This window comes from Chenopodium album, chromosome 9, assembly GCF_948465745.1.
Source record: "Chenopodium album chromosome 9, dcCheAlbu1.1, whole genome shotgun sequence".
Taxonomy (NCBI): Eukaryota; Viridiplantae; Streptophyta; class Magnoliopsida; order Caryophyllales; family Amaranthaceae; genus Chenopodium; species Chenopodium album.
Window position 1 is genome coordinate 60,559,752 of NC_137842.1, and position 63,933 is coordinate 60,623,684.

Consider the following 63,933-nt stretch of genomic DNA (forward strand, 5'->3'; position numbering starts at 1 on the left):
AATATGTATAATTACATTAGTAACAATGCGTATTGAATATTCATTATCCATAAAAATGTTATGAATATGCAAATAAGATTGTAAATGATGTCCAAAGGTCCTTATCACTCCAACCTAACCCATACTTGGACATTTAATCTCACTAGCGAATGTATGCCAGGTTTTCAATTCTATGGAAAATCTGGCAGCATTTCCCTTAAGTTCTCCAAGTACACGATCAAGGCTATTAGATAACCCGTCATATGTACCCAGAGAACATTGTAGAGAAATGACAAAGCAGGATAATCCCTAGAATCAATAACAAGGCATACATTCACCACCTAAGTGAGAATAAACGACTAAGGACAGTCCCAACCGGGGACTATTCAAGACATACTCCTAATGAGTATGACTTGAACGGGTATCTAGGCAAATGATTATGCAAATGATTCATTCAAAAGTATATAAAGCCAAAAACACATCCATTGTTATAACACATTCATTATAACACATCCATCATTATAACACGCTCATTTTAAAATATGTCAAGCAAATAACACAACCATTATAAAGTAAAGAACACAATTAATTAAATTAAATTAATAATTATAAGTAAACCAAATATATCATAATCATCATTTAATTAATATAAATAATCATATGTAAACTAAGCTAACATACATTATAAAATTATCACAAATTAAACTAAGCTAACATACATCATTATACTAAACAAAACCAATATAAACTAACATATAATCCCGTACATTATTATAATAAAATATCAACCTAAACTAACATATCGTGTCATACATTATTATACTAAATCAAAGCAATTTCACATGTCATGTCTTACATTATTATGATAAGCCAAATTAAACTAACATATCAACCATTATTATAATAAAATAAACCAAACTAAAGTAACTTAAAATTATCACAAAATAAACTAAACTAAGAATTTTTAAATTTATAATGTCACTAACCTCAAGATATGCACTATTTATTGAGATTCAAATCAAGTAAATGTTTAAATCCTACAAATAGTAAAAATTAATATGTCAATTTTTATAATAAAGGTACAATTATTTTTTAAAAAATAAAATATATATATATAATAAATGTACAATTACCGGCTGTAGAACGGCGGGTGGTGAAGATGGTGGTGGTTCTGGTCGGAGCGAAGACAATATTGGAGGAGGAACCTGTCCAAAATGGGTGGTGGTGGTTAGGGTTTCATAAAAAAAAAACAGAAATTTTTAAAATAATAAATAAATAACTAGAAATTTTAAAAAAAAAAATAATAAAAAGCAAAAGATACCGACGGTGGTGGCTGATTGTAAAGGCGCCGACTTGATACCGCCGGCGGTGGTGGCTGTACAAAGCAAAGGTTGCATTTTCAGACTAAAATTTTTTTTAAAAAAAAAGTAAAAAAAAACACAAAACAACTTACCGGCGGCGGAGAACTGCGTGGTTGGGCGACGCGGGACCTCTGACCGGCGCAGTGGTGGCTGTTGACAGCAAACGGTGGTGAGTGGAGGCGTGTTTATAATTTTTTTTTTTAAACAAAACAAAACAAAACCTACACTTACCGGCGGCCGACCAACGGAAGGGCGTTTCGACCAACGCGGCGGCGGATCTCCGGCTGCTGCGAACGGCTGGCGACGTTTCCTCTTCGACGGCGGCGGATCTCCTTTTCTTTCTTTCTTCCTCTCTCTTCCCCTTTTTTTCCTTTCGTAGCAAATGAATTCAAAAATCAAAAACCTTGACTTTGTCTAATTAATTTTCCGACGGAATTAATTTCGTCGGAAAATATAGTTTCCGACGGAATATTCCGTCGTAAATAAATTTACGACGGAATATTCCGTCGGAAACTATATTTTCCGACCGAAATTAATTCGGTCGGAAAATTTGCAAGGAATTTTCCGTCGGAAACTTTATTTTCCGATCGAAATTAACGACAAACTTAAATCCGTCGTTGATGATAGGATTTGCGACGGAAAATCATGTCCGTCGGCATAATTCGGTCGGAAATTGGCCCTTTTCTAGTAGTGAACCCGAACCAATTATAAATTGAACCGAAAAAGAACCGAACTAGTTATAAATTGAATCGAAAAAGAACTGAACTGTTTCTAACCCGAAACCGTTTCCAACCCGAAAATGTTTGAAACGGAATAAAAACCGTTTACACCCAAACGTTAACAAACTGACACCCGTCTGCACCGAACGTTTACTACCCGAAATGTTTACAACCTCAACCAAATTAAAACCGCTCAAGAATAAACCGAAACCGAATCGAACCGATAACTATTTAAACCGAACTGGAACCGATTTGCGAGACACTTAAACCGATTTCAAACCGACCTGATTTAATATCGAACCTATTTTAAACCAAACCGAACCGAACACGAACTGTTTAACCGTTTTGACAGTGCTACTAACATGTTATCGTCCCATAAAATCCAATCTTACAAATCAGTCTTACTGGGAGTTGAGGGAGGGTAACAGAATTATCACCCCATAAAATCCCTAGGATAATTTAATTTCATGTCTTTTAAGTTATGAGGTCAACTTTTATCATTACACCTAGCCTTGCTAGATAAAAAAAAAAATAAATAAATAAATAAATTTGGTGGCTCAAACCATTATTTGTCCGAGTGAAATTATTGAAATACTGTACCAATGTTTTGAACCATAAACTCTAAAAAAGTAACAATGTTCTACAATTTGTTGAGTGTATATAGGCGCATAACACCTATTTATTTAGCATGTATATAGGAGGACGTTTTGGGGTTTTCAATTTTTTTTTTTTTGTTTGATTTTTTTCTACAGTGATACATTCATGTGTATTATTATGCTACATTGGTTCATTCATATGTATTATTATGTATGTATAATGTACAATTAAATATAAGTTGTCTTAATAGTATTTTTTATGAACTAATATGCACGTAGTGATACTTTTTACCGTCATATTTTCCACCAAAATTCCTTCCACCTTGGTTCACTTGAAATTTACTTTCATTTGACAAATTTGAAGTTAATTTCAAGAATGTCATCCTATATGTTAGCAAACATATAGGTGCTATGTGCCTATGGTTATTCCTATTTGGTGACATGATGAACAAGAGCGGAACAAAGGGGACATGCAGGAGGCTCATCACCCACTAATTTTTGAAACTTTTTCTTTAGAAAAAAAGATACAAATATTCTGTTCCTTTTTATATACAGTAAATTATACTATTATTATTTTTTTTTTAAGAAAAGTTCATAATCATTTCACACGTAAAATAATTTAAAAGCTTAGGATGATAATTCCTTTTATACTATGTAACTTGTTCAATTAAACTAGGTGACATCGATAATGTGTATTATATCAACCGAAGTTCTTAGAAACGTGTAACAACAATGCATCGGTTATTATAAAACATATTCTTACTAAACTACCAGGAAACATGGTGCGGACACACAGTATGCAAGTAGGATGACTTACCTTTTTTATTTTTATTTTTTTGGGAAAATGGATTCCAATTCATCCCAACTTTTCATAACAAAATTTATCTATTAATATGCCCCTCCGTTGACATGAACATTATCCACAACAAAAAGCCAATTTTAAGGCAACTTTGATTGTGGTCCAAAAGATTAAAAAAATAATAATTAAAAAAAAAAAAAAAAAAAAAAAAGTCACAAGGATAAGATTATTAGGCCAATGCACAAATTTAAAGGAAAAGGAAAACATAGGTTAGTCACCATCATAAGAAGAATAATGAAAAATAGCCCTAAAAATCTAAAATTATTCCCCTTTTACTACATAAAAGTATGTCAAATATGGTCATAATCAAGTACAGATTAATACCAACTTTCTACCCAAAAAAAAAAAAAAAAAAAAAAAAAAAAAAAAAAAAAAAAAAAAAAAAAAAAAAAAGGCCTAACTTTGCAAATGTTGTGTAGTTAGACTATCTAATCTAAAGTTAATTTAAGCAGGAAAGCACTGAAATATGCTGCTTCTAGTAATGCTTAAGGTTGGACATAGCCACCGAAATGCTGTTTTCAGCTTCTGGGAGATACAATTCATTTAGCCGCCCGGAGTCGTTGCGATCGCCTTAATGTTGTCCTTGTCCCTTCCTCTTTGACATCCTGTTTAAGTTTTTGTAAACAAGTTCAGAAGGCAATTGATCATCCTTTATACAAGTGCATAAGCAATAATATGTCGATGAAATTAGTACTATAAGATTTGTTATACTAGTATTGATTTTGTATGAATTACATCCTCAATCACATTAAACAATGTACTATTTAATTTATGTTTTCAAAAAAATAAATGTACTATTTAATTTATCAACTAAACTAGTGTAATTCTGTACAAACTACATATCATTGTTTCCAACATTAAAGTAAGGTGCATTCCTAAACAGTTGGTAATTGTTTGTATATTAAAGTAAGGTTCATCTTGTAGTTAGCATTGGAAGTTTAGGAGTATGCTACTCGGACTCGTGTAAATCAAACTTATGGATCGAGGTGCCTCTCGTACAAGGCTTTCATGATCTATGAACTTAGGCATGGGATAATAACCAATTTAAGGCAAGGGAATTGAGAACAGTCACAGACTAATCAATTTATGATCTACAGAAGAGTGTGATGATCAGAACTACAGAAGTGCATATCAATAGATTATGTAGTTTTTAACAAACAAACGCATTATTTCCCACATTTGTTCAATCAGAGTATAATTACGGCTGCAGATTTTCTTATAATCATTAATCTGAGATGGTCTAAAGAAGCTCTCTCCTTTCATTACGGCTGCAGATTTTCTTATCCTATATGTAGCAATAGCCTTTGTAAAAGCCTTCTTACTCTTGCGAAAACACATCAACACCATCAAACCCACCACAACCAACCAAGCTAATCCAAATATCCAAATAAATTTCATTTGGGTTATTTTCACTTCTTTTAACCATCAATTTCAACAGAGTTAATTTCATATCATCAACAATTCCTACCTTTTTTCTGCGAAACTAATAATTTTCTCTTCCAAATCACCCAATTTGGGTTCAGAAACAGCAACAACATTAGAAACCAGATTTTTCACTTCATTTTTAGATTCAGCAACATTGTGGTCTTCTAAACATCCATCAAACCATCATGTTCTTCTAAAGTAGTTACTGAGTTGCCTCCAATTTCCTCATCTCCTTCAACTGCAGGAATATAATAAGGACCTACATCACATTTATCAAATTCTAAATCTTTAAGTGTGTGTCTTCTTATATAGTTATGCATCGCATAGCCATAGTAGCTGCAACAAGTTTCTTTTGTGTTTCCAACGGAAAGCTGGGAATGATTGATAATATCCTCCATCTTTTTTTCCGTACACCAAATCTTCAACCTGGGATTTAGCAGAATGTTTCTCGGAGAGCAGCAGTTTGGTTAAGATTGACAGTCCCTACACATAGGCTCGTGCTTCGGATTGCTATGAAGGGTAGACTGATGATTAAGGACAAGATGCGTAAGTTGGTGTACGCTCATCAGCATAAGTGTTGCTGTTCATTACTCAGTCAGAAAACTAATAATTTGGTTGATGTTTAGATAATGGAGATCTTGTGCCATATCAAATTGATGTAAAAATTAAGGTTATATTTCTAAAGACATACACATTGTATTGATGATAAACTGATAATTAGCAGATTAAACCAAATTTTCTATTCTCAAATAGCACTCTTCATCAAAGCTAATGGCACCAAGACAAGCAACACTCTAGAAACATCCAGCTTCATATAATACACCATTCTCATACCATAAAACAAATCATAATCTTATTAATCAATTCATGCCTAACAAAATCATTCTCATTTTTTCTAGTAAACTATTAATCGAGATTAATATTGAATATAAACGATTCAAACAATCCAAAATTAACTGTTATACATATATAAAAACAACCATAAAACTTGAATTGACACTATCATATCTAATTGACAACGAAAGACCCAATTAAGTTACATAGAATCAAAATTGTAAATTTCAAGATCAATTTTTGGACCAAATTACTAACCTCATTAGCAGAACTTCTTATGAGTGAAGTATTGGGATGATTTGGATGAGGAGAACCACTAAGATTTTAAAATCTACAGTACATAAAATCAATGCAAAGAATTAGGGTTCTACCCACAAAAAGAGAAGTAATTTCCATAAATTTTAAAAATTACCTTATAATTGCTTAATTGTGTCCTCTTGGGTGGAGGGTGAGAGGTGGCCATGGAGAAAGTAGGAATAGGAGGGGTTGGATTTCTTGAGAGAAAGAGTTAAACGTTTGATAGATGAGACGTAGAATTTCTTATATACAATCGAGTATACACAAAGCTCTACAAAGGGTTGAGGGTAGGGGTACTGATTGACTTGAGCAGCTCGCGAGCAACTCGTATTAGTTGCTCATGAACTTATCGACTCGAGTTAGCTCGACTCGAGTTTTAGCTCGACTCGAATTTAGTTCGACTCGAGATATTAACGAGCACGAGTTGAGCAAGCTCTAACTCGACCCGATAAGTTCGTGAGCAACTCAATAATATTTTATCTATATAGAATTTGCAAACAAAGTTACTATCTTTAAACAAATTTGACACTTATTAAGTCTTAATTTATAAGAAAGAGTTAATTTTTAATAATATCTATATATAATAAGGAAAACAATATAAATTAAACAAAAAATAAATAAGGGCATATATTAATAGAAGGACCAAAATTTTAATAGCAGATCGTGTGCTACTCGACTCGACTCGAAACTTTAACGAGCACGAGTTGAGCAGGTTTTATTTGCTCGAAACTTTAGCAAGCACGAGTTGCGCACATGTAAAAAGTTTTTGAGTTGAGTCGAGCACTCCTCAACTCGTGATCGACTCGCTCGATAAGCACCTTTAGTTGAGGGGTTATTTTTTTTTTCTTTTTAGATGTAATGTGAGAGGTCTTTTTGTAATATGTTAGGGGTGTTTTTTCTAAATACTTTCTATTTTTATTTATCTCACAAATAATTGACACATTACTAGATATAGAATGGGATCATTAAAAAAAAATTTCACAAATTTTCTCTCTCCTCACCTATCCCACTTTCACCTCACTTATTATTTTTTATGTAACTAGGGTATCCTACGCGCGCGATGCGCGCGAAAAAGTTAGCTCTTGCATAGAAGTTGTATTAGCAAGTAGTTACACCTTTGGTTTGGGTGGTAGATCTGGTAGTTTCAATACGTACTATTTGGTTATGTGCCTATATAGTGGTTTTGTAGAAATATAAAAAAGCCACCAAAATCTTAAATGATAATTATTTTTAAAACCCTCAAAAGTTTGACAGTGTTATTTCAAAATTATTATTAAATAATATTTAATTGATTTGCATCCCTTCATATCTTAATCTAGTTTAGAACTCTTAATTGATTTGCATGATTCAATAATACTTAACGTATTTTTCTTCAAACGAATTTTTTGTGAGCTTGGTCATACGGAGTAATAATATGTGAAATGTTCGTTGTAGCTAAAAACTTAATAATGTAAGTTCAATGTTCTACGACCATCTAATATCTATATCTAATAATAAAGCAATAACCACTTAGTTATATTTTTCCTCTTAAATTCTCTCCATATTTAATACATTTTTTTTCTATCATCGATTTCCTTCGATTTTAGGAATTTAAAGTTATTTATACCTCTTGATAACATCTGCTCAAATATCATTATTTAATATGAATGTCATTTAAATTCCACGTTGTTTACGTGCGTACCATCAAATAATGTACAATTAAAAAGCTAATAAACAATAACAATATTTGTAATAATTAAAGGACAACAAAATTGTAAATAAGAAGAGCAACCACAAAGGTGTAAAAATAAATCATCTCTTGGTAATAAACAAAGTCTTCGTACATACAATTTTTTTTTTCCTTTTTAAATAACAATAATAACATATGAAGTACAAAACATTATAATTTTTTTATTTAAAAAAAGGCATTACAAGTTTTTGTTAAAAAAACTTTGTATTAATTGATGGTATGTTTAATGAAAAAAAAACCTAATTAAATATATTAATGAGAGTAAACATATTAATGAGGGTAAAAAAGTAAATATACATTTTTGTACACAATTTTATACATATTTTTAAGGGTATATTTGGTAGCACACTATTCCTAAGAGTTATTTTCTACTTTTTATAAAGTAGGGATATAAAAATAGAAAAGAGAATCTTTTATACAATAAACAAATGTTTTACATAGACTTGTACTTTTCTTAAATTATGCGTTCACTCCAACATATCGAGTATTATGAGACCGAGGGAGTAAAAAAATTTCAATAAATGGGAATACAACTTTTCGAAAACCAACCCTTAAAAAGCTACAAATTGGTGTTTCTCGTCTTTTCCTCCCTTGTTTGACCCTATTAACCAATTTTTATTTCTTTGATTGAGAAATTGCTTTAGAAATTAGGCTAAATAGCTCTTGAATAATTAAACCAAAAATCACAAAAACCCAATTGAAAAACACCCATTCCACCCCCATTTTTTTTTTTTTTTCACTTCAACTTCCTCCTCCATTTCTTGATCAAGATTTTCCTGACTTTCAACCACATTACAAGAACTCTCAAAATCAAGAGAATTTCTTTTGGGGCTATCAATAACAGTACTACTGTTGCATTGTAAAATAAGGGGTTCAAATAATGGCTGCAAATAAAGAATGAATAATGTATTTGATCAAAGGAAGATGGTGTGGTGAAATTTCGTCACTGCCTTAGAAAATTAATTCCGTCACAGTCAAGGTGCATAACTGTATTGTCGTATGTTCTCTAAGATTACACACAACTCCCACACATAACGCTTTTGGGTGAGAGGTGGATTTAAAGTAAACTTATGCCCAGTATGAGTAGGGTAGTACAAAGTATGGTTTAGACCGCACCAAACCGCAAACCAAACTGCATTTTTGCGATTTGGTACAATTTGCAGTTTGAAAATTAAAGTCAAACTTTTAAATAAATCGGATGTAAAATAAAATATTGTACATCGGTTAAAAAGTTACCCTAAACTGAGAAAAAGTTACCCTAATATGAATAAAAGTTACCCTAACATATATAAAAGTTACGAAGTATTTATTCTTTATTGATAAAAAGTAGCCAAAAATTGTAAAAGTGCACATAAATTTGATTAAAGTGACCCCCGATGCACAGTAAAATATTGTACATCGAATTTGTACAAAAGTTACTCATTTAAAAATTGCGGTGCGGTTTTTGAAAATGACCAAATCACAGCTTGCGGTTTGGTGCGGTTTCCAAAAAAATAAACCAAACCGCACTCAAAGTGCGGTTTTTATACTTTATTTTTTTAAATAAAAATAAAAGAACAAAAATATATGAGCTAATCTTTGACTATTAGCTAAATAAAGGTTAAAAAAAAATTAATATTTGAATTATAAAGTAATAATTATAAAATAAAATAAAGGTTTAGTTTTAAAAACAATGATTATAATCTTTTTAAAATATGGTTAAACTGCAAAGCACACTAAACTGCACCGCGAACACCCCTAAGTATAAGTATTTTTTTTTAAACCCTAATTGTAAGTATTTAACTTTTACTGAATGTATTTAATTTGACTTTCAATCGAAGTATATATAAGAAAGACATGGAAATGTAATTCTCATCTTAGGTGAGATCTGACATGGTATCACAACTTAGGTGAGATATTAGGGTCATATACACAAATTCTCACCCTGCCGGTGGGTAAGAAAATTAAACCCACCGGCGGGATATACACAAAATTTTCATGCTTCCGCAAACACACAAATATAGATTTTTTTTTCCTTTTCTTAAAGTTTGTTTTAAGAATCTTAATGTAACCTTGCACCTCCCACCAATAGTAGCAACCGCAAAAGCTGCCTCCATCATTGGTGGCAATTAAATACACTACCGCCTCCCACTACCGGCAGTAATCACATCTGCCAACCTACTCCATGTGCCGCACTCTATTTCCACCTTCCCATTACCAACAATGATTCTTACATTGCCCCATTGCTTTTTCTACACATATCACATATATTTTGTTTGCTGGTGGTACGGTGTATCAAAATAAGGTCAAATTTTGCACATCTCTTTTGCTATCAAGTTGGCTCCTCTTATTGTTGCAGCTAGGGGTGTACAAAAACTGGCCCGGACCTGAAAACCGACCTGAACCGGACCTGTTAGGACCAGAATTGATCCGGACCTGTAGATTCAGGTCCGGTCCCGGTCCTTGAAATTCAAGGATTCCGGGTTTCAGGTCCAGTCTGGGTAAAACCCGGAAATTTCAGGTCCGGGCCTAAAATCGGTAAAACTACTTTTTTTATTTAATAAGTCTAAATAGGTCCATAAAAAGGTCCAAACAGGTCTAAACAGGTCCAGTAAGGTCTAAATAGGTCCAAACAGGTCCATAACAGGTCCAAACAGGTCTAAACAGATCAACACTTTCATATTATTTAAAAAATAATAATAATCAGGTCTATTCAAGTCCAAACCCGGACCGGACCTGATTTTTCAGGTCTGGACTAGAACCGGACCTGTTGATTCAGGTCCGGTCTCCGGTCCTTAAAAATCAAGGATTCAGGTCCGAGTCAGGTCCGGTCCGGTTTTGGACTGGTGTACAGCCCTAGTTGCGGCATTTGAAAACTTTGTGGAGTATTAATCCTTGCTACCAGGTTTCTCTTTTGAGAATTGATTAATTTTAAGCGGTGGAATTTGATCTTTTATTTCTTGCGCAAAGTTATTTGTTTTTTCTTGAACCGTGATTTCCAGTAGTAGTGTAGTGTCTTCTTCCCGATGATGGTTTGATCCCTTAGCTTCTTCTTTTCATGATCTGCAACTTAGCCCAAGTCTGTGTACGACTCTTCTCCTTCTCCACCGGCCTAGCAGTGCTTATTTCTACTCTTCGTAGGTCGTGGTTGTTGCTTCTCATCGTCATCACCGACACATGTATACTACTTCTCTTTTGATCATGCATGGGTTACCATACTATCCTTACCGTTCGATGCGTACGTGATTCAAATCCAGTCTGAGCATCATTTCTCCCGTTCCGACTGCGGGGTGTAATAGAGAATATCCCATCCTAGGTTTATGATATATTTTGTATAAGATTATATTATTATCTTTGATATATGTAGATATCTTATATTTAAATATTAATAAATGGAAATCACTCTAATCAAGGAGTCTATATTATCTGACAGTAATGATTGGAAGACAAATCATCACCCGAACTCCAACCACCTTACAGGGCGGGTAAGAGCAATAACAAATTGGGTGCTCTGTGCCTAACAGGCCATGCCCCGCCCGACCGAGTTAGCAAAGCCTTTATGCAAGCAGTCTTGTGCGCCCAATATAATAGGACAAGACCGCCCCGGTCTTCCAAGGCATGAGGGAAAGCCACGATTTTGCCTTCCCCTTGCAGTTTACAATAATTTCTAGATTTCCTTCCTTTAATTAATTACCTATAAAATGCCCATTATCTCATTATGATATTCCTAAGTAAGATAAAATAGTAGGCACAAGTTTCATCGGATTATCACATATAAGGTTATTATTTGTTCTCAAAAAAAAAAAAAAAAAAAAAAAAGAGAAAACCTAGTTGTGTTCCATTTATAACTCGAGCAAACAAATGTCTTTCTCTTATTTGGGTTATCTCACCTCTATAATTTGAAAACTATGCTCTTAGACTCTTAATAAACTAATATATATATATATATATATATATATATATATATATATATATATATATATATATATATATATATATATAGTAGTCAGGAAGCACAAGTTACACTAGGCAATGAGTAGGGGCGAAGCCAGGAATTTAGGAAACGGGCCGGGAGGCCAATTCTTATATAGATTTTTTTTAAGAAAAAAAAAATATTAAGAGTTATTAGGAAAAAAAAAAAAAACTATAGATGAAGGATTGATCCCTTGCCAACAAAACATTATCATACCCTCATCAAACCAACTAAGCAGCCCAACTTTACTTTTATTTTGAGCTAACATTTAAATTTATCATAAAATTTATGGGTGCCAACAATTAAAAAAACTAGGCTGCCATGATGGATCGGGGAGGCCGGGCTTCCACCGGCCCCTCCCCTACCTCCGTCCCAAGCAATGAGGATGCACGGTCGAGTATATATATCAAACTATCCGATCGCCAATCTCTATACTATGGTCATATGGTGCTATCAAACCCCCATGATCATGCTCTCCAAGCGCTCTTCCAAGTCCAACAATATAATCTCCAAAAAACTAGCATTGTGACATAGCAGAACAAGTGTACTTGTAACTTAATTTGTAAGTTGTGACATTAAAAGATTTGGGTTAGTGTAGCCCAAATTCCATTAGCCCAATTTATTATGTCTCAAGGTATCCAAAAATTTCTAGAATATTTTACAATATTGAGAATTTGATGGAGATTGGTGTAAGAATCTAAAAATGGTGAAGGTCATGAAGATTTTAGATTTATGTGGTAAATTTAAAGAACATGTGGGTAGAAACTTCGCAAACTTCTTCCACCTTCATACATCACCTATAAATACAAGGTATTGGGCATCATTTGGAGTATGTATCCACCTACATCATCCTCCAATACTCTGATACCCTTATACACTCTATTAGTGTCTCTCTATGCTTAGAAAGAATTTAGATATCTATCATGATTGAAGTTTCTTCATACACACAATCTCCTTAGCTAATCCACTATTCCTACTTTGTAATACTCCTTTGTGAGTTTCTTATAGTAAGAGTTCTCTTGTAATGGGTTTTTTGATAAATTTTCCCACGTTAAATATTGTGTGTCCATTTTTACTACTTATCTTGCTTTTATATTTCTTCTAATTATGTTATCAATTTCTACATTTTTCATTTGATTCCGATGTGCACTACAAAAGAAGTGAGCAAATGTGGGATCAAACAGCTAATAAATTATATCAGCCATACAAATGATTAATCTATTTTTTTAAATTGTATTGACGCTCAAAATTCGTTGACAAAGGACATTGTATTTTTTAGAATTACAAAGGAGAGTGCTAATGTTTGACAAAAGTTGTAGATAGATTACCCACTTTTGAGAAATTGCAAATATAGTATTCAAACAAATATTCAACCACTATACAGAAAAATAAATAAATAAATAAATAAATTGCTGACACATTTATAAGAAGGCATTAATGTTCGAAAAATTTCAACATTTTTCTGTTACTTATGCTCAACCCTTAAAATGTTTCCCTTGTTCCACTTAATTCTCTGAGCTTTCTGCCTTCCTCTCTGGCTCTCTCTCCCCTACTCTCTCAACTTTATCTATCTTGCAAAGCTAATGCATGCGCTGCCAGCCAGAGCTTTGTTATTCCGATATACTATTTTTTTTCCTTTCAAAGTTTGAAAATCCCTAATTAGATTTTATTAATGGTAAAGGAATATATTTGGAAGCGGCATCATCGATGTAAGGACGGAAGTGTCTGAACTCTTGAATTCTTTCTTTGGTTTGAAGCAAAATTCCCTCAAAGGCATAGATTGAATGGTAAGAAATACCATTCCGGCACAATATAAGACGCGGTAGGCTGAGACGGAGCATAACCTGAATCTCGGTTAAGAACGGCCCGCTCATAGTCAATCAATTGCCGTCTGAATCGCAGGACTCACTTGAGGTTGGATCCGCTGATCTGCTACCATTTCTGATGAATCCCTTTGATTTGAATTATTCTGAGAAATCTCTTATGTAATTAATTATAATTGAAATAATGTTTTCTTTAATAGCTTTTAAATCTTATGAGTATTGCTGACAATCCTTATTTTGCCTTCAATCTTAATTATCTTATATCAAAAGATTCAAAGCCTAATGATAATCGAAGAGGGCCGAAGAGTTTTTAGTATACAAAAAGTTAGATCACTTAATAAATTGCTTGTTAATATTATGTATAGAGGCAGAAAATTGGTTGTTTGTATCATGTTCGACGACTAAGGTCATAACTCATAATTGAGTAATGATTCATTCAGCTCATAATCAGGTTGGTTTAGGTTCTTTAAGTCTCTTTTAAATTAGCTTATCATGATAATCAAATCAATATTAGTTGCCCTGATTTTTGAGTTCGCTTATTTCAGTCTTGTAAAGTATACTACGAGGTTTTGGGTATAATTCAAGTTTGAGCCCTATAATATGTACGCTGTGACTTGTAAGTATATGTTAATGTCCCCAGCTTGCATAATGTAACTAGAGGGGCTTTTTTTGTTAATTTTATTTTATGTGCTCTAGTGCCTGATTTTGAAGCTTGGATCTATCAAATGTAACAAGGAAAAACCCCTTTCTACTTGTGTGCAATCATCTTTCTTTTCTCATGGGTCAATTCACAGGTTAAGCTACTAAATACTCCCTCCGTTTTTTTTTTTATATGCATCACTTCCCTTTTATGGGTGTTTTTTTTTAAATGCATCACTTCCTTATTTGGAAACTTTATACTATATTTTATCATTTCTCTCTCTTACTTTAAACTCCACTTAAATTATTTTATCATTTCTCTCTCCTCTATGGTCCCCACTTATATAATAAAAATATCTACTCTCCCTCACATTCTTTCTCTTTCATGGTCCCCATTTTACTTATACTATAATAAATTATTCATCCACTCACAATATTATATTACCCTTCTAAAACTCCGCGCATCACCAAGTGATCAATCAATCAATCAATCAATCAATCAAAGCCTTAATCCCAAAAGTGGGGTCGGCTAACATGAACCAAATTTGATTATTCCGTGTAGTCATCAACATAAATCTTTCTCCTCCATCCCTTACGATCCAAAACTTCATCCTCACGTAAATCCATGCACTTCATATCCTTCCTCACTCCTTCCAACCAAGTCATCTTTGGTCTCCCTCTTCCTCGTTTAATCCCTCCATGGTCCCACTCTTCCACTCTTCGCACCGGTGCACCCTCGGGTCTCCGTCTTACATGTCCAAACCAACGCAGACGATTTTCCCTTAATTTATCTACAATGCCCGCCACACCTACTTTCTTGCGAATAACCTCATTTCTGATTCTATCTCTTAAAGTGTTTCCACACATCCACCTTAACATGCGCATTTCCGTAACCTCCATCTTTTTAATATGCTCTTTCTTAGAAGCCCAACATTCTGTACCATAGAGCAACACTGGTCTTATGGCAGTCCTGTAGAATTTTCCCTTCAACTTTAAGGGAATGCTGCGGTCGCATAACACTCTATAAAAAAAACGGAGGGAGTATTTTTGGAAAAATTGATTCAAATAATCCCACCTTTGGCCGGTTCACTATTAATAATCCCACCTTTTGATTATTATCTAATAATCCCACCTTTATAGGCAATTTCCTTCTATTGGTCCCTAACTTGTTGGTAACCTGCTTTAATAGGTGAATATGCTATGTGTCTCTTTGTTATTGGTTGAAAATTAAAACAAATTTTTTAAAAAAAAACTAAAAAATTAAAAAAAAAAAAATAAAAGAAAAACCAAAAAATGAAATTAACAAAAAAAACATATCTTAGCCACCCCAACCCCATGTCACTCCATCCCAACTCCGGGTGGTTTATTGATGAAGAAAGGATTGTTTTGATCCTTAAAATGGAGAAATTCAGATGGAGGAGCGGCGTTGTCGTTGGGTGGGACATGAAGAGGGAAAGATCCGGTGGTGGTGGGGGTGGGGAAGGTGGCTGCCAGGGATGGAGGGAGTGGGAAGGGACGGCTATCGGAAGTTCAGGTTGCCTCCCGTGGGTTGGGGGTGGCTGGACTTTTTATTTTTTATTTTTAAATTTTTTTTTTACCAATAACATAATAACATGTGTCATTTAAATTAGAATGAAAATTATTTACCCATTGTATAAGTAACTGGTCGCAAGGGACCATTAGGAGAGAATCTCATATAAAGGTGGGATTATTAGATAATAATCAAAAGGTGGGATTATTATTAGCGAACCGGTCAAATGTGGGATTATTAAAATCAATTTTTCCTTTTTTATGTTGAATGCGTTATATAGAGTGACATATTAAAGTCTACAGGTGAAGTTCATGTTGCAAAGCTTTTGGCGGGATCACTGGCCTATGATGACATATAGTTTAGAGGCAAGACCAGGAACTCTTGGAACATTAAGAAGTTTTCAACTACTATTTTGGCTTGTTGTTTGCAAATCCACAGGTTATTTTTCACCTTGAACCATAATATATCATTGTGTACCATTATCTAGATTAACATTTGGTCCTATATATCTGTCATCACTTCACTTAGTATGCTACATTTTACGCAAACAAGCATTCCTCATGAAGTGAATTTTGGTTTCCATCAATTGAATTCTAAAGAATATGTTATAAGAACAATTGACAACTCAAACCTTCATATCTCGAATTTCACTTTAGCCTTTTGTTTTGTTTATAATAGTGGGTTATAACATATTAATTAAGTGTTTATTGGGGGAAGGGACAAAAGAAGTATGGTGGAGGAGGTGAGGCAATATTGATTAAGTTGCTATTTTATGGGTCTAAGATATGACATTGATTACTTTTGTTTTCTTTTTGGGGAAAGAGATACAAATTCTTAAATGGAACTGGTTCACACTAATTTATTATGGACCACTAACATTAGAAAAACTATGTTTGTTTTATTAATTAAAAAAAAAGGGTCACTGTGTTAATATAAAAAGTCATTTTGGTAATATATAGCCCTAAGTGGTTAGTTTTTTTAATGAAATATTTTTTATATTGATAAATATGAATTATAAAGGCCACTATGTAAAAATTAGGGTAATAGCGTCGTATTTCAAGTTCACAATATTATTAAACGTTGTAGTAGTTTTAATAAAGATTACTATGTTAAAAATAAGAGTCACTATGTTTAATATAATGTCAGTTGCGTGTGTATAGACCTCGGGTACACACAAGTCTTTCTGGGAAAGAGATTCGATGTGTCTCTTCCACCAAATCTGCATTTTATAAATATCATTATTGACTATACCCATGTTTGATTACACTTTTTTATTTTTATTTTTTATTACAATATATTTTCCAGTGACAGTGTCTCTTTGCTTATACTGATGTTTGATTAAAATTTATTTAATGGTTGTCTAGATATTGCTATGTTTTTATTCGGAGCAGATCTAATACTCCATACAGCAAGTCTGGAACAACTACACCTAGACTTACCAAATTAGTCATGGCAGGATAACTTAAATCAGATGCTGATTTACCTTCTCTTGTTAAGAATTATGCAGACCGCTTTTGATTCGAAACTGTCCATTACTTGATCCACCACCCGAGTTTCGACACCAGAAGTATGTTTTAATTGATTCCTTGATATCTCATTTTCAATTAAAGTTTTTGGTGTTGTTTTATTAGTGTAGGGCAATACTTAGATGCTGAACTCATCTGTATAATAAAAAATTGTAGTAAGTGATAATTTTGTGACGGATATTGAATTTGATTCGTTGAATTGTAAATTTGTAAGTTTTAGGGTGCTAATATTTCTTTGTTGAATATATAGGTGAATTTGCAAGTTAATTTGATGGTTTTTAGGTTGGTAAATTGTGAGAATAGTAGTTTCAGCTACTTGAAATCGAATGTGATTAGTAGGAATGCGGTATTCTTTTATGGGAATTAAATAGGATTGCCCGGAATGCAATATTCTTTAATGGGAATTGAATGGGATTGGTTGGTGTAGACACCCATTTGTGTCTCCCCAAAACCAAACCCGGTGATGAGTACCTTTCACGTCAAATCATAATCGAATGAAGTGAAAGTGTGGAAAGTCTAGTGATGCGGATATTTTTAATTTCTTTTCTTTTCTCTCTGTTTTTGAAAACCTATTTTAAGAAAACAGCCAATTCAGTTTGGTTGGTCCATCATATGGGTCCAATAGTAGTGTAGTTGGATGGGGTTTGAAAAGACCTTTCCAACGATATATTATAAGCCCAATTCCGATGAATAATGAGGAAGTTATGACCAAAATACTAAATTAGGCCCGGTTTGAACCTTATATGCGGCCCAATGATCTGGGGGAGGCCTAATATGGATTTATCATTCCTAATGCAATTAGGAATAGTTTTATTCTTCTATATTCTTCTAGAAAATTCTTTTCATTCCTAATTCAATTAGCATTGATAAATTGACTTTTGTTGACTTTTTAGAGTTTTAATCGGAATAAAAAAGTATTTTTGAGGAAAATACGATTTTATCCTCCTGTACGGTTAAATTCTATCTGATTTTAGAAAATGCGTCAAAAACGGGATTAGCGCCTAACGCCAGACATTAGCGCCTGGCGCTAGCTTCGTTTTTTCGCTTTTCAGAACTCTGGTTCGATTTTCTATCTTTTTTACTGCTTTTCTCTATAAATAGCCTCTTAAAATTCTGTTTTCAATCATCAATTCTTCTCATCAATTTCCATCAATTCTTATTCTTTCTAATTTTCATCAACTCTCATCAAGAATCTCTTGATTACTCTCTCTCTCTCTCTCTCTCTCTCTCTCTTTCTAAACCAACCCTTTTTACAAACACAATTCCTCATACATTAGCACTAGACATACCTAGCATTGTTCGAAGTTGCCTTCGCCCTAGACGTGAAAGGTTTTAATTTCTGAGGGTTTGGTCCCAAATCTCTCTTTCAATTATTTAATTTAATTGTTTTGATTATTATTTTCCTTGAAGTTACTAACGTGTGTATTTTGTTATTAGAAAAAGGTACGAGGCATCCAAGTAAGTGCTTTAATGGTTTTCATTGTTATTATGATATAGAAATCATGCTCAGGTTGTTATTATGATTTCTAATGTTATGTTAGGGCGTTTTGATCTTCCTAGTATCATGTCTAGGGTAACTTTAATATCAAGTATGATTAAAAGTATGATGCCTTTTATTTTCTTCCTAATATTTATGATTGTTAGTATCATGTTAGGGCTAAATATTTGATCTTTGATGTTTAGTGACATGTTAGGGTTTGTTATGACTATTTTTATGAATAGGATCTTGCTATTATTATGCTTTAACATTATTATGACTATTTTTATGATTTATGATTATAATTGTTATAATTATTGTTATGATGATTATTTTTAATTATGATTGTCATTATTACAATTATTTTTATTATGATTATTATGTTGCTTGATTATATTTATTTTTATTGCTTGATCACGCCTTTTATGCATGTTTAAAGGGAATTTGTACTTGTAATCACGCTTAATGAGATAATTAATAATCTTGTTTAGGGTTAATTTGATTATAATTCAAGTGATCGCCAACAATAGATTTATTTGTGCATTAATATTCAACCAACATAGATAAACAGGTTTAGGGTTAACCTATTGATTGCATGTTAGTCAGAAAGCGCACATGAATACGATCAAAATAAAGTAGAGGCCTATTATTAGGGCAGGTTCAATCTCTTTTAGGTTGGATTTGTACCTTCATCCCCGAACTACCAGTTATGGTTCGAGACCTATTGGAGTTGACGATCTCTTGGATCGTTAAGGGGTGTAACCTTCACCTCGTGAACGGTTTACAAGTTCCTAAAACTTGTTGGCGACTCTTTTGCTCTATCTTCTTTCCCTTTGGACGCCACCGTACTTTAGTGTATGATCACAGTGGGGTTCAAGCTAGGGGTAATGCTTGAAATATTCCCTACAGTTGGAATATAATACTCTGATGCAAATATTGTTTTTGTTCATTCAGAAGCCACTGCCGCGTAATTTTAAGCCATCAGAGTTGCACGCTCACTTGTCAACTGTGCAAGATGTTCTGAATAAGGCAAAAGGTAAGTGGCTTTAGGACCCGAGATATTTGAAAGCTCTCTTTTTCACTATGTGCAGGATGATAGACAAACTTCATGGCGGATGCAGGCAGTACGTGGCTTTAGGACCCGAGAGATTTGTAAACTGAAAACACTTGCCTCATCCTTGTGATTTGTTTACAAGCATCTTGAATTGAAGCTATCAAGATGGTTTTGGGTACACCAGGCTGCATAATTCTTAGGTTTTTTTTATTACTTCTTTAACTGTGATTTGTTTTATACTTTAGGGGTTAAGGTATTTGATTCAGATGTTCTGAAAATCAATCGCATTTCGATTTTCTCATATTTTTTTATAGTAAAATAGTTTTGAGATGTTAGTTATGTGAATTGATTGCTTAAATCTTAAATTTTTGTGTTTGTTATGACTCACGAGTTCTATACATGTGTTAAAGGTGAAAAAAGCTTTGGTTGCTACTGTAGTGGAAATTCTACAACTTTGTGCCCTATGTGACTTTAAATTTGTCCATTAGGGAATTGTGGGGAATGGTTTTGGGGAGACACATTTGGGTGTCTACAGAAGCCCCCACTTTGACTGAGTTTGGAGAAACGCAAGTTTCAAAAATGAAAGTCAAAGTAGCAATAGGGACGGAGAATGCTTCAGAACGTTCTGCGATCCTAAACCACTCTTGTAATGCCGATACTTGCAAACTAGCGTTAGTTAAACAGATAAAAGAGTTAAGAAACGCGTATCTTGCACCGTCAAGCACACGTCTCTGAAAGTAACTGATTGTTTTGATGACCTCCTACAAGCTAGAGAATGCCATCCCGCTTGAAAACTACTACGCCTGTAACTGCTTCCAATATAGAAGACTGCTTCGCCTGAAACGATCCTCTTCCGCTTTGATAATATTCCACGTCCAAGGGAATACCATCGAAGATTGCTTCTCTTAAAACAATCCTCATCCGCATTGACAATATTCCACGTCCAAGGGAACACTATCGAAGATAACTTCGCCTGAAATCACCTTTAGTTGCTTTTTGACAACTTTCCGCAATCTATGGAACGCCATCTTGCTGTTTGTTTTGACGATCTTCTGCAATCTAGGGAACGCCGTCGATCAATGTTGCTACATCTTGAGCCTTTTCTTGAATCATAGTGACAACCTTTCCAATCATAGCAAAAGTCATCGAAGACCGCCTCATCATGAACCGCTCTTCTCATATCTTGGTGACAACCTCCACAATCTTAGCGAACGCCGTCGAAGACCGCCCATGTCGTGCTATCTTCTCAAATCTTGGGTGACAACCTCCACAATCTTAGCGAATGTCGTCGAAGACCGTCCATCTCGTGCTATCTTCTCAAATCTTTTCTCAAATCTTAGTGACAACCTCCACAATCTTAGTGACAACCTCCACAATCTTACCGAATGCCGTCGAAGACCGCCCATCTCGTGCTATCTTCTCAAATCTGTGGTGACAACTTCCATAATCTTAGCGAACGCTGTCGAAAATAACTTTACTTAAAGTCATCCTCAGTTGTTGTGATAATATTCTGAAGAAAACTAACGAAGACCAACGCTTGTCGATATTTAAAGCTCGTTTGAACTTTGCTTCCGTTGAACCATTATGTTCGTGATGAGCTAATTCTTAGGCGCTTTAAGCTAAGTGAGACGATCTTTCGTCAGTTCGATCACTTATTTGCGGTTGTAATCAAATCGACTACTCAATCATGTCAAATTGCTTATAGGGGCTAACTGGCGTACCAAGGAACCCGAAATTGTTGTTTTGTCGCTGCTGAAATATCTCTGGCGCCAGGAATTGGCTCTGTCGCCAGACGCTGAGATCTAGCGCCAAGCGCTGAAATCTATTTCCAGACGCTAGATGATTTCGTCTGGCACTGGAGTAGGGTCTTCCCTGTTCTGCTAATCTCTTTAATCATCTTAGGGTTGACCTAAGGTTTAATGTCGCTCGACTCATTGACTCGACACGACTCAAGGCATAAACTTGACTCGCTGTGATTGACTCGAGGTTGACTCAAATCAAAGTGTTTGACACATATGTTAGACTCAAATCAAGGTGATATGACACGACATGACTCAATGTGTACATGACTCGTGTGTGCATCGTAATGTGATCGTGCGACTCGAAAATGAAAAAAAAAAGCAAAAATTTTCCGTCATTTTTGTGGAGGGTACCGACTTTCTCCCGAAAAAGAAAGTCGTGAAAAAGAATCGAAAGTTTTGAAGGTGCATGTTGAATGAGCTTAGCCGAATGTCATTTGATACTATCTCTCAAGGTGCAAGGATTAATCCATCCTAGGCTATCTCAATGGTTGACTCAATGATGAAAGTATTTGGGTAACTTAGGCATGGAGGCTAAGCACTTCATACTTTGTGATGCAATGACAATTATGATTGATGAGTGATGTTGATATGACAAGGCATGCTTCAGCGTTGTGTTAAGATTCCATGACAAAGGGTTCCTAAGGGAAGTAAATTTGGTCATGTATCTGTGATGTGTGTGATAGTGACACTAAAGTTAGGCCGCAAGGGCTAAGTGTGTGGAAAGATATTATTTGTTAAAAGAGTCAAATGGTGGTGACTCTTAGTCTAGGTAAGCTAATGATGTAGGGATCAAGCCCCCAAGTCTAGCTCTAAGTAAATAGGGATGATCATAGGAGATCCCTTGATATGATCATGGTGTAAGTGTGTGAATATGAATATGAATGCATTTTTATTACGGCCGCACCTCGATGTGAGGTTGCCTACGTATCCGTTAGGAATCAGGCCGAACGTAGCTCTAGCCGAACCTCGCACAAGTATGTGTATACCTCAAAAAGGTCTTTTAAGGGTTGTAACGTGGTTAGGCGAAAGGTTTGAAGAAGAAGGGGATAAAGGCTCAAGACCCTAGATAAGCCCCCAAGGTGTGTAACTTTGCTTTTGAATCTTTGTATTTTTATGCTTGAGTTTCTACTCTTTTGTAGCTCTTTTTTTTTTTTTTTTTTTTTTTTTTTTTTTTTGCTTTAGCATTTATTTTATTTTTGCAAGTGTGGGCAATCCCGATCATGCGGTCTATCACTCACTTGGCATTCATGTTTCTCACGCACGGTACCGAACACTGATAAGAGACGCAATCTGAGACGTGTTCTTATCGAAGATATTTTCATATCAAAGACATTGGAACACTTGCCCTTTTGTACACTTTATTTATTTATTTTTGCTTATTTTTGCTATTTTAATCTTTTGAATCACTCAAGTTTTTGTTTTTTTTTTTTTGAATTGCATAAGTTACACACCATCCCATCCCAAGGTTAGGTAGATGTAGATTGAAAAAAGAAAGGTGTATCGTTAGACGAGGCTCAAAGTGGTTTATGAAGAAAGGATTGTATATTAGAAAGGTGAAAGGAGATATGATGTGGCTACAAGGGGTGCCTCAAATCATTGGTATACCTTGTGCTTAATTCGACATGGATTTTTTTTTATTTTTTATATATTTTTTTTAATGCAATATAATGAAATGATCATATATAAGGAAATAAATTCTCATTTTTATTAAAAGAAAATATATAATGATCCTACAAAATAAATCTAAGGAGAATAAAAAGGTGCCTATGCTAGACTTATTGGGGAGAGGGTAAATAAAAAAGAAATAGGAAAAAGAGGTCACGAAATCTTGTCGTTGAAGCTCGCCTCTTATCTTGTGTTGTTTCCTTTATCATCACTCGCTCTTCTTGTTAACTGGAGGCATGGGAAGCATGTTATTATCAATCAAATGTTGGATAGCCTCCTTTAGCTTCCAACAGCTCTCAGTAGCATGACCCCTACCTTGATGGTACTTGCAGTGTTCGTCTGGATTCCAACTAGGCAATCTCTTTTCAGGTGCGATATCTTAAATAGGTCCAATGGGAGTAATGAGTCCTTTGGCATGGAGTCGATCGAAGGCAGTATCGTAGCTCATCCCAACGGGGGTGAAGTCTTTCCTTAGTTGCTTCTTAGATCCTTGGTTATCCATAGCTAAAATTGTTATTGATACTACACGAAACTAGTATTAAAAATCAAATAATATATATATCAAATATATAAAACAAATTAAACATTACACATACCTTTATACTTGATTCAAATGTAAAATATTATGACCCGAGCCCAACAAATCACGTTGTGTCCTTAAGACAATTTTTCTCCCTCTACGATACCCAAGGTTATTAAGCAATTGTCTCCCAGGATAGAACGGGTTTCGTTTCTTATAAAATGGTATTGTATTATAAGAAACCAGCGAACAAACTAGATTAGAGTAACCGCAACTATATGCATGTATATCTTTAGAGAGTAAATAAAACTAATATTCTGTATCTATAAATGAGAACAACCAACAACTATTTATAGACAAAGAAACATGGATGAAAATATGCAAGTAATGAAAAGATACAATTATCCATCATAACTAATGAGTAGTAAATAATGAAATAATGCAATTATCCATATTAACAATTACCAATGAAGAGTTACAATTATCCAAACATACAATTTGTCATACAACACTATTCTTCATAATTCTTCATTAATACAAAAATATTTACATAAATATCCAACAATCCCCCACATTAATGAAGAATTTCTCATTCACAAATAATTGAAATCTAACAATCATTCCCCACATTAATGAGAAAGACTCATAATGAAACATCATTGTATGTTATGCAATTTGCGGTTACTCAACGAAAAATATGTGCATTGGGATTAGTAGTCAAAGACTTTGAACCACCCCTAGTGAAGTCCATCGAGCTTACTCAGTCGATCAGTAGTATTTTTCAACTTTGAACTGCCAACTTTGAAATGTTAGCTAAGACAATAGAAATCACACAAATATTTCTATAAAATAGTTTGTTCTCATGTTCGTGTCCGTTTTGGCCATGGACACTCCTGGTTCTGCAAGTGTGTTAGAGAATTCGACCTCTAAATTCTCATAGAGGCGGCCTGTCCTCACACTCACATAGGTGACTTCTATACCTTCCAATAGAAATCATTAAAAATCTAAACTTAATATTAACCTTAAACTTAACCTTTCATGTATAAGCACCATTGTCACATATAGGAATGGGTTAGAGTTTTGTACTCTATTGTGCTTCTACAGTTATCATAACTTGGTTGTCCCTTTGAACCTAGATCTTGGGATCTCCATTCAACTAGGTTGGGTAGCCGCTACAATAACTAATTAATAGGTCTTAACCCCATTCCTTTTGATGACTTATCCACTAGCTCTCTAGTTAAGCCTTTCGTTAACGGATCCGTAATATTATCCTTTGACCTTACAAAGTCCAACGTGATAATTCCACTAGAGAATAGTTGTCTAATGGTATCATGTCTACGACATATATGTCTAGACTTTCCATTATACATGACATTCCTTTCCCTTCCAATAGCTGCTTGACTATCACAATGTATGCAAATAGCAGGCATAGGTTTTGGCCAATTAGGAATATCTTCTAGAAAATTTCGAAGCCACTCAGCTTCTTCACCAGCTTTATCTAAAGCAATAAATTCAGACTCCATGGTAGATCGAGCAATACAAGTCTGCTTAGATGACTTCCAAGATACTGCCCCTCCACCTAGTGTAAATAAATATCCACTAGTAGATTTCATATCCTTGGAGCCAGTTATCCAATTTGCATCACTATAACCTTCAAGTATAGCAGGATATTTAGTGTAATGCAAGACAAAATTTTGAGTTTGCTTTAGATAACCCAATACACGTTTTAGCGCTTTCCAGTGATCTCCATTTGGATTACTCGTAAAACGGCTTAATTTGCTAACAGCAAAAGCTATATCAGGTTTAGTACAATTCATGATGTACATTAAACTGCCTAAAATACGAGAAAATTCTTTCTGAGATACACACTTTGGCCGCTGTTCTTGGCAAGGTGTAAATTAACATCTATGGGTGTTCTCATGGGATTTATGCCAAAATCCTTAAACTTGCTCAAAACTTTTTCAATGTAATGAGATTGAGAAAGAGCTAAACCATCAGATGTCCTATGAATCTTAATCCCTAAAATTACATCTACAACACCCATATCTTTCATTTCAAATCTATTATTCAATATGCACTTAGTGACATTAATATGATTAATATCACTACCTATTATAAGCATGTCATCAACATACAAGCACACAATAACATATCCCTTATGAGTGGTCTTAATATAAACACATTTATCACACTCATTGATTTTAAACCCATTTGACAACATTACATCATCAAACTTTTTATGCCATTGTTTCGGTGCTTGTTTTAAACCATAAAGAGATTTAACAAGTCGACAAACTTTATTTTCTTGTCCGGCAACAACAAACCCTTCCGGTTGTTGTATATAAATCTCTTCTTCTAGATCGCCATTTAAAAATGTTGTTTTAACATCCATTTGATGTATTTCAAGGCCATTTAATGCTGCAAAAGCAATTAACATTCTAATGGATGCTATTCGGGTAACCGGAGAATATGTATCGAAATAATCAAGTCCCTCTCGTTGGTTATTACCCCTTACGACCAATCTTGCCTTGTATTTGTCAATAGATCCATCAACTTTTCTCTTTTTCGTAAAAATCCATTTACAACTCAAGGGCTTAACACCAGATGGAAAATTTGTTAATTCCCAAGTATTATTATGCATTATGGATTCAATTTCACTATTGACAGCTTCTTTCCAATGAAAGGATTATGGAGACGACATAGCCTCTTTAAAATTTTTAGGCTCATCTTCTAACATAAAAGTTAGAAAATCTGGACCAAATGACGTAGAATTCCTTTGTCGTTTACTACGTCTAGGCTCCTCTATTTCGAGAATCTTTTTATCTTGAGGTCTTTTATTTTTCCTATTTGACCCACCTTCATGACTATTGTCACCCTTTCCTGATTTATACGGAAAAATATCTTCAAAGAACACAGCGTCCCTTGACTCAATAATTGTATTAACGTGTATATCTTCTATTTCTGATTTGTATACCAAAAATCGATATGCACTACTATTTAGTACATATCCAATAAAAACACAATCTATAGTTTTCGGTCCTAATTTCACCTTTTTAGGCTTAGGAACCGAAACTTTAGCTAAACACCCCCACACTCGAAAATATTTCAAGGATGGCTTCTTTCCTTTCCATAATTCATAGGGTGTTTTTTGTGTCTTTTTATGAGGCACTCTATTTAGTATATAATTTACAGTTAAAATAGCCTCTCCCCACAAATTTTTTGGTAAACCAGAACTATTGGACATAGCACTCATCATTTCTTTTAATGTCCTATTTTTTCTTTCTGCAATTCCATTAGACTGCGGTACATAAGGAGCAGTGGTTTGGTGTATAATACCAAATTCTGAACAAATTTCCTCAAAAGGAAATTCATACTCACACCCCTATCACTTCTGTTTATTTTAATCTTCTTACCCAATTGATTTTCAACTTCATTTTTGTAGTTTTTGAAGGCACCAATAGCCTTATCTTTACTACTCAAAAGATAGACATAACAATATCTACTGCAATCATCTATGAAGGTTACAAAATAATTTTTACCTCCCCTAGATGGCAGTGATTTCATGTCACATAAATTAGTATGTATTAAATCTAAAGGTTCGGTATTTCTTCCATCAATTGAATGAAATGGTTGTCTAGTAAATTTAGATTCAACACACACTTGACATTTCCTTTTTGAAAAATAAAAATATGGTAATATTTCCATGCTAATTAATTTCCGTAAGGAATTATAATTAACATGGCCTAATCTTGAGTGCCATAAATAAGAAAACTCAAGCAAATAAACAGAAGTAGCAGTCTTATTAACATTGTCATCCTTGGTTACAATAGTCATTACATTTAATTTAAATAAGCCATCACTAAGATAGCCTTTTCCTACATACATATCATTCTTAGAAAGTACAAACTTATCAGATACAAAGACCAATTTAAAACCATTCCTACTAAGTAATGATCCAGACACTAAATTCTTCCGAAGGTCAGGCACATGGAGCACATTATTTAGCATCACCGTATTGCCAGAAGTCATCTTTAGTGCTATTTTTCCAACTCCTTCAACTATAGAAGTTGAAGAGTTTCCCACGTACAATATAATTTTTCTCCTTCCGATGCAGGGGTATAAGATGAGAACATTGACTTGTTTGCACAAACATGACGGGTTGCACCTGTATCAATCCATCATTATTTTGGATTCCCTACCATGTTGTACTCCGATATCATTGCCGAAAGATTTACATCATCAAGTTCTTCAGAGATCTTATCAACCTCCACAAAACTAGCTTGGGCATTTTTCTTTTTCTTATTGGGATTTCTGCAATCTTTGGCCTTGTGACCAAGTTTACCACACCCATAACATTTCCCCTTAAACTTCTTTTTGTGGCTTTGGTTGGAGTCATCATTCATACGCTTCCTTTTCTTGGTTTTTGAAGAACCTTCAACCACATTGGCCTTGGAAGACATGATAGTGCTGCCACTAGCTTTTCGGTTATCCTCTTTGATTCTTAACCGAACAATAAGATCTTCAAGTGACATATCCTTTCTCTTATGTTTGAGATAATTCTTAAAATATTTCCAAGATGGTGGCAATTTTTCTATACAAGCAGTCACTTGGAAAGACTCACTCAAAGTCATATTTTCAGCATGTATTTCATGGATAATTGATTGGAGTTCTTGGACTTGACTTATCACAGTCTTACTATCCATCATTTTGAACTTCAAAAAATTTCCAACAATGAATTTCTTTGAACCGGCATCTTCTATCTTGTACTTATGGTCTAGACTTTCCCACAATTCTTTTGTCGTTTTAATCGGACTATACACATTATAAAGTGAGTTGTCAAGACCATTAAGTATATAATTCCGACACAAAAAGTCGGAATGCTTCCAAGCATCTATGGCGGCAACCATATCTTTGTCAGCCTCTCCATCCTTCAACTTAGGGGCTTCCTCTGTAAGGAACCTTGCCAAGTTCAATGTAGTCAGATAAAACAACATTTTTTGTTGCCATCTCTTAAAATCAGTCCCATTGAACTTTTCTGGCTTCTCCCCATGATTGATAGTAGGCATAGGAGTTACCAAATTGGAGTTTGTGGCCATTTCTATCACAAAAATAGAAAATATGATTAATAAATAATCACATGCACCACACTAGAAGAAAGTTAATTAATTAAAAATAATAATAATAATAAACTTCACCTAACCAAAAATTCAGATTTTTGTATTTTACGCAACATCAACCGAACGATATTAAAACAAAAAAAAAATTTAATAAAGATAAAAACTTTAATTCTTAACACATGCAAATCCCAAATTGCACAATAACAAACATGCCTAAGTAAAAGCGGAATTGTCAGAATACTTTATACACTTGAAATACGAAATGCAAAAGTAAAAAAAAAAAATTGTCTTATCAAATAATATATATATCAAATATATAAAACAAATTAAACATTACACATACCTTTATACTTGATTCAAATGTAAAATATTATGACCCGAGCCCAACAAATCACGTTGTGTCCTTAAGACAATTTTTTTCCCTCTACGATACCCAAGGTTATTAAGCAATTGTCTCCCAAGATAGAATGGGTTTCGTTTCTTATAAAATGGTATTGTATTATAAGAAACCAGCGAACAAACTAGATTAGAGTAACCGCAACTATATGCATGTATATCTTGAGAGAGTAAATAAAACTAATATTCTGTATCTATAAATGAGAACAACCAACAACTATTTATAGACAAAGAAACATGGATTAAAAGATGCAAGTAATGAAAAGATACAATTATCCATCATAACTAATGAATAGTAAATAATGAAATAATGCAATTATCCATATTAACAATTACCAATGAAGAGTTACAATTATCCAAACATACAATTTGTCATACAACACTATTCTTCATAATTCTTCATTAATACAAAAATATTTACATAAATATCCAACAAAAACTTCACTGAGATCAAAGGTACTAACATTGTTACTAGAGTGGGCGTTTTCGGAAGAAGAAGGATTGTCGTTCTTCTTTCCTTTCCAGCCACCGTGGTTACTATTGTTAGTAGCTTTTTGTTTTGCGAGGTCATCTTTGATTTCAATTCCGATGTCATAAACGGCTTTGAAAGTATTCAAGTTGTGTTGATATTTTAAGTGCTTCGAATACTTCTCTTGGAGATTCTTGATAAACATCCTCACAGATTCTTTTTCAGTGGGCGCCTCAATCATCTTAGCGGAAGTTTCCCTCCATTTATTAAAGAAAGAAGTAAAGCCTTCATTCTCTTTTTGTCTTAGCATCTCAAGTTGTCTATGGTCGGTTTCAACTTGGATATTGCACTTGTACCTATCAATGAAAGCGTTTACTATTGATTCCCAGGTAGAGGTTTTCTCTTTGTCAAGGGAGAAGTACCATTGTTGGAAAACGGTCTCAAGAGATAGTGAGAACAGAGAGGAGAAAACCTTCTTATCGATACTCTTAATGCTCATTATGGTTTCGAAAGCTCTTAGATGGAAGTAAGGGTTATCTGTTGCCTTGAATTTTGGGATGTCAGTGGCGTTGAGCTTATGCGGAAGAAGTTCCTTGTCCAGCGAGACCCTTTGTGAACTCATGCCCTGAAATTTATAGTCACTAGATAGCTTGCTTAGACTCTCTTGTATGAGGTCCATCTGTTGTTGCTTCATGGGATCATCGATCTTGAGTGTGAGGAGCTTCAATGTCTCAGTCACGGTAACCAGTTGGTTCCTAAGCTCATTGACTTCTTCTTGACTTGCCATTATCTTTTTAGCCTTCCTCTTTTGACGAATCGGTTTATCAAAAAGTGAGACTTGAATAAAGAGGTTGTCCTTGATTAATCGCCCTTCTCTCCTCGACCAAGTACTGTGGAAAAGGAATTTGGGGATATTCATTGTTAATTATTTGACTCAAACTCTATTCAACATGCAATGAATGGAGGAAGTGAAGGAAGATCGGAATAGAATGTGAAGAAAAATGATGGAGGTGGAGGGATATGAAGAATAGAATGTATCCCCCAACTCAAATGACGGAAAAGACTGACTCATGCATGAACCTAAAACATGGTCATGGTGACATATACTCGAAGTGTGTGCTAAGACTAGTGAGTGTAGGTGACATGTTAAGACTCGTGTCATGACCATGTGGCTAGACTATGTGACTTAGACTCAATTAATGACTTAACAATGTGTTATTGACAGCGAAATTTAACTGAATTAATTAGCAAACTGGTTAATTAGACACTAAGTTATGAGTCGACCAATAATCCGAACTGTCGGCAAAACGACAGGACTGGCGTCGCTCTGTGCAGTGTAGCGCTAGACGACAGATCTTTCTCCAGGCGCCACACTCCACAGAGTGGCGCTACAGCCCAGACTTTGGCGCCAATGCTGGAGCGTCAATCCGAGACTGTTTTCGGTGTTATTAATCAATAGGGGTCTGCCTAAAGTCGTACTAGGTCAATTCTGATTAAAATATTAGACTTTATTAACTCAAATTAATTAATTAATTTAATTAATTAATTAGGCAAAGTTCTTTAAGTCATTAATTTATTTAATCTCAACACAAGTCAAACAAATGGTTAAGAAAACATATATATGATGCACAATTAGTCAAGTAGGCACAATATGATGCAATGAGTTTGCAACCTCACCATGGCTCTAGTTCTCTAAAGTTCGGGATATGGTTTAGTCAATAGAGGGTTCGTGGTTAATTGTACGGATGCACCGCGCGGAAGCCTAACCGTGAAGGGTTGGCGCGAGTGGATGGGACACCGCGAGTTTAGAAAAACTCGCTTCCATGGTTTGGTGAATTCAACATTCTCGGATGTACCCTTTGTTGCACAGAGCGTTCAATCAGGTAGATGGAGCATGAATTCCCAGAGGGTTATGTCCATATGTAGAACACATATGGGTTTCAGAAAAGTGAGAAAAACTCAATCAGGAAGTAGGATCGAGCAAACAATACGAAAAACTAGTCGAAATTAGAACGCATATTTCTGGCTCGGTATTGGAGGAATTTGGCGCCAGGTTTTAGCTGTAGCGCCTGGCGCCAATGCTGGCGTCTGGCGCTACGGTTAAAAATCTAGCGCCAATGCTCTGGCTTCTGGCGCTAATTCCTACATGCCTCAGCAGCCTTCTGTGCTCGATAAAATTTTCCAGTTTCGCGCAGTGTTATTTCGGTCCTAGTTGTGAAAGATATTTCTCAAATTTCCTACGTGTAAAATCCTATGTATTTAACTCATTACGGATGGTCTTTCCAATGAGATCTTTTTTATGCATATGACAATAATGTTAATCAAAATTACGCACATGAAATACTTAGAACGTTTCGAGTCTCATCCACTCATTCTAAATCATTGCCGAAACAAATTCAGGAATTAAAATAGAAATCCTCCCCAGTGGAGTCGCCAAAAACTGTGGGGAATGGTTTTGGGGAGACACATTTGGGTGTCTACAGGCATGTTCTCTTACGTTGAAATTAAATTCAGTTCAGTTCAGTTCATTTCAGTTCAGTTCAGCTCAGCTCAGCTCAGTTCAGTTCAGTTCAGCTCCTAATTACCTTCTCTTATACAATATTCATTTCACTTCAGTTCATTTCAGTTCAATTCAGTTCAGCTCAGTTCAGTTCAGTCAATGAGAACAAGGCCCTTAGTGGCTCGTATATACACAAAGCTCTTTGCCTTCAATATTGATCATTCATAAAAAATTATTACTTGAATCATTCTCTTTACCTAGAGGTCATACCTGTTGTAATATAAGAAGTATTTTCAAGGCTATATTCTAAAATAAGAAGATCGAAAAGATGATCTTGAGGCAATGAAAGAGTATGGTGTGTCGTGATGCAAATCACTGACTTGAAAACGAAATTCTGGCGCAACCGGGGTGCACTATTGTATTCGCCGGCACGTTCCCTAAGGTTAACACACCACTTCCACACAAAGACACTTTTGGGTGGAAGGTTGGAGCCAAGTAACTTATGCCCAATATAGAGTATGTGTTTAAGCAAGCTTGTGTTTGATATGTATTTCTTGTGTATCTAAATCAGAAAGCATCCTCCAATTTATAGAGATGAATAAAGAAGATGAAAGATCATGGAGGAATCTTCTATGAACCAAAAAGAGAAATCAGAAATATTATGGTGATTAAAAACACCATAATCAACCTCTTAAATGGGGGGTTACAAGAAATCAAACAAGAAGAGGAATCCAAGGGAACCGTTGGAGTCCAACGGACAAACACGCGCCCGATCGGGCGGACACTCCCTTTTTCCAGACGTCTTCTCGCGCCCGGTCGGGCGGGGCTCGCCCGACCGGGCGCCAGGTCGGGCGCTCGATCGGGCGGCGGAACTCCAGAATTTTACGACTCTACTCGCGCCCGATCGGGCGGGTCTCGCTCGGTCGGGCGCCCGATTGGGCGCCTGATCGGGCGCCCATAGCTGAACCTTTGAATTTCCTTTCTTTATTTCCAAAAATCCCCCACTAAAGGAAGGGAAGAAAAGCCAACAAAAGATGAGGATAAGAAACATATTGGGCATAAGAGGAGATCAATACATAACACTTAGATATTACATGAGTAATTTGAAATCTAGTGCTTAGTGAAATGAGACAGTGAATTACAAGTATAAGGGTGGACAAAACTTGAAACCCTTAGACTCTTGATCAAGGAGTGGACTAGCCTTGAAACTCCAAGATTTAATTCAAGACCCCCACATCACATACCTTTCTCCAAAAATTTACTTGAACTGACTCCGCGAAGAGATATGCTCTTGTAGGGAATAGATTTCAAGCGTTAACCCCTAGCTTGAACCCCACTGTGATCATACACTAAAGTACGGTGGCGTCCAAAGGGAAAAAAGATAGAGCAAAAGAGTCGCCAACTAGTTTTAGGAACTTGTAAACTGTTCACGAGGTGAAGGTTACACCCCTTAACGATCCAAGAGATCGTCAACTCCATAAGGTCTAAAACCAAATAAGGGTTTGGGGATGAAGGTACAAATCCAACCTAAAAGAGATTGAACCTGCCCTTATAATAAGCCTCTACTTTATTCTGATCGTATTCATGTGCGCTTTCTGACTAACATGCAATCAATAAGATTAACCCTAAACCTGTTTAGTCTATGTTGGTTGAATTTAATGCACAAATAAATCTATTATTGGCGATCACTTGAATTATAATCACAATTAACTCTAAACAAGATTATTAATCATCTTATTAAGCGTGATTACAAGTATTAATTCCCTTTAAACATGCATAAAAGGCGTGATCAAGCAATAAATAATAAATAATGTATCAAGCAACATAATAATAAATATCATGATAATAACAAATTATAATCATCATAATAATAATAATCATAAAAATAATAATCATAAATAATCATAAATAATAATCATAAATAATCATAAATAAAATCATCATCAAAATAATAATAATAATATTCATAATCATTATAACAATTATAATCATAATCATGTTCATGTTAACATTAAAGCATAATAATAATAGCAAGATCCTAGGCATGATACTAACAAGATTAATAACAAACCCTAGCATGTCACTAAGCAATAAAAATCAATTCTTTAACCCTAACATGATACTAACAATCATAAATATTAGGAAGAACATAGGAAGCATCACAACAATCATAATAAGCATATTTGATATTATAACCTTTTCCCTAAACATGATACTAGGAATATCATAATAACAATATAAACATGAATTCTACATCATAACATCAATTAATCAATTAAAGTACTTACTTTGATACCTCGTACCTCTTTCTAATAACAAAATACACACGTTAGTAACTTCAAGGAAAATAATAAACAAACAATTAAATTAAATAATGGAAATAGAGATTTGGGACCAAACCCTCAGAAATTAAACCTTTCACGTCTAGGGCGAAGGCAACTTCGAATATGGCTAGGTGTTTCTAGATCTAATGAATGCGGAATTTTGTATGTGAAAGATTAGTTTAAAGAGAAGGAAAGAGAAAGATGAATTAATGAATGAAGGATTAAGGAAATCTTAATGAGAATTAGCGAATGATTAAAGAGAATGAAAGAGAATTGAAAACTGATTGTTGATGAGAATTCGTGAGAATTGGTGAATGAAAACGGAGTTTTTAATACGTTATTTATAGAGAAAATCAGCCAAAAAGATAAAATATCAAAACAGAGCACTTGGCGCATGCAAAACGAGGTTGGCGCACGCAAAACAGAGCTGGCGCCAGCACCAGATGATTGGCACCAGGCGCCAATGGCTAGCACCAGGCGCTAATGGCTGGTTCTAGGCGCCAATGCCTGGAGTCAGGCGCCAGGCCTGTTTTTGACGCGTTTTCGAAAATCAGATAAGTTTGCCGTACTGGAGGATAAAATCGTATATTTCCTCGAAAATGCTATTTGATTTTAATTAAAACTCTGAAAAGTCAACGAAAAGTCAATTTATCAATGCTAATTGAATTAGGAATGAAAAGAACTTTCGAGAAGAATCTAGAAGACTAAAACCATTCCTGCATTAGGAATGATAAATCATATTAGGCCCTCCCCTAGATCATTGGGCCGCATATAAAGCTCAAACCGGACCCAGTTTAGTAAATTAGTCATAACTTCCTCAACATTCATCGGAATTGGGCTTATATTATATCGTTAGAAAGCTCTTGTCAAGCCCCATCCAACTAAACTACTATTGGACCCATATCATGGACCAACCAAACTGGATTGGCTGTTTTCTTAAAATAAGTTTTCAAAAACAGAGAGAAGAGAAAAGAAATTAAAACTATCCGCAACACTAGATTTTCTACACTTTCGCTTCATTCGATTATGATTCGACGTGAAAGGTACTCATCACTGGGTTTGGTTTTGGGGAGACACAAATGGGTGTCTACAGCTCTTTTATAGCCAAGCATATTCACCTTAGGTCTAGTGGAAGCTCTAGGAAATCCGCCCAAGTTTTCCATAGAAGGTGGCTAGTCTTCACAACCACACAGGTGAATCACAAGCACTTCTCAAAAGTACTTAGTCAATGGGGTTAAAACATGTTCATAAGAACGCAACAAATGCTACATTGTAGCCATTTACCCCCATATGACCATGGATTCATTAAGAGCTTAACGCTCAACCTCACAATAATCATAAACAATGGAGATCCAAAGTTTTAGTGCGTCCACCTAAACAATTGGATTCATTAAGAGTCAAAGGACTCAACCTCAAACGGTGGATCAATCAAGTGCGTCTCAAATAGCACCAATCCAAAATGGTTTATTGATCCATTAAGAACTCAAAAGAGTCTAGCCTCAATCAAGCATTACAGCACATGCCATAGGGATAGGAAAGTAATGCTTTTCCACATGGGCTTAAGGCCTATCCCCCTCGAAAATTTCACAAATTATCAAGGATTGTGTTACATGTCCCAAATTTCCTTACCATAGTGCAAAACTATTTTGCTAGAATATTTTTTCCAATAAGAAAAACTAGCATGTTTTCAACATAAACTTAATTTGCACAGATGGTTAGAAAAATATATATCACTTAGTTTTCACCATTAGATGAATAAGTAATAAGACAACGAACCCAAGACTTGAAATTTCAAAACCTTAATCAAGTCCAATCCTTGAAAATAACATAGCCGCATTAGTGAACTTTCTTCATCAACCATCAATCACCAACACTTGCCTTCCAAAAAGTTTAAACAACTTTCCCCAAAAGCTAGTGTATTTCACACCCTTCGTACCTAAAAAGATACTTAGTAAAAGATGAAGTAAATTTAAACAACGTTAGTCATTCACTATTAGATTTGTAAAATATTGCACTTCAACTATTTCACAAATATATGCTATGTTAAAATAAAATGCAATGCATGTCACTATCACATTGCTAAATGTATTAGCATACTCCACTCAAGACATACTTTAAGACCTCTTTAAAGTACATACACATAATTCATGCTAAAACATACTCCACTCAGATAACATGAACAACAAATATCATATCATTGCATAAATCTTTCCAATCACGAAACATGTATGACACTTTGGAAAAAACCAAAACTCATAATGATCATTATTATTCTGAAAATAATAAAACATATTGTCATAATCCAAATCGTGAAAATTGCTCAACAAAATTGAAAAGATAAGAAGTTCAAGAAAGTTGTTAACTACAAATCACATGTGATTCTCGACACCACCACATTTCTCACATTGTAGAAATAGCACAAAAATATATATTACCTTGAAGCAACTTGAAGCAAGTAGTGAGAAACAAACTTAATCACAAGTATTAGATTCTCACAAGGTACTAACCACACTCTTGTACCACTCCCTAGGTAATAATATCAAGTTAGCTCATACTTGAACTTATAACCCACACTTGAACTTCAATTCACATTTCTTATCTTTAACATGGAACTCACCAACCAACCCACTTAAGTTATCACTTAGAAGACTTAACAAACCATTAGAGGGAACTTATCATCAAGGACTAAATTAAAGATCCGAAATAATTAAGTCATCCAAGTAAGATCTACATCGTTCTATTAGGACAAGAAAGACAAAGTCACCTTTACTCACAAAAACAGCCTTGATCATCCCAACAACACTTAGTGAATTGACATTGAAAAGACTGTAGAAGAAATATTAGGAAACACACTCCATAAAAAGATAGGAGAACTCTAGGCAAGTTAAAATTATCTAACTCATCCTCAATAGTTTCTTCTAAAATAACCAATCACTCACGTCATCAATTCATTAAGTTAAGGAAACACTCTTCACACATTGCATAGAGAAACCAAATCAAGACAAATAAATAATAGTTTTTAGCATAACTAGTCACTTTCATGCTTTGCATCAAACAGAAGAGAAACTAAAAATGATGCCCCTTATTCCTCTTATAGTTAACTTGTTTACTCAATAAACAAAACAAATGCATATATGGGAATATAGCAATCAAGAGACATGAGAATTTCATATGCATAGCCAATCACTCAAACATGACATAATGCATAGAATTGCTAAAAACAAATTATTAAAGTAAAGGAGATAATTTAATTGTGATGAATGGAGATTGCCAAATATTATAGTACATGGAGATAATCCAACAATGACATACAATAATCCAACATTTTGGTATATGGAGACAATCCAACATTCACAAACAAAGTCATGGAGCATAGTATCATTTGCTTAAAAAGCAAATCCAAAATATCAAATAAACCAAGACTTTGAGTCCAACATTTATTCTCATATACTTTTCCCCCACATTGGACGATATAAGTCTTCAACTTAAGTATTGAAATTAGACATGGTAAACTCTATTCCTTTCACATGGGGTATATAAGGACTAAATTCCTACTACAAAATTCTACACACATAGAACCATAACCCCCACATGCCAAAGTTAAGTCTAAAATCAAAACATAGTTGATATGGAGAAAAGGAATATGTGAACATACCTCCATAGTGCCTCTAATAATTTACCTTAGCGATCAATGACGAACAACCCAATGACCACCACTTGTAGTGATTGTGCATCCACTAAGTATTTTGAGCTTCTTGGAGTACATTTGAATTCATGTTCTTTGCTTGAAAAATATTTACATTATGTGGAGATTTACTAGCTTAGACATAGCACCAAAAGAAATAAAATTCTTAAGAATCACTTCCCACACATAAGAAATCGATAAATATTCCTTAAAGAAATGTCAATACCAAACCAAATTGAACCAAGTAAGAACAAATATGAACAAAACACATAATAAGAATTAATAACTCTTAAAAACTCTCTCTTAAGGTGGATAAACAAAGAAGTAAAATAACCTAACCATTGAATTAAATAATAATTCAAACATTATCATACTTCCAAAAATTCATCTTAAGGTTGACACACTACACATCAAAAATAGTCACAAAAAGTAATAGACTTTGACATTGCATCACACTCCGCATAAACACAAAATTCATGGTAAAACTAACAATTTAACAAGTCTTAAACAACCATGAACTATTTATTAAAATAGGCATGTAAATATTAGGAACACAACATATTGCTAAAAGAAAAATAACCTAATATTTACTTTCTCAATGAACAAAACAACACATATGTTCAAAATCAACAAATTGGTAAATAAAACCAACTAACGTATTTCTAAGTGCTAAGTTCAAACCACAAGCATAGAAAAAAGACATAGAAATAATCATGCCATGTAACATCACACATATATAACATGGATTATACTTTAGCCTATAAACTAATTAATAATCATGTAACAAATACTACATTATGGACAAAATAATCATCTAATATTATAATGCCAAAAATCACAACTCATATATTTGCCAAGAAGATTATTAGAATTAAAATCACGTGCTAAGCATAATCAAAATAAAATTAGTTTAGAGAGGACCTCCCTTGAATTAATCCAATTGTCAAAGATGAGCATTCTCCGTAGTACGCCCAAATTTACTCTCCAAAAATGCAGCTTAACATTGAATCCATAACTCCCAAACGTGAGCAGCTATCAACGATCCAACCGTTGAAAATGAAACTTCATATGTCCCAAACAAGCTCCCAAAATTTCAGCCCAAATCGACAACGATTGACCTTCGATCGGGGTCCATTTCCGGGACTGCTCCCAGAAAAACGTGAGCAACATTTTTTCCCAAAAAATTGTTTTTTCTTGACATCATCCAGTCTTTCGACCAATACCCAATTAGTAGCCAATGAAAATATATAATTTCTTTTTCAAATTGTTGTAATATAAGAAGTATTTTCAAGGCTATATTCTAAAATAAGAAGATCGAAAAGATGATCTTGAGGCAATGAAAGAGTATGGTGTGTCGTGATGCAAATCACTGACTTGAAAACGAAATTCCGGCGCAACCGGGGTGCACTATTGTATTCGCCGGCACGTTCCCTAAGGTTAACACACCACTTCCACACAAAGGCACTTTTGGGTGGAAGGTTGGAGCCAAATAACTTATGCCAAATATAAAGTATGTGTTTAAGCAAGCTTGTGTTTGATATGTATTTCTTGTGTATCTAAATCAGAAAGCATCCTCCAATTTATAGAGATGAATAAAGAAGATGAAAGATCATGGAGGAATCTTCTATGAACCAAAAAGAGAAATCAGAAATATTATGGTGATTAAAAACACCATAATCAACCTCTTAAATGGGGGGTTACAAGAAATCAAACAAGAAGAGGAATCCAAGGGAACCGTTGGAGTCCAACGGACAAACACGCGCCCGATCGGGCGGACACTCCCTTTTTCCAGACGTCTTCTCGCGCCCGGTCGGGCGGGGCTCGCCCGACCGGGCGCCAGGTCGGGCGCTCGATCGGGCGCCAGGTCGGGCGGGGCTCGCCCGACCGGGCGCCAGGTCGGGCGCTCGATCGGGCGGAGCTTGCCCGATCAGGCGGCGGAACTCCAGAATTTTACAACTCTTCTCGCGCCCGATCGGGCGGGTCTCGCTCGGTCGGGCGCCTGATCGAGCGCCCATATCTGACCCTTTGAATTTCCTTTCTTTATTTCCAACAATACCAATAAACTTTCTATATGCATTATGACTTCATGAGCAAATTAGTTGTTTTTATCAAAAAAAAAAAAAAAAAAAAAAAAAAAAAAAAAAAAAAAAAAACCATTGCAGCCTGTCATAGAGTATATTCTGTTTCATGCTTGAAGAAGACATATACAAGCATTCTGAATGAGTTACTAATATAAAATAAGATTTTATTTTTTTTTACAGGTTACTTTTTAAACCCTCAATTATTAAAAAAAAAAAAAAAAAAAAAAAAAAAAAAAAAAAAACTTAATTAATAACCTAATAAATAAATTATACACTTAAAACTTTCAAAAAAAACATGTAAAATCACTAATTTTTAATGCAATTCAATTCATCAACAGATATGTTTATTAATTAATCTACATTTATTTAAAATTACCTAAAAACCCCTATAAATTTGTGGTTGTGTTGATAGAACAATACTACTTCAAATGTTAATTTTTCATGATGATACGATCTGGACAAAAAAAAATGGTGTTTTTTTGTGCGAACTTTGAATTAGGATTCTTATGAGCGACTTTAAGTACATTTGTACATAGCTTTTAAATTTTCCAACTAAAATAAAAAAAAAATAAAAAAAAAAAAAGAAAAGAAAGAAAAGCACTTAATCAAACTATTTCAAAGGAAAATAAGAAATAAATAAGTTTCTTCCAAGTCAACATTTTAGCTAGTTTTGGAATTAAAATTTACAACTAGCCGTTTTGGTAAATACTTTTGTAAAATTAGCCATTTTAGTAAAAGATCCCATTTATATTTTGTAAATTGAAGTATCAACTAACCGGCCTCCATAACTTTATATCCTGGCGTCACCCCCGGTAATGGTAGCGGTCTAGCGGAGGCGGAGGCAATGCAGGGGTAGGCATGATAATTATGGGTGTGGTGATGGTAGTGGCGGCAAAGGTGGGCTTTCTAGAACCCTTGGTCGGTAATTTTTTTTCCCCTTTGTAAATCCATTTCAAGTTTTATTGGACTTGATTGTTTAAACAATTACAGTGTGTTTAAATAAAGAAAGGCAAGGGAAAAGAAGGGGAAGTAAGAATGGTGACATTTCCTTCCAAATCTCTCCATTGACGGAGAGACCAATTTCCTACAATTTAATCCCTCAATTTCTCTCCTCTCCAATTCCCTACAATTTAATCCCTCAATTTCTCTCCTCTCCAATTTCCTTCCTTATTCATTTGTTATCCAAATGAAAGAAATACAATCTCTTCGTTCACTTCTCTTCCCTTCCCTTCCTTTCCCTCTATTTCCTTCAATCCAAACACACCGTTAGTGTTATTTTTTCCCTTCCCACGCCTCGATTTGGCCCCCTTCCCCTAACTATGCCTTGATTTGGGTAAAGGTTGTGGTGGTTTAGAGGTGCTGAAGAGGGTAGGGGAGGGGCGGCAAAAGGCACGGGGGAGCTGCGGTTTGGGCGCGGCGGTGCTGGCGGCCAGCCTGGGCCAATGATGGTGCGGAAAGGTGGATGGGGCTGGGCTGATAATGGTTTTTAATTTTTAATTATTATTAATTGTGCCATTGCTACTACTATAAATGGTGGTTTTTCATTTTCGAGGCAAATAAGTAAACAACTTGGCAATTTGATTTTTTTTTTTTAATACTCCGTATATAATTAAAAATGGAAGTAACCGTTTGATGGACGTCACTACCGGATTATTTACCTCCGACCAAGGTTTCATTTTCATGATTGCAACTTTCCAAACATGAGTACTCTAACTGCAACTTTTCTCAAACATTAATATGTACCTTGTATTTTACTTTACTCAAAACATAAGTGTGTTACCTGCAATAATGGAATATACTTCATCTATAGTTAATAGAGAAATAATAAAGCCTATATGGGCTTATGTTGTAGTGTTGGTAAGGTCTTCAATGAACTTGTGACTTAGGGCCTGTTCTGTTCCGTTGAAATTCAGTTCAGTTCAGTTCAGTTCAGCTCAGCTCTTAATTTATGTCTAATGATATTGCTAATGATATAAAGCCAAATTTCATTCTTTTAAGTTCTTATTACAACGACAACAACAACAAAAACAATAATAATAATAATAATAATAATAATAATAATAATAATAATAATAATAATAATAATAATAATAATAATAATAATAATAATAATCGTCAATAAATAATAATAATAATAAATAGTATATGTGTTTAAAATGTTTAAAGGTTTCAAGTTTTTAATATATTTTCCATACATTTTATAATATATTTTCCATACATTTTATAATTATAATTATATAGTATATTTTTCGTAAATATTTTAATATGTACATTTGTATATACACATATGTATAGTAATAAATAATCAATAAATAATCAAAGATCACTAATCCGTAGTTAAAAATCACTAATTAATAAGTTTTGTTCAGTTCAGTTCAGTTCAGTTCAGCTCAGTTCAGCTCAGCTCAGTTCGGTTCAGTTCAGTTCAGTTCAGTTCAGTTCATTTCAGTTCAGTTCAGTTCAGTTCAGCTGAGTTCAGTCAATCGGAACAGGCCCTTAGTGACATGTATGCAGAGTTGTTAATTCAGGTGTCCGAATTGAGTTTGGTGAGTTCGAGTCGGGTCTAATTTCAAATTTGAAATATGTTAATTATTGTTTTCATGTCTGTCGAAATCCGAATCAGATATTTTCGGGTCAATTTCGAATTTTAAGTTGGGTCAAATTTTAACATATGTAGATATATGTTCATAAGAGTAAGAGTTAGAGAGATTTTTAATTGTCCTACTTTTAATGGATCATGAGATACGAGATTTATGAAAAACAATTAGTGTTCCACAACTTGTGAATCTGTGATCTGCGGCATGTATTTGCCATTGCATATGTACGTGTGAAGGTGGGAAAAATCGGCACTTTAAAACTAAGCTAAAAATAGAGAGGGAAAATATTTGTTACTTTCAATTGTTGATTAGTTACCCTTACGATTTCTAGGAGAATAATCAATTTCATAAATTCTATTATAACTACTTTCGCTGAATAAATTGTAAATTCAGAATTTTGTTAGGAAAGGCAGATATGTAATTATGTACTAGTAAATATTAAACATATTATGGAGTACTTATTAGTTATTAAGGATCATCTTATCATTCTCAACATTCAATTCACAAGATAAATTTATAATTAAAGTACATTTATGAGAAAGTAGCACATATATGATGGTTTGACATCTTTTACAGATTACTGTGACTCTTTCTACACCAAAACAAAAATAAGAAGACGACAAAAAAAACATCCATAGTCCACACGGACATGGCTTATTTCAATAACTTTAACATTACTACGATGAAATCTTGGTAGACCAGCAACAATTCCACAAACACAACATCACAACTCCTTCATCGATCCATCCATCCGACCTTAATATTACCACCGTTAAATATTTCAAAGTTGCGACTAATACTTAACGGAGGTAGTATATTCCATTGGCTAGCGGAAGCAATCAAGCCCCCACCACCTAGATTCACAACAAATACCTGAAATTACCGCGCTACAATTTAGTCCATCGCAACAATGCGCTACGTCTTTAATGCATGGATAACCTTTCAAGGAGCACAAATCCGCTGATACCATATCTGTAAAATTGCACAAAAATAATTAGTACTATTGTACATCATTAGCTTGTTAATTTGATCAATTAAGGAATTGACGCGATAAAGTACCATTATTAGATGCTATGAAAACGAGCATTAACACAAAGATTACTGGCTTCAGATTTTTTAGGCACACCATTTTCATAATTTTTTGATTAATTACTTATTCATTGACATCTTCTCTATTTATAATGTCATTTCCATTCAAAGGTCAACTTCAATTTATTCACTATTGTTTAAGCAGATTGTACAGCTAATATATGCAAATTTCTCAATATAAACAATGATTTACAAAAATTATAAAATATAAACGAAGTTGCTTATAAATTCGATGGCATCAAAGGGTGACTTTAGTCTCTCATCCACCACTTTGGGTGGTCATTTTGCTGAGGAGTGTACCAAAAATTAGGGACCTTAGCTGATGATTGTACCAAACATTAAGGACCTTAGCTGATGATTGTACCAAACATTAAGGACCTTGCATGCTAACTGGACCAAATATATACTACCTCCGCTTCTTATTACTCGCAACAAAGTACAAGAATGCGGAGGCCGAGGCAAAAGATTGAAGGGGGATTAATTAAGGGGAGGGGTAAAGTATTAGGGGAGTTAAAAGGGAGGGAAAGGGAAGTGGTCCATGTGCAGGAGAGAGAAAGTGAGGGAGGGAATCTTTTAGAGTGGGGATTTCCCACTCTTTTTTTCTGATTTATTCCAAAAGGCTCCAAATTTTTTGGCTCCTTATTTTTCCCTCCTTCCCCTTTCCACGAAAATTCAAACTTTTCCCCAAATTCAAATTTGTCATTGATTTCAAACAAAAAGACCTCATTATAAAGAGGTCTCCCATCCAACTTACCCCATTTTTTTTAAGCAAACTGTTTTGAGAATGGGATAAGTGGGTTGGGGGGGGGATAATTTCAGTATCACAGTATTGTTAAAACACCAACAATTAGTTAGCAAAATATAGGCAGCCCTACAAATTACATCTTCCTACATAATCAAATTAATCCTAATTTCCAAAAGTTGTGTCAATTCCATCAGCAGCATCATATGTACAGAAATCAGGCTCCATTGAAGACCGCAAAAAAAAGCCACAGCCGCCATATCATCACCTTCACCTAATCTGAAAAAAAAAGGACTCATGGATGATTTCTTTCACATGCATCATCTTTATGCACAAGAACAGCAGCAGACAGAGTTTTACAATGAGGGACTCCATGAATACTTCTACTCAAGAGCAGATTCACAACAGCAACAAGGCAACAACTCCAGTGAAGACAATGCATATGATGCAGATGATGATGATGCACAGGAAGAGGATGGTGAAGAACATGATTCACATCAACAAGAAGCACAAGTAATTACAAGAGCAAGCAGAGAAAGGACTGTGGTTGAAAAGAGGCATCTAGTTGATGAAATTATGCTGAACATGGAAGGGGACTCTTTGCCAAAGGGATTTTTGTCCAACTTAGCAAAAAAACACAATGTTCACAGATCCACTACAACCAGGTGGTTCCAGGTAATTAAAAGACACTTGCTTGAAGGAAATGTCATTGATGTTAGAACAAAAAAAAAGAGGTGTTGTTGGGCCAAAACCAAAAGAGTACACTGATGAATGGTTAACTTCAGTGCCTCTATATAAGAGGACCACTGAAAGGAGCTATGCTGCTGCCCTTCATGTGTCCCCTTCAACCATTCATAGATTAAGGAAAAAGGGTAGGCTCAGAACACATACAACAAACAATCATCCAACACTGTCGGAAAATCACAAAGTTGCCAGAATGAAGTGGGTTCTAAGCTGGGTGAACCCTGCTCCATCCTTAGGGGACCCTACTTTCATTGACATGCAATACACAATTCACATAGATGAGAAATGTTTTTTTAAACCCTGAAACCAGAACATTTTACTTGCTGCCTAATGAAGAGAACCCTTATAGAGCACAGCAGTCAAAGAGATTCAAACTCAAGGCAATGTTCATGGGCATGGTTGGAAAGCCTTTATATGATGAACACAAGAATATGTTGCATGATGGGAAATATGGGTTATTCCCTTTTGTGAAATATGAGATGGCAAAGAAGAAGAGCAAAAATAGGGACAAAGGCACATTGGAAACAAAGGCAATACAGTCTGTGAACAGAGATGCTATAAGGGAAATGTTACTCAATCATGTACTGCCAGCATTGTATGAAAAGTGGCCTGCACAGCTACCTAAGAATGTTACAATTCAATGGGACAATGCAAGACCCCATCAAGTGCCTAATGATCCTGAGTTTCAAGAAGCATGTCAAGCATATGGGTTTAACATCCAATTTGTGTATCAACCAGCTCAGAGTCCAGATTTAAATGTTTTAGACTTAGGTTTATTTAGGGTGATTCAATCAATTCAATATTAGTCATTCCCTAAGAACCTAGATGAGCTAATTGCAAAGGTGGATGAGGCATGGAATTCATTTGATCCAACTGTCAACAAGTACACTTGGATAACACTACAAAGTTGCATGCTTAAAATTCTGGAGAAGATGGGAGGGAACAACTTTGTCCCTCCACATATGGATACTGATAATTTTATATAAATAAAATATACGGAGTATATATTACTAAGATTTATCCCTACCTTAATTATAAAATGGTTAACAAAACTCTTAAATAGTGCATGGACACTTATATATCTAAAAATGTTCTTTTTACATATATTTTCCCCCATTTAATTTTAAAAGCCTTAAAATTGTCTCTGGAATTCGCTAAATTGATTTAAAAGGTTATGTTTATTTCAATATTTAAAGTCATTTACTATTTTCATTTCCTTTTGTTTAATTTTAATTTTTTTATTTAGAATTTATTAGACTATTAGGTTTCAAGATCGAAGTCAATATCTTTTTACCGTACAATCACTAAATCAAAGTCGCTCAACTAAAGTTTTGGACATTGCATAGCTACACAACATCCAACACATTTAATGATTACATGCAAATAATTTTCATAAAACTACGCATTCGATATAAGTTATTAAACAATTTAATTATATATACATTTTGATAGGTTTATATCTTTCATATTAACAAAATTTACGAATGTTATAATTATATTTTGAAAAAAAAAAATTAGACTTTGGAGTTTTGTATAAGATAGATAAAGGATAAGTTAATTCCCTTCATATATGCATTGAGTTTTGGGTGTTCTATCCAGTTCACCCTTTGGGCTAATCCAGATTTGAGGATCTGTTATAGGCTATTAGGTTCCACTCCCCTTCCAATTGTTGTTGCAGGGGAGCGAACACAAGTCCTCTCTACCAAGTGTAGTCTCAATCACCACTACACCAACAACCAAACACTTGGTATGGAGGACACGTGTTATAAAATATTATATTATATACATATACTTTTTTATATTATAAAAAATATTATATTATATACACATACTATTATAGTTAATAGTATTATTATGTATAAAACAACATAAATTATAGCACATGATTGTTGTATATCTAGTATAGTACATGAGCAATGCACGATTTTTATATCAAAATGTTGGTTTTCTAAAAAAAATTCATAAGTAATAGCATTGTTAATACGAATATTACAATTTAAAACACGAGTAATAGTTATAATACATTTTATATCTATCCTTTTTCCGTCAAATGTCTAATTCAATTTAACTTTTATTCTTCTTGTTTAGATTGGTTATTAATTGGTTCAGTTTTTTTTTTTTTTTTAATGCAAGAAAAACAAAAGGTCATTGTAAAAGACATTGTATAGAAAATGAAAGGCCGATTAAAATTAAATTTTTGTTCAATATTATATATTTTTTTTCCAAGACAACATTTTGGCTCAGCATTCAGTATTTGTCAAGGAGTACAACAAACGATAAAAGTAATTTTTACACTATTTTGTATCTTTATCAAAAACTTTTGTATTCAACCGATTACTTGAATTGAATTTAGGATAACTTGTAGACTATTTTGGGTAACTTTTATCAATAAAGCATAAATAACTTTCATTCATTCCAGGGAGCTTTTATAATAGGTGCACAATATTTTATTGTACATCTGATTTTTTTTAAATGTTTGGATTGATTTCATAATTGACGTCAAACTAAATTCTATCGATTTTATTTAATTTTAATAAAAAAAAAACAATATAAGTCTTTCAAAATACGAAATATTTATTTCCTTAATTATGCAACTTTAATCATATTGCTTCAAATTAGTTATACAAATTTTTGTATATGGCTGGCCACATGGTGCGGCAACGCCGGCAAGGGTTACTTGTAGGTGTTACTTGTATTCTGGGGCTACTTGTATGGGTGTTACTGATTTTGATCGGGGTTACTGGTTTTGTCAGGGGTTACTTGTAGCCTTGTAGGTGTTACTTGTATTTTGGGGTTACTTGTATTGGTGTTACTAGTTTTGGTCGGGGTTACTAGTAGGGTGTTACTGGTTTTGTCAGGGGTTACTTGTAGGTGTTACTTGTATTCTGGGGTTACTTGTATGGGTGTTACTGATTTTGGTCGGTGTTACTTGTAGGGTGTTACTGGTTTTGTCAGGGGTTACTTATAAGTGTTACTTGTATTCTAGGGTTACTTATATGGGTGTTACTAGTTTTGATCATGGGGTACTTGTAGGGGTGTTACTGGTTTGGTATGGGATTTTGGTCTGGAGTTACTTGTAGGAGTTACTCAGAATACAAGTAACACATACAAGTAACCTCACGATATAAGTAACCCCACGATACAAGTAACCCATACAAGTAACTTCATAATACAAGTAACCCGTGCCGCACCATGTGGCTTGCCGCACTGAAAAACCTCTTAATTAGTTATTATTCTTTAACTTGACTATAAATAAAGATTGGAAAGACTTTATGGATTATTTGTAGTATTGGAAAGTATATATTTATTATAAAAAAAAAAAAAATCAATATTTATGTTAGGAAATCATGAAAATCTTATACATGTATAGAAATTTGCTTTTATTGTTTGGAGCTTAACAAAAATAACTATGCTTGAATATGTAAACAGTAATTATATAATAGATATATTTTATACTTAAGATAAGCCAATGAGAGAGTGACATTTGTCATCCTCACATTGAGGTGCTTGTCTTTTAGTATAATATATAGATAGATAGATAGATAGATTGGAGAAAGTATTATAAAATGGAGGTAGTGAGGTAGTTGAAAAAAAAAAGTAGTGGAAGAATAGGAGGAGAGAGAGTATTATGTTAGGTCCACTAAGTGTGAGAAATGAATTAAATATTGTAAAAGCTTTCCAAAAGAGGAAATGGAGCAAGTATTTAAAAACGACCGGAAAAGGAAAGTGAAGCAAGTATTTAAAAACGGAGGGAGTATTATACTTCGGCCTTGTTCTTCTGCTGAAATTTGTCTAGCTGACAACTGCTCTGATTTTCTAACACCTGTTTTGCTCTCTACTCTGTTATGCCGGAAGCTCAAAAGAATTGTAAATGACATTCCTGATTCCCCCATTTTCTCTTTAATTGCACCATTAGAGACTATTACACTATTTACTTAATCTTTTTTACCACCTATCTTTTGTGATACATCTGTAAGGAAAAATATAGTCCTGTGAAATTTAAATAGAATCGTCTCGAAATTTACTTTTCAAATATCAACTTTTTAAAAAAAATTTTTTACAGAATTACAATTGTTGGGAGCGGATTCTTAGACCATTATCACTCATGGTATAAAAATTTATACCATCCCTCTCTCTCTACCACTTTCTCACTCCTCCACATCATTTATATCACAATACAATATACTTTCTCTAAAAATCACCCCACCCATGGTATCAAAAAAGTTTACCACCACACTTTCTCTCTCCCATATGTATTAATTATACAATTAATTTAATTATAATTATAATTATAATTATATTTTATTATTGAAAATAACTAATTAATGTTCTTAAAGTTAATTAAATAAAATAAGCAATTTAGGTAATAAAAGGCCAATTCGAAATAACATACAAAACTATATCAATATGAGTATCTATGTGTAGGTCTTGAAAAATTATGAACAATGGTAATTTTTTCATAATTATTTACTTTATATTTTTTTTCTTAAAATGCAATTGAAAAAAAATATATAAAAGATACATAATAACCAGGCCACATGGCATGACCTGGTTGGTTATGTTACACGGGGACCAAAGGAAATGTTTACCATGGGATGGTATATACCATTCCATGGTATACTTTTACACCACCATTGTAGTAAAAATAATCATATTTTGGATGAATATTTACATCGTGGTATAAAATTATACCACGAGTGTTGATGCTCTTAGCAAGCTACAAAATAGGAAAAGACCAATCAAAGAATACAATATTTGACTTCACAAACATGTAATGATTAGGAAACAAGGTGATTGAAAATAGAAAGATGTGTGGTCAAAGATATCAAAAAGTATTTAATAAAATTACAGGTCATCAATCAGGGACTTGATTGGGCCAATCAAGAAGTCAACAATCAATTAAAAATCTTATGAAGACTATGGAATCAATCAAATAAAGCTAAATCAGGAAATGAATCACTTAATTAAGGAAATATTGTTCAGACAGAGGTCCGTACTGAGTACGGACAATACAAGCTCAACGGCAGCTATCTGAGTAAGTCGACCGCCTTACTGAGCCTTTCTAAGAAAGGCAGCTTCCATTCAACGCTCGGACCATTTGAAGACACGTAATGAAAGCTTGGGCAACAAGCACAATCACGTCCCATGATTGAAGGAGCAAATCAAGTAAATATTAATCAACTAAATTAACATTTCCTAAAAGATGAAGATATCAATCAACATTGTCAACATTACCGAAATAACAAGGATTCTTCAATATTACCTTTATTAGATTCACAAGTCATTATAAATAGGATACTCTTTGTAATCGAATTCATTCATACATCGTCTAATACAATTTACTATACTTTTATACTAAAATCTTTGATTTATGTCATCCTTACGGACATCATTTCGTCCTTACCCAGAAATGTCTCTCTTACTTTGATATTTTTCCTTCAATTTGTAATCATAATTATAGATCTATAATTTTATTGCTCTTGATTCATTCATTTGGAGATTGTAGTGTTTATTTCTTTTAGCAAAATTTGATTATTAATACCCCTAAAAACCTTTAACAAATTCCTAGAAATTCACTTTCTAAGATTTGTCCAAAACAACAATTATATATATTAATAGTCAAAGTAATTCATTGGCAATCGTAAAATCACTCATGATACAATTTTTTTTTTAAAAAAAAAATAAATAAATAACAAAATATGTAGTATTTTAGAGAATATTAACCAATAAATTTCTAATGCATAATCTATCTTGAGGTGATTGTACTACCAAATTCAAAAAATAACAAAAAAGACATTTTATCAAATTGGTATGAAAAGTTTTGGCTGAGGCTGATAAAAACTATCCTAAAATCGAACAATCGATCCGAAAAATAAGGTATTTGATAGTTACCAGATCCATTATTCGATTCGAAATCTTGTTATCGATTACGATTATGAATATCAACTTATAGATAACGGGTATATGTTACTGGGGTGAGCATGATTCGGGTACCCGAACTATTAACATTATCGGTTCAGGTACCTAATAATTAATAACACTTAAAATGATATCCATTGATCGAGCCGATAAGTTTGAGTATTCTAAGTTCAGGTACCCGAATTTTCGAATTAATTATCGGGTACTCAATATGATATCCAATAATGAAAAGTTAGGGCATGTTCTCATTTACTGAGCTGAATTAACTGAACTAAACTAAACTGAATATTTAATGAGAGAAGGAAATTAGAAACTGAACTGAAAATAAGCTGAATAGAACAGACCCTTATACTTGCAATTTTATTTATTATTATATTATTCAACACTAATTAACAATAATACCGCATAATTATGACCAATTTAATAATAATATTACTAATCACTTAAATTATGAAGTGACTATGAAGTATAGTAAGAGTTTAGATTATGGATAAATAGTTTAAAGTAGGAAAAAAAAAATTGCTTACAGGATCGGGTAACCATTAATTTTAAAATGATACCCAATAATCATACCCGATAACAAATTATCGGATCGGGTACCCAAACCGTTATCGTTATCGAAACGAGTACCCTAATTTTCAATTCGTTTAGGGTTCGAGTTTCCGGTTTTTCGGATAATTTTAATCAGCCCTACATGTTAGTATGTACTAGATAAGCTTTTATTTCAACTTACACAAAGTTTTATATACACTAGGTGCACAATAAATTTATTTTGCAATGGTCTAAATTAAAGTTACCCCAAAATATATGTGAAGTTAACCCTCCGTAAAACTTTGTTAAAGGGGTAACTTTACATATATTTTGGGATAACTTGAAGCCGTTGCACAATAAATTTTACAGAAGTTTTTTTAGTGTGCCACATGGTGTGGCACGGGTTACTTGTATTCTGGGGTTACTTGTATGGGTTACTTGTAGGATGTTACTTGTATTGTGAGGTTACTTGTATGAGTTACTTGTATCGTGGGGTTACTTGTATCTGTTACTTGTATTCTGAGTAACTCCTACAAATAACTCCAGACCAAAATCTCATACCAAACCAGTAACATCCTACAAGTAACCCCTGATCAAAACCAGTAATACCCATACAAGTAAACCTAGATAATACCTATAAGTAACCCCTGACCAAACTAGTAACACCCTACAAGTAACCCCGACCAAAACCAGTAACACCCATACAAGTAACCCTAGAATACAAGTAACCCCTGACAAAACCAGTACCACCCTAAAAGTAACCCCTGACAAAACCAGTACCACCCTACAAGTAACCCTGACCAAAACCAGTAACACCTACAAGTAACCCTTGACAAAACCAGTAACACCTTACAAGTAACCCCGACCAAAACCAGTAACACCCATACAAGTAACCCCAGAATATAATTAACACCTACAACTCTACAAGTTACCCCTGACAAAACCAGTAACACCCTATAAGTAACCCTTGCCGCACCATGTGACCAGCCACATACAAAATTTGTATAAATTTTAAGGATGACGGACTTCATTAAAGGTTAGAAGTCAATAGATATCAATGTTCCCATAAGAAAACTTAGTAGTAAGGATGACGGACTTCATTAAAGGTTAGAAGTCAAGTCAATAGGTATCAATGTTCCCATAAGAAAACTAAGTAGTCTATGATTGAAATCATTAGTTTTCCCGAACCATAAATAATAGGTAGTCGGATACAAGTTGAACCGTAAACAATAGGTAATCGGGTACTAGTTGGGTTAGGTCGGTATATTTCCAATGGACAGCAAGGGACATCGATCAATTTCAGGTGTATTTGATTTCTCGGGTTGGTTCGATTTGATTCAAGTAAATTTTTGCTTGGGTAATCCATATTACCTATTGTTTACGGTTCAGGTCATTTGGTCAGGTTCGTAATGCACTTCACATAATAATTGAGTTCAATAAACTCTACTAATTTTCTCTGCCATAACCGTATGCATTGTATTACGAGGTACTTGCACTATATGGATATGATGTGTGCATGATTTCATAATAGAGTTTTTTTCGATTACAATAATCTTAAACTTAATAAAAAAAAGATATCTCAAACATTTGTACACCACTTCCTCACGAGGGTGCCCCAGTTTCTCACGATGAGAAACAAATTTTGTTTCTCACATGGCATTTTCGTAAATAAATCAACAACTCTATTCAACTGTGGAGCCCACAATAATGAAAAAGTTATTGATTTATTCAAGAAAATGCCCCCATGAGAAATAAATTTCGTTTCTCACCATGAGAAACAGGGAATTTCTCCTTCCTCACCCCTTGTCTTTTGTTTATTTTTTTTCCTCACCCCTTACCTTATACACAAACTTTTATATGTGGCTGACTACATAATATGACCAATTATTACGGGGGTTACTTTATCAGTGTCATAGGGGATTGGTTAGAAGCATAGTACATCTGTTCAAACGGAAGCTCCCAGTTAGGTAGTTGCAAGATTGGTGTTGTGACCAACTTGTTCTTCAACTAATCAAATGCCTTCTTGCATTCCTCATCAAAAAGAAACTCCGAACCACAGCTTTTTGGAGTAATTTGCACAAGGATTGGGCAGTCTTGGAGAGTTGGATAAACCTTCAATAAATCTCTTAGAAAATCCTGCATGGGTAAAAAAAAGAGCGTACTTTCCATGTGTACGGAAGAGGGCCGGGGTAAGGCAAAGAAGAAACAAGATCAATTTTGGTTTGTCAACTTTTAAACCCTGAGTAGAGAACACATACCTAAAATTAAGGGCGACTGTAACCGTTAACCGATATAAGTGACTTATTTAAACGGTTAATTAATCGTACCATTAAAATTAAATGATTACGATTAACCGAATCGCTAAATATAGCGGTTAACTGTTACAGTTATGATTACAAGTTACAATTTTATAATAATACATATTTTTGGAAAAAAAATATATATAATTTTGGATGATTGATGATGCAATTTGATCTTTTAGCTTGTTGGTCTGCCAATTTACCATGTCCTTAATTTGAAGATGATAATTTAATTAGGAGCCGTTTGGTTGGGGGTATTCAGGAAAGGGAAAGGGAATCAATCACCCCGATTCCCTTTGTTGTTGTTTGTTAAGCACTTTCTTCCATTCCCTTTACCCCCTTCATTCCCCCAAATCCCTCTAACTCCATTCCCACCCCCCCTAGGTATTTCCATTCCATTCCCTACCCAGTACCCACCTTCACACCACCACATCACCACCTTCACACCTACCAACACCACCGGAAACCAGCCCACCTTACCACCGCCGACACTACCCCGACCACCGCCCCCCTCCCCCGACCCTCGCCGCCCTCCCCTACCCCGCAAAACATCCCACAGCCCCCGCAAAACCCCTCCCTATCCCCGTAAAACCGCTGCCCAGTCCTCCCACCACCATCGTCGATCCTTCCCCGAGCCTCGCCGCTTGTCCCCTTCCCCGCAAAAGCATTCCTCCGCCACTTCCTAAACCCCTCATCGATCTAGGGTTTTTTCGGGGCTGTGGAAGGTTTTGCGAGGGGCGGGGATGGCCGGAGAAGGGAGGCGAAGGGTGAGGGAGGTGCGGCGACTGGTTTAGTGGTGGTTCGGTGGTGGGAACATTAGAGAATGAATGTTACTGGTGGTTGTGTGGTGGTGGGACAGGTGGGTCTCATTCCCTTTGTTTTTAAAACAAACAACACCCCAAATTTTAGGTATTTTCATTCCATTCCTTCTCTTTTCCTTTGTTCATTCCATTCCGATTATCCCATGCGAACCAAACGGACCCTTAATATGTGTAATATGACTAATATCATTAATTAAATCATGTGTCTCGTTTTGCTTTTTAAAAAAATAGTAATTAAAACTTTGTAATGTATTTTGTTTATCGGTTTGTTTTCTTAATTGGAACATGAATTTTATTGTTTATTTTAAAAAAAATTATTAGAATCGAAAGTTTGCAACTTTTGGAAGTGCATTTTGATTTAAAATTTATTAAATGGGTAACGATTAACCTTGTAACCGGACCGCTCGTTAGGAACAGTCAACCACTGGTCCTTAATAGTATGATTACGGTTCACATTTTTAAGAAACTGACATAACGGTTAACCGTATCATTAAAAATAAACAGTATGGGTAACCTATTGTGCAAAACCCTACCTATAACTATACCTTGTTGAACCATAAAGTGATACTGTTCAAAACTAAGGACAAGGTTAGTTTCTACTTTCAAGACATCGTTTTACAACAAAAGTGAGATGGTCTAAGCATGCAACTACCAAATGAATCGGTATGTATATGATGAGATCAACCTTTACCATTAGACCCAAATCTTACTTGATAAACATAAAAGTTATATTCCGAACCATACACTCTTAACAATATTCTACAATTTGTTGACATGACAGGAGCTAAACAAAGGGGACATGCAGGAGGCTCATCATCCACTAATTTTGTAACTTTTTCTTTAGAAAAATAAGATACAAATATTCTAACTTTTTTATCTAAGGGACATTTTTAGAGCATCCACACTCGTGGTATAATTTTATACCACGATGTAAATATTCATCCAAAACATGATAGTTTTTACTATAATGGTGATGTAAAAGTATAATATGGAATGGTATATACCATTCCATGGTAAACATTTGCTTTAGTTATTAACATGCAGCAACAATGCATCAATATAAAGGCTGCAAGGAAACATGGTGTGGACACACAGTTTTTAAAGTCTACCTCTCTTCTTTTGTTTTTTTGTTTTTTTTTTTTTGTTTTTTTGTTTTTTTTTTTTTGTTTTTTTGTTTTTTTTTTTTTGTTTTTTTTCCTGAAAATGGATTTTAATTCATCCCAACTTTTCATACAATTTTATCTGTGAAATTTGCATGCACCTCCGTTGACAAAAAAGGCAATTATAAGGCAACTTTTGATGTGGTCCAAAAAATTGGGGGAAAAAAATCACAAGGATAAGATTAGTAAGCCAATTCACTAAAAAAAGGCAAACATTGGTCAGTCACTATCAAATATAGTCCTAGAATTATTGCACTTTTACTACATAATAAAAGTATATCAAATATGATCATTATGATCATAAACTAATACGGATTAATCCCAACTTTCTAAAAAAATAAGGCCTAACTTTGCAAATGTTGAGAATTTAGACTACCTAAAGTAAATTTCAGCAGGAAAGCACTGAAATATGCTACTTCTGGTTATGCTTAAGGTTGGACATAGCCACCAAAATGCTGTTTTCAGCTTCATGGAGATGCAATTCCTTTAGCCGCCCGAAGACGTTGCGATCGCCTTAATGCTGTCCCTGTCCCTTCCTCTTTGACATCCTGTTTAAGTTTTTGTAAACAAGTTCGTTAGGCCATGATCATCCTTTGCACAAGTGCATACATAAGCAATTATGTATTGATGAAATTAGAACAGGATTTGTTATATTAGTTTTGTATAAACAACAATGCTCAATCACATTAAACAGTTATATTCTGTACAAAACTACACAACATTGTTTCCAACATTAAAGCAAGGTACATTCCTAAAGAGTTGGTATTTATCTGTTAATAGTTCTTGTAGTTGGCATTGGAAGTCTAGGAGTATGCTACTCGGACTCGTGTGTATCAAACTTATGTATCGAGGTGCCTCTCGCACTAGGCATTCATGGATCTATGTACTTAGGCATGAGATAACATAACAACCAAGGAGACTCAGAAACAGTATCAAACTAATCATGATCTAAAGAGGCATTATATTAAGTATGAATTATGATCTAAAGAGGCATTATATTAAGTATGAATTATGATCTAAAGAGGCATTATATTAAGGTTTTTTCTTTGTGTAATGATCAGAACTACAGAATTATTTAACAAACAAACTAATTATCCGCCATATATGTGTTCTTAGCTCATCAATATCAGAGTATAATTATCTAAATTCACTATATAATACTGCAAACAATCAAATTGAGGAAAGTGTAACAGTCAGTAACAATGATCAGCTTAACACCAAAGAAGTTTATGTTTAGCTTATTCTAACTATGATATCATACATAACAAAATAACCTTATAAAATATATTATGAAGCATATATATCAATACTATGATGATAAAACAATATAATCAGATTTAATGCCAAGAAATTTCACACAAATTTAAGGCCATACCTCTTGCTTAGCAGACTCTGAAGCAGAACTAGACACCTTACTCTTCTTTGCCCTTCTTTCATCAGTCACAGCAAACACACTCTCCCCCCTCTTCTGCATCCCACCACTGAATTCGCCTCCGAATTCAACCTCACCGAGCTGCTTCACCTCCGGAAACGTTCTTCTAGGTGTTGGAGTCTTCTCCCTATCCACCCTAGACTCAGCAACACCAACTGTCAAATAATTGTTTATCTGACATTTTGGTCTAAAACTGATCCTTCCTTCATTTACAGCTGCAGAATTTCTCACCCTATATGAAGCAGTAGCCTTTGTAAAAGCCCTCTTACACTTCTTGCGAAAACACACCAATACTGTCAAACCCAACACAACCAACCAAGATAATCCAATCATCCAAATGAATTTCATTTGGGTTATTTTCATGTCATTCTGATCATCAATTTCATGACAATCATCAATAATTTCTACCTTATTTTCTGCTAAATCCAAAAATTTCTCTTCCAAATCAACCAATTGGGGTTCAGGAACAGCAGTAGGTGCATCAGAAACCAGATTTTCCTCTTCATTTTTAGGTTCAGCAACATTGATGTCTTCATTTTCCACATTTTTCTCAGGAAAAACACCATAAAAATCCATGACTTTTGGAAAACTTCTCAAAGCCCTAAAATTTTCTGAATAATCAAAGTCAAAATTGAACTCAACATCCAAATTTTCCTCTTCAGGTTTAATAGGTTCATTTTCTTCATTTTTCTCAGCCGAAACACCATCAAAATCCTTTATATTTTGATGAAAAGCCTCAAAAACCCCAATTTTTTCTGAGTAATCAATCTCAGAATTGAACTCAACATTCAAATTTTCCTCTTCAGGTTTAAAGGGTACTTGATTTTCCTCCAATCTTCCCAAGATTTCCCCTCTAATTTCTGATTCAGCATCATATTCAGACACCCAATATCCACCAGAATTGATACACCTTGAATCCCTCAATGCAACAACCCCAGAAGTTAAATTCCCCAAATCTTGAAATTCAATTTTTTCTGAGTAAATTGCAGCAGAATTATTCATTGAAGAAATATACATGGTACTGAAAATTAACCCAGAAATCACAAATACCCAATTGAATAACACCCATTTCCACCCCATTCCTTTTTCTTCAACTTCCTCCTCCATTTCTTGATCAAGATTTTCCTCACTTTCAATCACATTACAAGAACTCTCAGAATCAAGAGAATTTCTTTTAGGGCTAACAATAACAGTACTACTACTACTGCTGCTACTGCTACTGCTACTGCTTTCGAGTTCTTTTCGAAACACGATTTTTCGCTTTCGATTGGGGTTATACCGGAGGAATTTAGGCCGAGGAGAGAGATAATTGGTGAGAGGATCATAAGGCAATGTAGTTGTAGAATTAGCAGAAGAATCAAGAACAAAAGATTCATCTTCATCATCAGAAAATGATGGGATTTTTGAAACAGATTTTCTAGGATTAGAATCATGAATTGTACCCTTTTTTGGCGGTTTCCACTCTGCTAAGATCTTCTTCTTGTTGGGAGTTATATTCTTTGATGCAGTAGAAATTGTGGGTGCCATGAATAATTTCTTGTTCCTTTGCTCTGAATTTCGATTGAATTCACTCAAATTTTCATTGTTTCCTGCAATTAATTGGAGAAATTCAGTGTTAAACTTCAGAATTTTGATAAAAATGAATTTAATTGAATTGAAGTTAACTTGTAAAATTAAAACAAATGAAATACCTGAAGGAGAAAAATTGGGTGATGATGGAGAAAGATACTTTTTAGGATCTTCCATTTTTTTGAAGCTTTCTCTTTTTAGGATCTTGGAACTTTCTGAGTTTTTTTAGTGAATGCAGAAATGTTATTGCAATTGAGAAAAATGACCGTTGCAAATTTATTTATATGGGATTTGTTGGATTTTTGAATTCGGAGGTTTCAGGTTTTTTGACCGTTGGGATTGTTGAGTGTTCAGGGTATGATCCAATTTTTGGGCCTGTGTTTGTGATAAATTGATGCTGTTTTTCATTGGACTTTTGGTTTCTGTAATAAGCGTTTTTGTGTTGCGTGTTTGTGTATGGAGGGTCGAAATTAGTTATGTCGATATTGGTTCGACCCAAATTGTAATCAAATTTAAAAACCTACACCTAGAACGGATGACGTAAAGGCAAAACTGATTCGGATAAATTGAATCTATGCAAAATTAGTTGTAACTTAAATCGATTTGTTTAACATGTCCTGAATGGACCTGAGTCGTCCCTATATCTGAACTTTTCTTACCTCATAAAACTGGTTACTATTAGCATATAATGAAAGAATCGTTTATTAAGCCTATAATGATACAACTAAGTCATCCAAACTAACCCAACCCAAAAACCAATGACTTAAATTGGTATGTATTTTCATAAATTTTCGACCATAACTCTAAATGATTTAATATGATGCGGACCAACTTGACCTATCCGAACTAAATTTTTTTTTATTTTTTTATCTTAGGTTTTTAAACAAGTTTAAACTTTGACATAGGGTAAAAAAAAAAAAAAGGTGGTGGATTTTGGAGTGGGTTAGTAGGTGGTGGACTTGTGTAACTGGTAAGGTGGGTATGTACTAAGGGCATGTTCTCTTACATTGAAATTCAGTTCAGTTCAGTTCAGTTCAGCTCAGTTCAACTCAGTTCAGTTCAGTTCAGCTCAGCTCCTAATTTCCTTCTCTTATTAAATATTTATTTCAGTTCAGTTCAGCTCAGTTCAGTTCAGTTCAGTCAATGAGAACATGCCCTTTTCATTGACTGAACTCAGCTGAATTGAACTAAACTGAACTAAACAGAGCTGAATTGAGCTGAACTGAACTGAACTGAGCTGAGCTGAGCTGAACTAAACTGAACTGAATATTTTGTAAGAGAAGGAAATTAGGAGTTGAACTGAGCTGAACTGAACTGAACTGAACTGAACTGAATTTCAACGTAAGAGAAAAGGCCCTAAGTGCATGGTGGATATCCAAGTGGGAGGTGGGGTGGAGATGGCTATGAATTCAGTATCCGCCGTGACCGTGAGTTTGTGACTCATATGGGTGGATAAGATGGAGAATAAAAAATGGAGAAACCAACATTCACATCCGACCCATTCTAATGCTCTGTTGACATCCCTACCCAAGAGCTTATTCAGTATCAAGCAACATGCCACCTTCTTCAAAATTCTAACCTAAACAACATCGTGTTGGGCTTCAATTCACGTTAGTCTACGGCCAAGTTATGTGACTTATGTCACTATTCTTAATATGACCTTTTAAAAGTTTAAAGTCCTTCAAAAAAAAAGTTTAAAGTCCAAAATTCCTTTCTTTTTTTTTTTTTTAAGACTCCAAAAATCCAATTATCCATATGTTGATAGAGCTTTTATCCACATGGACTTGATCCCAAGTTTATTATATCGGCCTTGGCCCAGTTTGAACCTGACTAAGGCCTATATATTGATCATCCCAATATGGCCCAAACAAGTTTGATCGTTATTCATTATCTTCAATTTTCTATTAGCAAAATTATACGAAGTGGATTGTGAATTTGTGATAATCCATTGAATCTAATCCAAGACGAATACAAGAAATTGAATGAACATGGATGTAAAATGTACAACGAAATGCGAGGTTGGATGCTCCTCTCCCAAATAAGCCAAAAAATTATTCGAAGTGTCTCAAGTTCCAATAAGAGTACTTCTCAAATTATGACGCCAATATAGATCCATCTCGAGAGAAAATGTCTCTTATTAAGAAATCACTTTGTTAAGATAAGTGTGAATATCTTGTATATTTCAGTTACCTTGTATTTAGCCTTAGGATAATTTCCTTTAAATACAAGGTAACTGAAATATACAAGATATTCACACTTATCTTAACACACTTAATACTCAATATCAATAATAAAAATAACTACACAAGGGTTGTGCTCGTTGCGGATTATAATGCGGCTAAATCACATAGACACTCCTTTCCTTCTAGAAAAAGTTATGGCATGTCAAAATAGCTTGTCATTGGAGTTGCTCTAACCAACACCATACAACGCGCGCGGCTAAACAACATAGACATCCCTTTCCTTCTAGAAAAAATTGTGGCATGTCAAGTCTTGGCAATTGGCAAAGGTTACATTGAGCAAACAAAACATCCATGTTAAGATTACCATAATCGAAGTCTCCTCCAAATTATTGAAAAAAGTTTAAAAAGTGTAGTTAAAGAAAGTAGAGTAGCTAAACCTCAAATTTTCCGTAAAAAGTTGGTAATCACCATCAAAAACTCAAAAAGCCAAGTACTTTTCTTTGGAAATTAGTGAAGTTTTTTAAAGCAGCATTTTCTATTTGGCAATGAAAAAGAGATTATTTTTAGTCAAATTAAAGTACCCAAGTCGATCCCTAAATTCAGGATTATAACTCTCAAATATGCTTATTGGGTTTACTCAATGTTCTTTAAATTCCTATTTAGTCAAATGTACTTAATTAATTTATTAGTAAAAAATTTATACCAAAAAAAAAAAAAAAAAACAGTGCTATATAAAACTTCATTTAAGAAATCTTATACCATTGCCTCAAATCGTCTCCATTTCAAAATTCAAAATCGTACAAACACATAGGAATTAGGACATATAATAATCCTCGATTGAATTAACACTATAGTTTAGAAGAGAGATTAATGCATAAACAGGAAAATTATAGTTTAATTAGTAGATAAGAACATAAGATGACGCTAATGACGCAAGTCTATGGATTAAAAAGAACAAAAAACAGCTAAATCTTCCCATGTTCTAGCAGAAAAGAGCTGTTTTTGTGTGTTAACAACTTGGTAAAAAAAAAGTTTAGTAGAAGTTGTAATATTTACATGTGCCATTTAATTGGTTGGTTGCATGGTTTCAGGGTTTCAGCATCTTTTATTAATCTTTTTTATGTTTGAATTACAACAGACAAACCTTTTTATATAGCAAAAATGCTTCCTTAAATCTTAGTTAGGTCTCACTAACGTCATTTTCACTGCTTTCGAGTTCCATATTCGATATGTCCGAATGTGTATGTTAGTCTAGCACTAGATCAAATTACACTATTAACGTGATGATTAAATTGTGAGCTTAGGGTATGTGAGAAAGGTAAACTGAAGTAATGATTAAATTGCGAGTTTAGGGTATATATGTGAGAAAGGTAAGTTGAAGATAACACTGCTGACATATATATGCTATCTAAGCTAGTAGAGAAACTTGAGTTTGAGACCTTGTGATTCAAGGTCATTAAGTAAACGAATTTATTTTATTTTTTTTATAATTTCTTGGAGCTGATTAAGCTTAACTTAACTTAAATGTTTGGTAAAACTAATATGAATTGATCAATAATGGAGTTAAACTTAACTAAATTAACCGAAATAATGAATAGTAAGTCCAAAAGAGTAACATAAGGCCTAAGTGGAGTTCACTAAATAGCTTAGTAAATTAAGGTCTTTATGAGTGATACTCAAACATTGAGGGTCTATTCTGTAACTTCTGTTTAGCTTAATTTCTTCAGTTCAGCTCCAATCAATTCAGTTCAGTATTTTGTTAATTTATTTGTTTTATATGATTTAGCTAATGATATTGTTAATGATAATTTAGGGCCTATTCTGTTCAGTTTAATTTCAGTTCAACTCAATTAAATTCAGTTCAACTAAACTCCAATTAGTTCAATTCAGTTCCTAATTTCCTTCTCTCATAAACAATTCATTTCAACTCAATTCAATTCAGTAAATTGAAACAGACCCTTAATTAGTTTAGGCATGCCTTTGGGCTAATCTTTTTAAATTCATCTTTATGTCTAATGATGTTGCTAATGATAATTAAAGCCAAATTTCATATTTTTTGAGTATATATTACAACAACAACAACGATGATGATGATGATAATTGTTCAAATGGAAGTGTTTTTTTTTTTCCTGGTTTGGAATGGAAGTGCGTAGTTTTGGTTATTTGTTTACTTTTTTTTTTTTTCATTTTTATATTTTTAAATTTTTTTTTTATTTGTTTGTTTTTTTTTTTCATTTTTTAATAGCCAAAAATTACAGCACATTTATTTCACAAGCAATAATCAACATGAAAATAAAAAATTTTAACAAATAAAAAAAAACTATTAGTGGATTAATTTTAAACTTCATTTATTTTTCATAATTAATTATTAGTGGATTAATATGCTAATCTATAGTTAAAAATCATTAATGCATATTTAAATATTCCAGTTCAATTCAGCTCCAATCACTCAGTTCACTTCAGTTCCAATCAGAGCCTGTTCAGAT

The 63,933-nt window shown here is 34.2% G+C and overlaps 1 protein-coding gene across 7 annotated transcripts; it reads right to left on the reverse strand.

The window, feature by feature from the left end:
• Positions 1 to 3,737: 3,737 nt before the first annotated feature.
• Positions 3,738 to 59,502, reverse strand: LOC145558642 (uncharacterized). Of its 7 annotated transcripts, none has more exons than XR_014092581.1 (3): positions 6,032 to 6,237; positions 4,983 to 5,519; positions 3,738 to 4,119 (listed from the first exon to the last, which is right to left on the reverse strand). XR_014092581.1 is itself a non-coding variant. In XM_081619952.1 (3 exons), exons 1-3 carry the CDS (start codon positions 59,439 to 59,441, stop codon positions 4,054 to 4,056), a joined length of 1,767 nt encoding a protein of 588 aa, XP_081476078.1. In that variant the 5' UTR covers positions 59,442 to 59,502; the 3' UTR covers positions 3,738 to 4,053. The 7 variants fall into 7 exon arrangements, 2 of the variants coding, with proteins under 2 accessions (XP_081476078.1, XP_081476077.1); XM_081619952.1 differs by lacking the exons at positions 4,983 to 5,519; positions 6,032 to 6,237 and adding exons at positions 57,639 to 59,284; positions 59,387 to 59,502; XR_014092580.1 differs by lacking the exon at positions 3,738 to 4,119 and having other exon boundaries at positions 4,173 to 5,463; positions 6,032 to 6,104; positions 6,186 to 6,314.
• Positions 59,503 to 63,933: the final 4,431 nt, after the last annotated feature.

Bases quoted from the DNA above. Each gene is read 5' to 3' on its own strand.
- LOC145558642 (XM_081619951.1), bottom strand. From the start codon at position 59,441: ATGGAAGATCCTAAAAAGTATCTTTCTCCATCATCACCCAATTTTTCT. The intron at 59,285-59,386 runs GTATTTCATTTG...AATTAATTGCAG, and splicing joins ACCCAATTTTTCTCCTTCAG to GAAACAATGAAAATTTGAGT. The intron at 56,812-57,638 runs GTATGGCCTTAA...AAACTTAAACAG, and splicing joins CAGAGTCTGCTAAGCAAGAG to GATGTCAAAGAGGAAGGGAC.